Genomic DNA, 72,089 nt, shown 5'->3' with positions numbered 1-72,089 from the left:
CGCTTCTTTACACACTTCATTTAATTCATCTGATGGGGGAAAAACTACGGGTAGTTTTTTCTCCCCAAACATAATACCCTTTTTAGTGGTACCTGTATTTATATCAGAAAAGTGTAACACCTCTTTCATTGCCTCAATCATGCAGTGAATGGCCTTAGTGGGCATCAGGTTAGACTCATCGTCGTCGACACTGGTGTCAGTATCAGTGTCGACATCTGCGTCTGCGATCTGAGGTAGCGGGCGTTTCAGAGCCCCTGATGACCTTTGAGACGCCTGGACAGGCACGAGCTGAGAAGTCGGCTGTCCCACATTTGGCATGTCGTCAAATTTCTTATGCAAGGAGTCTATACGTGCACTCATTTCTTTCCATAAGCTCATCCACTCAGGTGTCTGCCCCGCAGGGGGTGACATCCCTTCTAAAGGCATCTGCTCCGTCTCCACATCATTATCCTCATCAAACATGCCGACACAGCCGTACCGACACACCGCACACACACAGGGAATGCTCTAACAGAGGACAGGACCCACAAAAGCCCTTTGGGGGGACAGAGTGAGAGTATGCCAGCACACACCAGAGCGCTATATAATGCAGGGACTAACTGAGTTATGTCCCCTATAGCTGCTTTTTCTATATAAATGTTTACTGCGCCTAAATTTAGTGCCCCCCCTCTCTTTTTTACCCTTTTCTGTAGTGTAGACTGCAGGGGAGAGTCAGGGAGCTTCCTTCCAGCGGAGCTGTGAGGGAAAATGGCGCCAGTGTGCTGAAGGAGATAGCTCCGCCCCTTTTCCGCGGACTATTCTCCCCTCCCGCTTTTTCCTATATTCTGGCAGGGGTATTTTCCACATAAATAGCCTCTGGGGCTATATATTGTGGTATTTTTGCCAGCCAAGGTGTTATTATTGCTTCTCAGGGCGCCCCCCCCCAGCGCCCTGCACCCTCAGTGACCGGAGTGTGAAGTGTGTGTGAGGAGCAATGGCGCACAGCTGCAGTGCTGTGCGCTACCTTGGTGAAGACTGATGTCTTCTGCCGCCGATTTTCCGGACCTCTTCTTGCTTCTGGCTCTGAAAGGGGGACGGCGGCGCGGCTCCGGGACCGAACACCAAGGACTGGGCCTGCGGTCGATCCCTCTGGAGCTAATGGTGTCCAGTAGCCTAAGAAGCCCAAGCTGGCTGCAAGCAGGCAGGTTCGCTTCTTCTCCCCTTAGTCCCTCGCTGCAGTGAGCCTGTTGCCAGCAGGTCTCACTGAAAATAAAAAACCTAATTTCTATACTTTCTTTCTAAAGGCTCAGGAGAGCCCCTAGTGTGCATCCAACCTCGGCCGGGCACAAAATCTAACTGAGGCTTGGAGGAGGGTCATAGTGGGAGGAGCCAGTGCACACCAGGTAGTCATAAATCTTTCTAGAGTGCCCAGCCTCCTTCGGAGCCCGCTATTCCCCATGGTCCTTACGGAGTTCCCAGCATCCACTAGGACGTCAGAGAAATATTGATGTGCAAAATATGGAAAAAGTGCTAAAAGTGCAAACTAATTAGAGCCACTATAAAGCCATGTGACTTAAACAGGCATATTCATTTATGCCATACAAAAATCACCTATGTGATAGTATTGGTAAGGGAACCCTCAGACATATATGACAACTCGCTGGTCAAGTTTTTCTGCTTAAGGAGCCTCAGGAAAAATGTCACATTAAAATTTAATTCCCAGCAGGGAAGAAACTCTATTAGTGTGATAACATTTTTGACAGGTTTTATTTATGCTTTTTTGCAACCGGCTGCTCTGATACCTTACCCTCTAAGGCTGACTTAATGGCACTTCTATACTGTGCCATACGTACCAGAGCAGCCGGTTGCAAAACATTTTAAATCACATGCACACTCGCTCTCATCTTTACGGTATAAGATGATAGATATGATCCCGGAGGGTAGGAGAAGAGGTGATAGGTCCAGACAGCTTCTGCAAAGAGAGGCACATTGGATTGATCGCCTCAGTACAATTGCGCCAATGGGGCTTAATGAATCCTTATCATATAATAGTTTTTTATAAACAACGTATTAGCGATCTAACCATGACAAGGATTGGTCTTTATTTAGGTGTTGGTACTAATTTTTTGGGGATATAAAAAGGTATCCGGTTTTGGCAACTATGTCTGAATCACTCGAGGCAGGGAATGGTAACAATGTATTGCTGCTTGTTGTAACAATGAAATTACTTTCAGTTACTTTTTAATAGCAATGTAAATATAATGTGCTGGTTAATAGTACAGTTATTCATGCGGTGAACTAACAGCTTCTTATGTTCTGTATCCATTTTATGGTGAAGGGTTAATGCACTTGAATACGTAACCAGTCCAGGCTGAATGATGTCAGCGGAAGTCTGATGCTACGGACTTCCTGGGACTGTTTGCACATGGTGATTGAATGTTATAAAGGTAAGATGTTTTTAAGCTGTTTGTATATGCCTGACGAAGGTTTGAAATAAAAACCGAAATGTTGCAATCCAGGTATTTGGACCCGTTATTGGTGTAAGTCCTCAGAGTGTCGCTTATCTGTTGATGTATTTTACAACGGGACAGTTGTTTTAGAGGGCACCAAGCGAGATCCATTGCAAACACTGTGAGTGCAAAATGCTATTGACTGGATTAATACGGGAGGTGTGTGAACATACTTCCATTTATTAAGGCACCCGACCAACATTCATATGTGGACACCAGCAAGTGTTCTAAGTTGGGACATTCGATTTTAATGTATTGTGGTGAGGTGTTGCACTGTGCACTTTAATCATGAATACTGGAACGGATGGAGCCACAGGTTATCGCAATAATGCCTTTCTTCAAGGAGAATTATTAAGTCTTTCAGATGTAGATGTGGATAGAATACTGGTTAAAGACAGATTAACAATGGCTGCAGGAGCAGATTCAAATGAGTATCGTTTTTCACATTTGTTGAAATTAAAGAAACGGGAGATAGACTTTTACCTACATGGGGTGACGCTTTCTGATTACTTCCGTGACCGAAAAATTCCACGGGGGTACAGGATTCGAAATAATCCGACAATTCGTACTTTCTCTAGAACTATGACTAAGGAAATTGATACCACACTTAATATTGGACAGAAAGGAGTCAGCAATTTATCTACAGCTGAACGTAGGGCCTAATTCTGAGTTGATTGCAGCATCAAGTTTGTTAGCAATTGGGCAAAACCATGAGCACTGCAGGGATGACAGATATAACATGTGCAGAGAGAGTTAGATTTGGGTGGGGTGTATTCAAACTGAAATCTAAATTGCAGTGTAAAAATAAAGCAGTCAGTATTTACCCTGCACAGAGACGAAATAACCTACCCAAATCTAACTCTCTCTGCACATGTTATATCTGTCCCCCCTGCAGTGCTCATGGTTTTGCCCAATTGCTAACAAACTTGATGCTGCGATCAACTCAGAATTACCCCCCAAGAGCACTAAAGTCTTTGTCAAAACATACAGACATTACGATCCACCCTGCGGACAAGGGCGGCGGAATTGTCATTCAGGATTTGAGTGACTATTTAGCAGAAGTAGATTCTCAATTATCAGATACAGCTGTATATCAAAAATTGGACAAAGACCCCACGGAGGACTCTATGCGAATATTACATGATTGTTTAATGGAAGCTACAGATGCTGGGATCATTAATGTATCTACAATGGAGGCACTAATAATATCTGAGCCACTGATTTCTATGCTCTATACCATACCTAAGTTGCATAAGGACAGATTGAAGCCGCCAGGTCGTCCGATCGTCTCAGCAAGGGATTCTATATTCTACCAAGTGGCATGTTATCTTGACTACTATTTGCAACCGGTAATTCAGCGGGAACAAACTTATTTAAAGGACACTTCTACCTTTTTGGCAAAATTGAGGGACATGGACGCAATTCCATCTGATGTGTAGCTATGTACAGTGGACGTCATTAGCCTGTACACAAATATCCCTCATGGTAGGGGTATTGTGGCAGTGAATATTTTGATTGGTGGTAATGTATTGTACGAGGGTCCTGCATTATCACTATTTCTGAAATTGCTTGAATTAGTTCTTACCCACAACTGTTTTTTATTTAATAAAGAATATTACGTACAAACGCTGGGTTGTACCATGGGGTCGCCGGTGGCACCGGCATACGCCAATGCATTTATGTTTGGAATCGAGCAAGATCTTTTTTTCAGTAATGCTGAGTACAGTAAAAACATAATTTTCTTTACACGCTTCATAGATGATGTATTTCTCTTGTTGGGAGGTACTAAGCAGAGTTTTGTTGATATGATGGAGGTGAATATGCGTGATGCAAATATTAAATTTACCTTTGATATTCAAAAGCATGAAATTAATTTTTTAGATGTTTGCATCAGTAGGGATGAATCAGGGTTTAAGACCTCATTATATACAAAACCCCCTGATTGCAATAATTTATTGTTAGCATTGAGTCATCACCCAACATCTCTTAAAAAAGGTTTACCATACTCCCAATTTTTAAGAGTACATTGGATATGCAGTGATCATACAGATGAATTACTCCAGATGGAAAAAATAACCTAAATTTTTTGGAAAGGGGTTATTTAAATAGTGAGCTTACTATACTAAAGCTAGATTGAAAGCATTAGCAGAACCTAAAGTAAAGATTCAGACTAATAAGGATTCTAATAAATTGGAGGATTCTATAATCTATGTAAATCAATATACCACAGCTAGTAATAGCTTAATGACTCAGGTTAAAAGAATTTGGCCCATTATACAAGCTGAACCAGATTTGCCATCTTTAACGAGGAAAACGTATAATGCCTTGTTATCAGAGAGGACCCAACATCAGAGACATGCTAGTACATAGTGATGTGTCTAACTTTGAGCCACGGATACCTAAACATTTATTAAGTAAAAAACCAGGCAATTACAAATGCCTGGAATGCACCACATGTGCCTATCTGGAAACAGGGGACACTGTGGTGCATCCGCATTCTGGTAGAAGGATAAAATTGCGATATTGCTTTTCATGTAATTTACGATATGTAGTGTACTGCATAATATATCCATGCGGGTTATACTACATTGGAAAAACCACATGTGCATTTAAATTACGTATGGCACAGCATATAAGTGCCATTAAGTCAGCCTTAGAGGATACGGTATCAGTGCAGCCAGTTGCAAAACATTTTAAATCACATGCACACTCACTCTCATCTTTACGGTATAAGATGATAGATATGATCCCGGAGGGTAGGAGAAGAGGTGATAGGTCCAGACAGCTTCTGCAAAGAGAGGCACGTTGGATTGATCGCCTCGGTACAATTGCGCCAATGGGGCTAATGAATCCTTATCATATAATAGTTTTTTATAAACAACGTATTAGCGATCTAACCATGACAAGGATTAGTCTTTATTTAGGTGTTGGTACTAATTTTTTTGGGATATAAAAAGGTATCCGGTTTTGGCAACTATGTCTTAATCACTCGAGTCAGGGAATGGTAACAATGTTTTGCTGCTTGTTGTAACAATTAAATTACTTTCAGTTACTTTTTAATAGCAATGTAAATATAATGTGCTGGTTAATAGTACAGTTATTCATGCGGTGAACTAACAGCTTCTCATGTTCTGTATCCATTTTATGGTGAAGGGTTAATGTACTTGAATACGTAACCAGTCCAGGCTTAATGATGTCAGCGGAAGTCTGATGCTACGGGCTTCCTTCGACTGTTTGCACATGGTGATTGAATGTTATAAAGGTAAGATGTTTTTAAGCTGTTTGTATATGCCTGACGAAGGTTTGGAATAAAAACCGAAAACGTTGCAATCCAGGTATTTGGACCCGTTATTGGTGTAAGTCCTGAGAGCTCAGCTCATCTGTTGATGTATTTTAAAATGGGACAGTTGTTTTAGAGGGCACCGGGCGAGATCCATTGCAAACACTGTGAGCGCCGAATACTATTGACCGGATATATATATATATATATATATATACATACATATATATACATACACACTGCTTCCATAGGGTCTGCGCATGTGTAGCGGCCACAGTGTGGTGATTGACAGGCGCCGGTCGTCCAAGGGTGGCGACGCAGCATTGGGGGGGGGGGGGGGGAGGTCAGGAAATGCAGGTGTGTCATGGCCGTTCTTGGGGACAGCCTATGTCATCGCCTGCATTTCCTGCATATGGAAACATAGCGGCAGTGCCCCTGCCTGCACATCCAGAACGTGCAGGCAGGGGTCTACCTCTATTCAATGCGTTCACAATTAAATTACAAATGCATTGTGGGGTGGCACCACACATAATGGGCTAACTTGCCCTCTGCTGCGCAGCCCCCAGCATGTGAGCATATGGTCGCAAATTTTGCTGCAAGATCAAAATCTGTGACCAACTCTGAATAGCCCCCAAACTACCAGCCAATCAGCTCCTGTCATTTTTCAAACACTGTTGTGGGGGATGTGTATTAAGTAGTGGAAAGAGTGGATAATTTACAGTATGCAAATTATTAATGTTACTTCAATGCTAATTGGTTGCCATGGGCAACTTCTCCACTGGCTCATTTCTCCACTCTTTTCACTGCTTAGTACATCTCCCCCACAGCCTGTAACATGGCAGTTAGGTGCTAATTGGCTTATACTTTATCTCTCTCCAAGGCTTAGCAAATAGACCCCTCTGTGATATTTCAGGTAAAAGGGCAGCAATAGTGAATTTGTTATTTACTCGACAACAATGCTAAAATACTTACCTCGGTCTGTGTCAGCATGTGTTACTGCAATTTAATGCTATTATGCCCTTATCATGAGAATCAGCACATACAGATGGCTTGGTGGCTCGCTGTCCTTGCCACAGATTCTATTCCCACTCTATGGGTGTCGTGGACAAGTGGGAATAGCTCCTGTTAGCCGGGATGCCGGCTGGTGGCATTGTGGCATTGTGTGTGGTATCCTGACCACCGGGATCACGACCGCCTGCCTATCAACTGCATCCCATTACAAATATCCATCACAGACCTTTGCTAATATGGTGTTAGGACAAATGTGTAGAAAACATTATTTACCGTGGTCCCAAATTCCAGAAAATACCAGCACTGATGTTCTGTTTAAGTTCAGTTATAATTCTTGGCCCACTCACTGCAGTATTCAAGAGTTTCGTACTGCCTACGGAACAGTGTCATTTGTAACATTTTTCATAAGTCTTTGCAAGTTGTGATTTTAAATGTCAGTATACCTTACAAATCCTGCCAGATAATTGTCTTCTTGTTCCTTAATCTCATGTTCCTGAATTCTCGATTGAGCATCTGTGTACTAAATCCCTGACATTCTTGCTGATTATCACTGAATCATGGCTAAACTATCTTCAGTAGTCATAATCAGGAATATATCCAAGGGATTTTGTATAAAGCTTGTCTGTATAAAACACCACTTGGCTATATTTCTGATTATGCCTACAGTTATCACTGCAACAACACTATAATCAGGAAATTATAATAGAAAGAAGCAGGCATTCAAAATAAACATACCAACATGGTCACCGACACCAACCTGCACAATCAGGACCGGTGTAACCCGCTCAGTGAGGGTATGAAAAAAAAAAGGGAGGTGCCAGGCTGTACAGGCACTCGCCCTGCTCCGCATCCATGCTGCCGTGCCTGTCCCCTGCTGTTGCTGCAGCTGTGCCTTTAAAACTGAATAACAGGCAGCTCTGGCAGCATGTGATGCGTGGCTCCCCGCTGCAGGGCTGGGCACATCTGGAAGCAGCCACCTGACCCACTGCAGGTGTAACAGCCCCACCCCCGGCCCTGCAGGTCTGGTGGTAGTGATATGAGGAGAGGCCATTGGAGGGAGGGCTGGAGAGGGGACAGGAGGAGAGAGCAGTTTAGGTGAGAGAAGGGGAAAGCAAGAGATGCGACAGGAGGGGAGGGCATGTAGGGGCAGGAGTGATGGCAGAAGTGGAAAGCAGGATCCAGGTGTAACAAGTATAATATCAGAAAGAAGTATTCCAGTATATATCTGGTAAATGGCAACTAGGGCCGGAGCAACTCACTCAGCAAGGGCATGCGTTCACCCCACTCTGCTACCCTGCTGTTGTTGCCGGCTGCTGCTGCACCCATCAAACTGTATGACAGACAGCAGTAGTGGCAACTTGAAGTGGTGAATCTGCAGTCTACAATCCACCCACTGATCTCCCATGTAAGTATCGCACTACTCCCTCTCTACACTCCCCTCCTTTGCGCATTGTGTGTACAATCGGCACTACTACTGGGGGCATTATGTGTGTAAATGGCATTACTACTGTGGGCATTATATGTAAGGGGCACTACTACTGTGGTAATTATGTGTATAAATAGCACTCCTGTGGTCATTATGTTTGTAAGTGGCACTACTGTGGGCATTATGTGTAAGGCGTTCTACTACTGTCGGCATTGTGTATAAGCAGCACTACTACTGTGGGTATTATGTGTGTAAGTGGCATTACTACTGTGGGCATTATGTATATAAGGGGCACAACTACTGTGGCATTATTTGTAAATGGCATAACTATTGTGGGCATTAGGTGTATAAGTGTAATTACTACTGTGGGCATTGTGTGTATAAGGGTCACTACTGTGGGCATTGTGTATAAGGGGCACAACTGCATAGTGTAACATGAATAAGGGGCACTGTAATGTGCCATGATATGAATATGGGACACTACTATGTGGTGTGATATGAATCAGGGGCACTACTTGCGGTGTAATGTGAATAAGATTGTGCAACTGTATGGCGTTATTTAAAATGTAGTTACTTTTGTGTGGCCACACCCCTTCCTTGTCAGACCACAAGCATTTTATGCAATGCGCACCAATTATTAATGATTAGTATTTACGAAAAGCATCTATTCCTTGTGTCTCTTTGACATGCGTTGTACAAATTATTGCAGAGTACAAATACAGGATAGTAAAAAGGGGATTGTGCAGTGCGCATAGAAGCTTAGCTCTTTAAAAACATGCTGATGACTTTAAGGTAAATGCACACAAACTGTGACATGGTGGCCTGCAAGTGCAAAGATATTTAGTCTTGCTCTTATCCGAAGAATCAGAAAGCTCCTTCGAAGGAGTAGGCTTTCCTCCTGGACCACATTGACCACATAGGAGGTGTTAATGTTTCTGAAACTGAGAAACTTCTTAAAAGATCAGTTCCTCGCAAGGAGATACTCAAGGTTGCAAGGTGAGAGGAAGAAGCTTCATACTCCAAATCTTTATCAAAGGACTTTACAGGAAAAGAACATTGAGAAAGTGATTCGTCCAATAGCGACCAGTTGTACTCACCATCATTAAGTCTTAAGGGGAAGTCTTCCACAACTCAAATGCAAGTTAAGTTGAAGGAGACAACACTTACCTGTCAAAGATTTTGTGTGAGGGACACAGGGAAAGCGATGATAGCTACTTCTGTGCTTAAAAATATTGGTCTAATATCCACGGATTATCCCAACCTTGTAACAGATGAACATAAAATTTGATGAGAGGAACAAAAGGTACAAGAAGAGTTGAAACTGCAGGCACAACAAAATATTGTTCCACTCAAAGCCGGACAGTTGAAAGGACGACACCCTTGCTCAAGTGAACCAAGGAACGAAATTCTACCTACGCGCTATCAAAGAGGAGCATATTTCCATCTTACCTAAGCCTGCATCCAAATACGTAAGTCATGTAGTACCTAATTCAGGGAATACACGGGACATTTGCTACAGCATCCATGAAGTTTTGATTTGAGAAGGAGGAACAAAGAAACTTTTAGTCATAGGATGTGATGGCACAGTTGTCAACTCGGGAGGGAGGGAAGGGGATGTCATTAGATGCCTCAAAGACAAGCTTGGTAGGAACTCCTTTCAGTTTATCCAGACTCTGTACCTTTGCCAGAAGTACTTACGTGTTGTTGATGTTTCAATTACCTGAAATGATTTCTTAGTTCTCATGGAAAATTTGCTTTTATCCATGATGACATAAGAGAGGCTCAAAGTTCGTTTAGAAGCAATAAGTAAAATTTTGGAAGCCCAAGGGATGGCCGCTGCGATTGGCAGATGCGGAAATGTACCAAGATGTGTCCCGCCAAAAATCTATTTCTCTGCTGATGGCTACCACAGAATGATCGATTGGTCCTCAGTTCAAATTTTGACTCTGCCAGTTCTAAAAAACGTACTGAACCAGGAGCTGATAGAAAAGATGTCAGGTAACCATGAGTATGGAAACTGGGAATTCTCCTGCTATCCCTGTCACATTGTTGCAGCTGAGCATTTATTCAAGCTCATTACAGAAGTGCCTGCTCAATCCTGAGGCAGTGATGCAAGAGATGGCTTCATCCATTGCTTATTGTTAAAACAAGTGCCTCGGAAAACATTTTTGTGTTTTTTTAAAGAAAATTTCTAAAATCCAGGCCTCTGTTTCCGAAAGAAGATATTAACCAATCGAGCTAAAAAATTTTACACATTTTATTGGCTAACGAGGCAACTGTTCCATGCTATTAGAATTCAATCCTCGAAAAAAAATTCTAGCATTGAGTACATGATGCATTAATTTATTTTGATGTCTAGTCAAAGTAGGGAGACCTAAAGAGAGGAGAACATAGTTAGGTCCGCATGGAATGGGAAAAGTATGCAATCTTGTCAGAAGGCCAATTACTTCCTTCTATAGTTTTTGTATTTTGGGACAGGACCACCATATGTGAAGAAAGGTGTCCTCAGTTGTATATCCTCTCCAGCATCTATGTTACTTGCTGGGATACAGTCTACTCAATTTAGTGGGCACATAGTACCCTCTATACAGTAATTTATATGTATTTTCCTTTAGTTTAACACAACTTGAGTTAGAGGCAGAAAAGCATTAACCCAGATATTGACCCAATTGTCATTCTATAAATCAATGCCCAAATCTATCTCCAAGCCTTTTCATGAGAATCAGGTAGGGGAGAAGCATTGTATACAAGAGGGAAATTAAGCCTCTGTTCGATTAATGTCTCAAGCATAAAGCATTGAAGGTGGAGAGGGGCCTACTACTTAGAAGATGTTTCACAGTAAAATGAATATGTCTAAGTTGTAAAAAGACCTGAATCTGCCTGATTCTGGGAGCACTGAGGAAAACTTGCTTCCCTAGTAATATCATTTAGATAGAGAATGTCTCTCTCTCTTTTCATGGAGAAAAATTTTACCTGGAGGAAAGTCAGGATTGTGAAAAATCAGAATACAGGTTGAGTATCCCATATCCAAATATTCCGAAATACGGAATATTCCGAAATACGAACTTTTTTGAGTGAGAGTGAGATAGTGAAACCTTTGTTTTTTGATGGCTCAATGTACACAAATTTGTTTAATACACAAAGTTATTAAAAATATTGTATTAAATGACCTTCAGGCTGTGTGTATAAGGTGTATATGAAACATAAATGAATTGTGTGAATGTAGACACACTTTGTTTAATGCACAAAGTTTTAAAAAATATTGGTTAAAATTACCTTCAGTCTGTGTGTATAAGGTGTATATGTAACATAAATGCATTATGTGCTTAGATTTAGGTCCCATCACCATGATATCTCATTATGGTATGCAATTATTCAAAAATACGGAAAAATCCCATATCCAAAATACCTCTGGTCCCAAGCATTTTGGATAAGGGATACTCAACCTGTAATTGGAGAAGGACCAGGGGCTAATCCACGTTTTCTATTGGCATAATCCCAAATAGACAGCAAGCAGGAAACTATCGGAGGAGCTACAACGTTCCTTGAATGGTGAAACCTAGGGAGCCGGAGGAGAGAAGAAAGAACTAAGTCATCAGTCTTATTAGAAGCCCATACCTTTTGAGCACATGGGTTACATATTGTACACATTGAGCAAATTGCACAGCCTTTTAAAATCAGGAATACCCAATCTACCACAGTGCGTGGGGCGTTGCAATAACTTCAAGTATTCCAAGTATGTCTATGCACCCAAACAAATTGTTAAGTGTGAAATCGTAAGCTTTATTCAGTATTTTATTAACAAATCAGCCTTTATAGAACAATTACAATATACTGAAACATGTTTATCTGTTATTGACATAATTTGATAATAACAAAAAAAAGTAACAATTTTGGGAACATTTTTAGATATAGTATTCAATTAAATAGTCAATTAATGGTTAAATAAAACATTTGTGTTATTCTCCTAAAACTAATTCATATACAGTTGCATTATTTATGACGTAAATGAATCAAGAGCATTATTACATTTTATAAGTAGAAAAATTTAGTGTATTTTGGTCAACTTTTCACCTAGAAATGTTTCTTTGGACCAAAGTGACTGTGCAACTGATCTATTTTTCTTTTTTAATTATTTTTATTATGACATTTCAAAAATAGACAACCATATCAAGTCAATATAAAGGACATATACAAGATACAAATAGTAGAGCACAATACTGACAAAATATAATATAGATCTGATATATAAAAAAGTTAAAGAGCCAAGATTTTTTTTTTAATGGCAGAAAACAAAAAGAAAGAAGAAATAAAAAGAGTACTTTTTGTGTAGTGTATAGTATACAGTATGCAATACCACAATGGTTTCTGGGATGGAGTGAGTGCAAAAAGTACAGCATGGAGGTACTTCTGAAAATAATTTTCTACTACTCCACCCCTGCAGAGAGGCAAGTCTTACTCCAGGTTAACAGAGATAATGACAAAGAAATTATGCAAAACAATAACACGGTTTATTCTGTGTAATATCCTACACTGTATCAATCAAATGACAATAAAATCCTACACAAAAATAGTAAATGTAACAAATTATGCAAGAAATAGTCTCTGAAGTATAAGGTGCATTCTAAACATACTAACAAGAACAGTTGCAGCACTGACTGTAATAAATGTGCAAGGTGATTTAATGTTAACTCTCTGAAATGTAGGTGACCACTGTATGTGGAGCTTGGACAAGTGTAAGTTAGCAAGAGGAGCTTTCACCATCCAGCGTGTGGTGTAACAGCTCTGATTCTCACCTCAGCGGGATAATCGGTGGCTCTCCAAACTTCTGCAGCTCATCACTTTGATGCAACTTGTCTGTCTTTCTCTTACTACTAATCTTTTTTATTTTCTCTTTCAAGATCTCTGAAATTCTCTTCTGCTGTTCTCAAGATGCCATCTTCCCTCTGGAGCTGCTTGTTTGTTCTCCTATGAGCAAAGATGGTGTCGCCCCTCCTAATAGTCCTTAAGGTCCCCCATAATGCCATTTTTTGACAACTGCCACCTGAGGTTCAGGGAGCTTCTCCTCAGCCTGCTGACTGACAGTTCTTTGTAGTATCCCAAAGGATTGTGGGGGTTCTAGTTTCCTGCAGCAGTGCAGTTCACAGACAAAGGAAAGTGCTACCTCATGAGTGTGGAGTATCACATGTGCGTACAAAACAATTAACATCTTTGCATAAGAATGTTTGTGCTTACACCTTTTTACACTAAGGGCCTATTTATTAAGCACTGCTGTTTGTTATGGTGGAAGGGACACGCAAGCATTGGCTATTTACAGCATATGCAGACTATCACACAAAAGCATATGCTTCTGACAGAATTTGAATCAGCTGCAACCTTTTGGATCCTGCTGCAAAATATTCACTGATGATGATGATCAGCAACTGTTTCTTGGTGTCCTGAGCCCTCCTGTTAATACTATCATTATTATGTGTGTAGCTGCTGTGATTTATTCAGTTAGTTTTTAAAAGTTGGTTCATTGTAAAAATGCAAATACCTACTTGTTTTTTTATATTTTTCTGTAAAGGGGAAGATAATGAATGATTGTATTTAATTGAAACTAATTAGTACATAAACGTATCTGCATCTGTTTTGTATTTCACATATTCAATGCAACATATTTATTAATGATACTGACCAGACACAGACTCACTGTATCATGTACAGTATATAGTATACCACAGTAATGAACTACTGTATATTGTGTGCAAATGTGTACTACAACATTTACTGTCATGTCCAATCTCCTAGTGTAAACCAGGCTAATTTACTACTACTCTACTTTCTCCTGACAGCAACCCAGCACATTTACCACTGTTCCCTCCTGGTGTTAAATTGAAACATATGCAAACCTTGCAGAACTAGAGGCAAACATTACAAAATATTTCTTGTTTGGGCACATTTAATACCTATGGTATATTTTTGTGTAAAATGCATTGAACAATATGTGAGCCAACTGAGTCTTTATCTAGAGTGGAAACATCTGTGTGAGTATTATGAAGGCTCTCACTGTTGCTTCTAAACAAAAATGTATTTGTCATTAAAAATCGTGACTGATAACATTAAATTCGGAAGAAAAAATATATCTATGTTTTAACATATTATATTTTCTAATAACAAATACAATTCAATGAGCTAAATCAGTGCTGTAACTAGACATTTTAGCTCTGTGTGCAAGAAATAGCATCAGCCCCCCCCCCCAATAAATAAATAAATATATAAATAAATAAATAAAAATAAATAAATAAATATAGAAAAAAATTAAAATATAGGGGCATTGCTTCATGGGGAAGGGCCATGGCCGCAGAGCTTCCCTTTTACACATTATGGCAGGCAGAGCTCCATTTTACACATTGTGGAAGATAAAGTCCCCTTTTACACAGTACAGCAGGTAGAGTCCCATTTTATACAGTACGGCAGGTAGAGTCCCCTTTTACACATTAGGCAGGTAAAGTCCCCCTTTTACACATTACAGCAGATAGAGCTCCCTTTTACACATTACGGCAGGCAAAGTCCCCCTTTTTACACATTCTGGAAGGCAGAGTCCCCTTTTACACATTATGGCGGCAGAGGCCCCTTTTTACACATTATGGCGGCAGAGTCCAGTGGCAAACGCAGTATTTCTAAAGTGGGGTTTCCAAATGCAGTACACAATCTCCTACTAATAACAACCCTGGACATTAATGTACACATTAGACTTTTTATACACTGGATATTGTATGGAATACAGTATTAATATTTAACACTATAGATGGTCTATAGTATAGGCTGTATCAAACATATTTAAATAATATAAAATAAGTGGTCAGGATAAGGTTAAACATCCCATAATAAATAAATAAATACACAAATATAATAGAACCAGTACTGCACTTTCTAAGTTCACATTCTCCCACCTCATGGTAAGGCTCCTGTCTCTTCTTCCTGGTAGCTGCTCTCTGGTCCAGTGCAATGACTGAGGACTCAGATCCACACACACAGCAAACTTTGTAGAGGAAGCTGCTACCACTGAGCATGTGCAGCAGCTCCGCTCTGTCCCTTGCACTGCATGTTGTGGCAGCGGCTCTCAGATTGCTATTGTTGTCATAATTTGAGCAACTTGCCAAGGGTAGGGGGGTTTCTGGGCAACCAGAAACCCCCCCTGCGTTTGCCTATGGAGTCCACTTTTTACACTTTACGGTAGCAAAGTCCCATTTTTGCACATTACAGCAACAGAGTCCCCTTTTTTACACATAACAGCAGGCGGAGTCCCCTTTTTTACACATAACGGCAGGCAGAGTCCCCCTTTTTTGCACATTACAGCAACCGAGTCCCCCGTTTTACACATTATAACAGGCAGAGTTCCCTTTTTATACATAGCGACAGGCAGAGACCCCCCTTTTACACATTAGGCAGACAGAGTGCTCCTTTTTTATACATTATAGCAGCAGAGTCCCTCTTTTTACACATTATGGCAGGCAGAGTACCCTTTTTACACATTACGGCAGCAGAGTCCCCTTTTTACACATTAGGCAGTAGAGTCCTCCTTTTTACACATTAGGCAGCAGAGTCCCTCTTTTTACACATTATGGCAACAGAGTCCCCTTTTACACATTACGGCGGCAGAGTCCCCTTTTTACACATAACGGCAGGCAGAGTCCCCTTTTTTACACATAACGGCAGGCAGAGTCCCCCTTTTTTACACATTACAGCAACCGAGTCCCCCGTTTTACACATTATAGCAGGCAGAGTCCCCTTTTTATACATAGCGACAGGCAGAGACCCCCTTTTACACATTAGGCAGACAGAGTGCCCCTTTTTTATACATTACAGCAGCAGAGTCCCACTTTTTACACATTACGGCAGGCAGAGTCCCCTTTTTACACCTTACGGCAGCAGAGTTCCCTTTTTACACATTAGGCAGTAGAGTCCCCCTTTTTACACATTAGGCAGCAGAATCCCTCTTTTTACACATTATGGCAACAGAGTCCCCTTTTACACATTACGGCGGCAGAGTTCCCTTTTTACACATAACGGCAGGCAGAGTCCCCCTTTCTTACACATAACGGCAGGCAGAGTCCCCCTTTTTTACACATTACAGCAACTGAGTCTCCCTTTTTACACATTACAACAGGCAGTCACATTTATACATAGTGACAGGCAGAGTCCCCCTTTTTATACATTATGGCAGCAGAGTCCCCCTTTTTTACACATTAGGCAGGAAGAGTCCCCCTTTTTACACAACAACCTAACCTTTCTTGATAATTCAACTCTCCTCCACCTTCCCTGGAATTGATCATTGCACTTACAGTATTGCAGGGTGGGGGACAGACCGGATGTCGAAGTGTTAGTCCATATAGCCACGTTGTGATGCTGGTGCCTGCGATGAACACATGCTACCACTGGGGATTTAACTGCCCACTTCCCCCTGCCCACCCAATCACAGTTGCAGAGTACTGTGGGAGTGGGCTAGACTGAGAGAGACATCACAGATCACATGTCTCTCCCAGGAGATACTGTAGGCCTGTTGCCGGAAACAGGGTAAGCTGTGAGGGGGCGGAGCACACAGGGGGAAGCTGCATTGCTGCAGCGCCTCAGGCACATGCCTAGTTATCATATTAAAAAATGCAGTAGTGTACATCTGAACTGTACGGAGACTCATGTTATATTACATTTCTTTTTAGAAATATTAGAAAATATTGACTGTAAAAATTGGAGAACAATGTTATTTAAACAAATGTCAAATATATGAGGAAGTGCACAATTAAGCCAACTGATGATCTAATAAAAGCCCACCCAGTTCGCACAAGCCCATCCTCATTTGAGCAAGTTACACCTACTTTGCAATATGACCTGTCCCTGGAATCTAGAAATCAAGATTATTGGGATGTGTAAAATAATGTGAGGTGACAGTGTGGGAAATTGAGTTTGTTTATATTCTCATTGTTTCATTGCTTTGGGTTGTTGTGTTTTTTTGCCAAAGTCTAGAAGCATATTTTTCACTTTCATAATCCTGTCTGTTTCTAGTTAAGAAAAAATTCCACCCACTAGTTTTACATGATTAATTTTGAAAGTATTCTGGAATGAGTAGGGCTGAATAATTGATAAATATATTTGCAGTATCATGTTATAATAGAGACTACAGTACTACTACATAGGAAATACCAGACTCTATGGACATTTCCACAAAAATTAGATTCAACAAACCCAAAAGTCAGTCTTGCCAGTCAAATCTTCTATTAATCTATTGTAAATGGTTGGATATACTCTTTAGCAGATGCTATATAATGGTAACTGGATGTAAAAGTTAGATTTTTCTCTTCAGTGGGAGTATGTCATATGCAGTCATATGCATAGGCTACCATCCATTGTAGTATTGCCTAGCCAAATCAGTGCAGTGGGACCTCTCAAAACTAAGTTTTTGGTTTGGATGCAGTCTTTGAAATAAATTAAGAATGCTCCAGATGTTACTGTAATATGCATTGCCTTGGGGTATCAATAGCGGTGTACTCCTTCTGCATAGCAAGGAATGCACTTTAAAATGAAATGCAAACTACTGGTGTAAGCAGGATGAGGGTTTTAAGTACCCAGAAACCATCCTTAATGGACCTCTCCCTCTCACACTCACCACGTCCTGTGATTAGAGCTGCTGCACACGCATGGACGTTCTTCCAATAGAGAGCTATAATCAGCAGATCTCTCTGTGCACTGCATACAGATGGAAGAGGGGGAGCTGCTGGGGTGCCCACTGTCCTGTCCACACAGCACTTGAGCCATAACAATAGTGGTGGGACGGGGACAGCTGCACAGCATGCTTGGCCCAACAATGGGGCAGTTTCCTCCAGAGTGTGTCTCTGGACCTCTACATCACTCATTAATGTTTTTGGTGGCAGCTGATTGCACCAACAACGCAACATGATGTAATGATGATGCAATGTTGCCTGTATGCCTGCCAGTCAGTGCAGAGTAGAGGAGACCTGTACCTACTAGAGGAGGAGCTGAGTTGCAGAGAGTAGTATGAGTAGAGAGCTGGTAAGTCAAATACTATGGGAGGAAGCAAACTACGAAACATACAGAGGGATGATAATGGATATAATGGATATGCAGACTAGGAGGGGAGGAACAGTAATGGATATGCAGACTAGGATGGGACATAATAGTGGCTATACAGACTAGGAGGGGATGCACAATAATGGATATACAGATTAGGGAGGGCACAATAATGGATATACAGACTAGGGCCAGTATTTACTAAGAATCCGAGTTTGTCCGATTTGTGTTTTTTTTTCTAAGTCCCAATCCGGGAATTCACTAAGCACCAATCTCGGCAGTGTTTGGACTATTCGTAATGGTTTGAATGACAACGTTCAGAAATACGAATGAATAGACCATCGGTCAAACACGGCTGTTATTTCATACAATATGGGCATTCACTATTCATTCGTATTTGGGTGTTAGTTTCTGAGTGCTCAAGTGCGGGTCTGTTTTTTTTCGATTCGTTAAAAAAAGCAGCAATAAAATAGACCTGCTTTTTCCAGTCGAGTTTGGATAACCATGCACGGATCAGTGAGATCTGTGCATGGTTATCTATGGGAAAGGGTCTGTTTAGTGTAAAATCAGAATAAAAAATTGCGTAGGGTCCCCCCGCCTAAGCATAACCAGCCTCGGGCTCTTTGAGCCGGTCCTGGTTGAAAAAATATGGAGAAAAAAATGACAGGGGTTCCCCCATATTTAATCAACCAGCACCGGGCTCTGCGCCTGGTCCTGGTTCCAAAAATACGGGGGACAAAAGCGTAGGGGTCCCCCGTATTTTTGAAACCAGCACCGGGCTCCACTAGCTGGGGAGATAATGCCACAGCCGGGGGACACTTTGATATCGGTCCCTGCGGCCGTGCCATTAAAACCCCAACTAGTCACCCCTGGCCGGGGTACCCTGGAGGAGTGGGGACCCCTTCAATCAAGGGGTCCCCCCCCTCCAGCCACCCAAGGGCCAGGGGTGAAGCCCGAGGCTGTCCCCCCCATCCAAGGGCGGCGGATGGGGGGCTGATAGCCTTGTGAGAAATTGTGAATATTGTTTTTAGTAGCAGTACTACAAGTCCCAGCAAGCCTCCCCCGCAAGCTGGTACTTGGAGAACCACAAGTACCAGCATGTGGTGGAAAACCGGGCCCGCTGGTACCTGTAGTACTACTACTAAAAAAATACCCCAATAAAAACAGGACACACACACCGTGACAGTACAACTTTATTACATACATGCACACCAACATACGCACATACTTTAAAAATACAAAAAAGATATAAATATATCAGGAAGCGCTATAGTATTAAAGTAAAAATGTTTTATTATACAATATTCTAAAAACAATTCAATATGACAGAAATATAACTCATATAGCTATATAATTGCTTCTCTCATAATTGTCTCCAATTGTATCCAGCCGCACCAAAGCCCTTAATTGCAATATTCTTTAAATTTAGGGATATTAGGTGCTTATATGAACCATAAGGTTTTTAATGGACAGTGAGTGTCCCGTTTACACTTGTCTCCTTAGATCTTTTGTTGTCAGTCAATCAGCAGCATGAGGATTTTAGTGTCAAGCAAACCAACATGCAGTGACTCCTCCGTTATTGACGTTATGTGATCGCTGTGTGAATGAGCTGAGGGAGGGCGCCGTAGCAGTGATGTCAGGCGCTATGCTACACCTCAGTTCAAACAAAGCTGACAGTGTCCAGTTGTTTGCAGTGTAAATCAACGGGTCAGTCTTACCGGACTTATATTTCTCGCACTCGCCGCGAGATCTCTGCAGTGAACTCACGTAGCAGTAGTGGCTGTGTGCTGTCCGTAATCGGCTGTCCTTTTTGTAAAGGCAGTGGAAACACCTTTAGGTGGGTTTAATTGAGCTTCTTACGCGTTTCTCCGCCCTTATCCCACGGCGGTTTCGTCAGAGGATATAGTAATTACCAAGCCTGGCTGTTCTTTTAAACCCAAACGGACCAATCAGAACCAATTGATTAATCCAAACACCTGTGGTGTCCGCTGTAGTACAAATGCACATAAGATTCATATGTCTGTCTTTAAAAAAATTCACTTAATAGAAACCAAAACGAGCAGAATAGTGACCTTTATATTAAATATCAAAAGCAAACTGTAATTTGTTTAATTCAAACTGAACAAATATAAATAATATTGTATAGTTTTAATAAACAGTTTAAATAAACAATTCTAATAAAAGCACATGGGGTTACCTTCTGCACTCAACCGCTGACCGCAAAGTTCCCACCATTGGCTACAATGGAGCGCATAGGCGCTACATTGTATCACTGCCGTGTGCTGCCTGGCAGACACTACAGGAGCATACAGCCAATCAGGAGAGTGCCACGACGTGGTGCTCCCTGATTGGCTGAAGGGACCCTCTTTGACAGGAGTCAGGGGGGGTCCTGGCAGTCGGGGAAAGAGGTCCCATGTGTAAACATGGGACCCCTTTCAGTGCGTGGTCGGGTTTCCGTTTTATTTTTTTGCCAAGTACGTGGATTATTCAAAGGTCGGATTCTACACTGGATTATGTGAGTATAATTTTTTTCACAGGTACCCCTAGGATTCTACATGGAGAAGAGGACCGAGCCTCGTGGGAACATAGGTAAGTATGTGTGTATGTTGGTGTGCATGTATGTAATAAAGTTGTACTGTCACGGTGTGTGTGTCCTGTTTTTATTGGGGTATTTTTTTAGTAGTAGTACTACAGGTAGCAGCGGGCGTGGTTTTCCACCGCATGCTGGTACTTGTGGTTCTCCAAGTACCAGCTTGCGGGGGAGGCTTGCTGGGACTTGTAGTACTGCTACTAAAAACAATATTCACAATTTCTCACAAGGCTATCAGCCCCCCATCCGCCGCCCTTGGATGGGGGGGACAGCCTCGGGCTTCACCCCTGGCCCTTGGGTGGCTGGAGGGGGGACCCCTTGATTGAAGGGGTCCCCACTCCTCCAGGGTACCCCGGCCAGGGGTGACTAGTTGGGGTTTTAATGGCACGGCTGCAGGGACCGATATCAAAGTGTCCACCGGCTGTGGCATTATCTCCCCAGCTAGTAGAGCCCGGTGCTGGTTTCAAAAATACGGGGGACCCCTACGCTTTTTGTCCCCCGTATTTTTGGAACCAGGACCAGGCGCAGAGCCCGGTGCTGGTTGATTAAATATGGGGGAACCCCTGTCATTTTTTTCCCCATATTTTTTCAACCAGGACCGGCTCAAAGAGCCTGAGGCTGGTTGTGCTTAGGAGGGGGGACCCCACGCAATTTTTTTCAGATTTTTTAAGACTTTAATCAACTTTTTAAGGTACACAATGAAGCCCTGCATGGATCTCACAGATCCGGCCGGGATTCCTTTTGTTTTTTCAGGCAGTGTTTTACTCATCACTCCCGTAGAACACTGCTTGATATTATGAATCACATCGACATCGGAAAAAACAATTGTGCAAAACTCGGCAGCTTAGTGAATGATCGTATCAGGATTCAAAAAGTTGCAGTAAAATGCACCCGATACCATTCGAGTTTAAACACCCTTCAAAGCGGCCAAAACACGAATCTTTGTAAATATACCCGTAGGATGGGACACAATAGTAGATTTACAGACTAGGAGGGGATGCACAATAATGTATGTACAGATTAGGGAGGGCACAACAATGGATATGCAGACTAGGAGGGGAGTGCATTGTAATGGATATACAGACTAGGAGGGGGTGCACAATAATGGATACACACTAGGAGGGGAGTGCATAGTAATGGATATATAGACTAGCAGGAGGGCACAACAATGGATATACACACTAGGAGGGGAGTGTATAGTAATGGATATACAGACTAGGAGGAGGGGCACAATAATGGATACACACTAGGAGGGGAGTGCATAGTAATGGATATACAGACTAGGAGGAGGGCACAATAATGGATACAAGAGATGAGCGGGTTCAGTTCGTCGAGATCCGAACCCCCCTGAACTTCACGTGGTTTACACGGGTCCGAGGCAGCCTCGGTTCTTCCCGCCTTACACGCGAAACCCGAATAGGGGAAAACGTCATCATCCCGCTGTCGGATTCTCGCGAGATTCGGATTCCATATAAAGAGCCGCGCGTCGCCGCCATTTTCACTTGTGCATTGTAGATTGAGCGGAGAGGACTTGGCTACATTCTCTGCCTGAATAGCCCAATATCAGCTAAATATCAGCTCAATATCTGTGCTCAGTATCAGTGCTGCATTGTGGTGGCCAGTATATAGTAGTACAGTACAGTAGTCCATTGCTGCTGTATCTTGTTGCTCCGTGTCAGTTCTAGTATCCTGAACAGTGCTCAATATCTGTGCTCAGTATCAGTGTTGCATTGTGGTGACCAGTATATAGTAGTACAGTACAGTAGTCCGTTGCTGTATCTCGCTGCCCTGTGTCAGTTCTAGTATCCTGAACAGTGCTCAATATCTGTGCTCAGTGTCAGTGCTGCATTGTGGTGACCAGTATATAGTAGTACAGTACAGTAGTCCATTGCTGTATCTCGCTGCCCAGTGTCAGTTCTAGTATCCTGAACAGTGCTCAATATCTGTGCTCAGTATCAGTGCTGCATTGTGGTGACCAGTATATAGTAGTATAGTACAGTAGTCCATTGCTGTATCTCGCTACCCAGTGTCAGTTCTAGTATCCTGAACAGTGCTCAATATCTGTGCTCAGTATCAGTGCTGCATTGTGGTGACCAGTATATAGTAGTACAGTACAGTAGTCCATTGCTGTATCTCGCTGCCCAGTGTCAGTTCTAGTATCCTGAACAGTGCTCAATATCTGTGCTCAGTATCAGTGCTGCATTGTGGTGACCAGTATATAGTAGTACAGTACAGTAGTCCATTGCTGTATCTCGCTGCCCAGTGTCAGTTCTAGTATTCTGAACAGTGCTCAATATCTGTGCTCAGTATCAGTGCTGCATTGTGGTGACCAGTATATAGTAGTACAGTACAGTAGTCCAGTTCTGTTCTCGCTGCCCAGTGTCAGTTCTAGTATCCTCATCAGTGCTCAGTATCACTGGTCAGTGTCATGTCAGAACAAAATGTTTAGGAGGTTGCGGAGGTGTCTTCCTCAGAGGAGTCTGTAAAAGTTACTCATGATTGCCTTGAGTGGTTTCATCCCATTTGGATGGAGACAGAATGGCTGGATAGCCTAGGAAATAAGATTCCTCAGAGTTCATTAGGCCTTACTCTATTAAGTTGCTGGAAAAAAGCTACGAAGAATGCTCTAGATATGGATCAGTCCATTTCATCTAGGACCCCCTCAGCTCCTGATACACAGGTCTTGCAGACCAACGCGGACATCGATGCCGACACAGGGATCGACACAGAAGTTAGAGGGGGGCACTATGATAGATTGGAATATAAAATTCAGCAATTTATCAATGCCATTAGGGATGTGTTAGAAGTAGTGATGTGCACCGGACATTTTTCGGGTTTTGTGTTTTGGTTTTGTATTCGGTTCCGCGGCCGTGTTTTGGATTCGGATGCGTTTTGGCAAAACCTCACCGTAAATTTTTTGTCGGATTCGGGTGTGTTTTGGATTCGGGTGTTTTTTTTTCAAAAAACCCTAAAAAACAGCTTAAATCATAGAATTTGGGAGTCATTTTGATCCCATAGTATTATTTACCTCAATAACCATAATTTCCACTCATTTCCAGTCTATTCTGAACACCTCACACCTCACAATATTATTTTTAGTCCTAAAATTTGCACCGAGGTCGCTGGATGGCTAAGCTAAGCGACACAAGTGGCCGACACAAACACCTGGCCCATCTAGGAGTGGCACTGCAGTGTCAGGCAGGATGGCACTTCAAAAAAATTGTCCCCAAACAGCACATGATGCAAAGAAAAATGAAAGAAAAAAGAGGTGCAAGATGGAATTGTCCTTGGGCCCTCCCACCCACCCTTATGTTGTATAAACAGGACATGCACACTTTAACGAACCCATCATTTCAGCGACAGGGTCTGCCACACGACTGTGACTGAAATGACTGGTTGGTTTGGGCCCCCACCAAAAAAAGAAGCAATCAATCTCTCCTTGCACAAACTGGCTCTACAGAGGCAAGATGTCCACCTCATCATCATCCTCCGATTCCTCACCCCTTTCACTGTGTACATCCCCCTCCTCACAGATTATTCATTCGTCCCCACTGGAATCCACCATCTCAGGTCCCTGTGTACTTTGTGGAGGCAATTGCTGCTGCTGAATGTCTCCACGGAGGAATTGATTATAATTAATTTTGATGAACATCATCTTCTCCACATTTTCTGGAAGTAACCTCGTACGCCGATTGCTGACAAGGTGAGCGGCTGCACTAAACACTCTTTCGGAGTACACACTGGAGGGAGGGCAACTTAGGTAGAATAAAGCCAGTTTGTGCAAGGGCCTCCAAATTGCCTCTTTTTCCTGCCAGTATACGTACGGACTGTCTGATGTGCCTACTTGGATGCGGTAACTCATATAATCCTCCACCGTTCTTTCAATGGTGAGAGAATCATATGAAGTGACAGCAGACGACATGTCAGTAATCGTTGGCAGGTCCTTCAGTCCGGACCAGATGTCAGCACTCGCTCCAGACTGCCCTGCATCACCGCCAGCGGGTGGGCTCGGAATTCTTAGCCTTTTCCTCGCACCCCCAGTTGCGGGAGAATGTGAAGGAGGAGATGTTGACGGGTCTTTGAACCTCTGCAGACTTGTGTCTGCCGGAAAGAGAGATACAGCGTAGGTTTTAAATCTAGGATCGAGCACAGTGGCCAAAATGTAGTGCTCTGATTTCAACAGATTGACCACCCGTGAATCCTGGTTAAGCGAATTAAGGGCTCCATCCACAAGTCCCACATGCCTAGCGGAATCGCTCTGTTTTAGCTCCTCCTTCAATGTCTCCAGCTTCTTCTGCAAAAGCCTGATGAGGGGAATGACCTGACTCAGGCTGGCAGTGTCTGAACTGACTTCACGTGTGGCAAGTTCAAATGGTTGCAGAACCTTGCACAACGTTGAAATCATTCTCCACTGCGCTTGAGTCAGGTGCATTCCCCCTCCTTTGCCTATATCGTGGGCAGATGTATATGCTTGAATGGCCTTTTGCTGCTCCTCCATCCTCTGAAGCATATAGAGGGTTGAATTCCACCTCGTTACCACCTCTTGCTTCAGATGATGGCAGGGCAGGTTCAGGACTGTTTGGTGGTGTTCCAGTCTTCGGCATGCGGTGGCTGAATGCCGAAAGTGGCCCGCAATTCTTCGGGCCACCGACAGCATCTCTTGCACGCCCCTGTCGTTTTTTAAATAATTCTGCACCACCAAATTCAATGTATGTGCAAAACATGGGACGTGCTGGAATTTGCCCAGATGTAATGCACGCACAATATTGCTGGTGTTGTCCGATGTCACAAATCCCCAGGAGAGTCCAATTGGGGTAAGCCATTCTGCGATGATCTTCCTCAGTTTCCGTAAGAGGTTGTCAGCTGTGTGCCTCTTCTGGAAAGTGGTGATACAAAGCGTAGCCTGCCTAGGAACGAGTTGGCGTTTGTGAGATGCTGCTACTGGTGCCGCCGCTGCTGTTCTTGCTGCGGGAGGCAATACATCTACCCAGTGGGCTGTCACAGTCATATAGTCCTGAGTCTGCCCTGCTCCACTTGTCCACATGTCCGTGGTTAAGTGGACATTGGGTACAACTGCATTTGTTAGGACACTGGTGACTCTTTTTCTGAGGTCTGTGTACATTTTCGGTATCGCCTGCCTAGAGAAATGGAACCTAGATGGTATTTGGTACCGGGGACACAGTACCTCAATCAAGTCTCTAGTTGCCTCTGAATTAACGGTGGATACCGGAACCACGTTTCTCACCGCCCAGGCTGCCAAGGCCTGAGTTATCTGCTTTGCAGCAGGATGACTGCTGTGATATTTCATCTTCCTCGCAAAGGACTGTTGGACAGTCAATTGCTTACTGGAAGTAGTACAAGTGGTCTTCCGACTTCCCCTCTGGGATGACGATCGACTCCCAGCAGCTAAAACAGCAGCGCCGGCAGCAGTAGGCGTTACACTCAAGGATGCATCGGAGGAATCCCAGGCAGGAGAGGACTCGTCAGACTTGCCAGTGACATGGCCTGCAGGACTATTGGCTTTCCTGGGTAAGGAGGAAATTGACACTGAGGGAGTTGGTGGTGTGGTTTGCAGGAGCTTGGTTACAAGAGGAAGGGATTTAGTGGTCAGCGGACTGCTTCCGCTGTCACCCAAAGTTTTTGAACTTGTCACTGACTTATGATGAATGCGCTGCAGGTGACGTATAAGGGAGGATGTTCCGAGGTGGTTAACGTCCTTACCCCTACTTATTACAGCTTGACAAAGGCAACACACGGCTTGACACCTGTTGTCCGCATTTGTGTTGAAATAATTCCACACCGAAGAGCTGATTTTTTTTGTATTTTGACCAGGCATGTCAATGGCCATATTCGTCCCACGGACAACAGGTGTCTCTCCGGGTGCCTGACTTAAACAAACCACCCCACCATCAGAATACTCCTTGTCAATTTCCCCCCCAGCGGCAGCAACACCCATATCCTCATCCTGGTGTACTTCAACAGTGACATCTTCAATTTGACTATCAGGAACTGGACTGTGGGTGCTCCTTCCAGCACTTGCAGGGGGCGTGCAAATGGTGGAAGGCGCCACCTCTCCCCGTCCAGTGTTGGGAAGGTCAGGCATCGCAACCGACACAATTGGACTCTCCTTGGGGATTTGTGATTTAGAAGAACGCACAGTTCTTTGCTGTGCTTTTGCCAGCTTAAGTCTTTTCATTTTTCTAGCGGGAGGATGAGTGCTTCCATCCTCATGTGAAGCTGAACCACTAGCCATGAACATAGGCCAGGGCCTCAGCCGTTCCTTGCAACTCCGTGTCGTAAATGGCATATTGGCAAGTTTACGCTTCTCATCAGACGCTTTCAATTTTGATTTTTGGGTCATTTTACTAAACTTTTGTTTTTTGGATTTTACATGCTCTCTACTATGACATTGGGCATCGGCCTTGGCAGATGACGTTGATGGCATTTCATCGTCTCGGCCATGACTAGTGGCAGCAGCTTCAGCACGAGGTGGAAGTGGATCTTGATCTTTCCCTATTTTAACCTCCACATTTTTGTTCTCCATTTTTTAATGTGTGGAATTATATGCCAGTATCAATAGCAATGGCCTACTACTATATATACTGCGCACAACTAAAATGCACCACAGGTATAGAATGTAGATGGATAGTATACTTAATGACGACACAGAGGTAGGTACAGCAGTGGCCTTCCGTACCGTACTGCTATATATAGTATACTGGTGGTCACTGTGTCAGCAAACTGCAAAACTAAAATGCACCACAGGTATAGAATGTAGATGGATAGTATACTTAATGACGACACAGAGGTAGGTACAGCAGTGGCCTTTTCGTACCGTACTGCTATATATAGTATACTGGTGGTCACTGTGTCAGCAAACTGCAAAACTAAAATGCACCACAGGTATAGAATGTAGATGGATAGTATACTTAATGACGACACAGAGGTAGGTACAGTAGTGGCCTTCCGTACCGTACTGCTATATATAGTATACTGGTGGTCACTGGTCAGCAAAACTCTGCACTGTACTCCTCCTATATAATATTATACTGGTGGTCCCCAGTCCCCACAATAAAGCAGCACACTGAGCACAGATATGGAGTGTTTTTCAGGCAGACAACGTATACTGGTGGTCACTGTCAGCAAAACTCTGCACTGTACTCCTGCTATATAATACAGCTGCTCCCCAGTCCCCACAATTAAGCAGTGTGAGCACAGATATATGCAGCACACTGAGCACAGATATGGAGTGTTTTTCAGGCAGGCAACGTATTACTGGTGGTCACTGTCAGCAAAACTCTGCACTGTACTCCTCCTATATACAGCTGCTCCCCAGTCCCCACAATTAAGTAATAAGCAAGCACAAAATATTTGCAATGCATCAACATAAACGGAGAGGACGCCAGCCATGTCCTCTCCCTAACATTTCCAATGCACGAGTGAAAATGGCGGCGACGCGTGGCTGCTTATATAGAATCCGATCTGGCGAGAATCCAACAGCGGGATGATGACGTTCGGGCGCGCTCGGGTTACCCGAGCCATACGGAAGAATCCAAGTATGGCTCGGACCCGTGTAAAAAGGGTGAAGTTCGGGGGGGTTCGGTTTCCGAGAAACCGAACCCGCTCATCACTAGTTAGAAGTACCTATACAAATAGAGGAAAATTCTTGTATGCTAACTGCAAAATCATTAGTGACATTCCCGGTTTCGGAAGAGTTGAATACCCTATTTGAAAGATCCTGGTTAAACCCAGAAGAGGTTTTTCACATCCCCAATAAAGTACTTAAGACATATCCTTTTCCTGAGGAGGATAGAAGGAGATTGGAGATTCCTCCCATAATGGACATTTCGGTGTCCAGGCCATCAGGGGTAATTACATCACCTGTACCAGGCTCGGCCTCGTTAAAGGAGCCGACTGAATCCATTTACACGGCTACTGGAGCCACCCTTAGGCCCACTGTTGCATGCACTTGGGTAGCTAGGGCTATGTTAAAATGGTCAGACAATTTAATAGAAGACCTTGATACAATCCATAGGGATGATGTTGTCTTGATTCTAGGTCACATAAAGGATTTGGCTAAATTCATGGTGAAAGCCATGAGGGACATTGGGCTGATGAATTCTAGAGCATCCTCCATGGCAGTAGCGGCTCACAGAGGTCTCTGGATCTGCCAATGGAACGCAGACGCCGAATCCAAGAGGTACCTCCCCTTCACAGGTGAGACACCGCTTGGGGACACTCTGAATACAAATCCTTCCACAGCACCACCTGTGAGAAGATGTAACTCTGCTTCTCTAATGCAGTCCCCTTGGGCTGCCAGATCGAGAAAATTCGGGAGGGCCTACTTCTGCACGAGGCTAGGCCATAGAAAGAGCAGAAAGTCTGCACCCTCTACAGGTGCACGGTTTCAGAGGTTGGATTCTACTCCCTTAGCATCCTCAGCGTGACGCGGAAGGACTCCCATGTGGGGGTCCACTGGGAGGGGGGGATCTCATCTACATCACTACAGGGGAGCCTTAGTGATTGTTATTATATCCCGGGTAATAAAAATTATTGCCCAGGGTTAGTAACTAGATTCAGGAGTTTCCCCCTGGCTGTTTGTTTAATCAGCCCTGCCAATTGTTAGGACAGTGGGTTTGTCCCTGTTATATAAATAAAAAGTTTTTTTTAAAGTGCCATCATGTCTGACACTGCCGTATATGTCCAGTGGTACTGCCATTTGATATAATTCCCGACATTACTGCCATTTAATTCCAGTGATTTTGTCATTTTGTTCCAGTGATTTGGACCAATGAATAATAACGTTGATTAGAACGAATAATTCTTGTGATATTGAGGTGTTTGTGTCACTTAGCTTAGCCATCCAGCGACCACAGTGCACCTCTTTTTCTCTTTTCTTTGTATCATGTGCTGTTTGAGGACTATTTTTTTTAAAAGTGCCATCCTGTCTGACACTTCCACATATATGTCCAGTGGTACTGCCATTTGATATGATTCCCAACATTACTGCCATTTAATTCCAGTGATTTTGTCATTTTCTTCCAGTGATTTGGACCAATAATACCATTGATTAGAACGAATAATTCCTGTGATATTGAGGTGTTTGTGTCGCTTAGCTTAGCCATCCAGCGACCTTGGTGCACCTCTTTTTTTCTTTGCATCATGTGCTGTTTGGGGACTATATTTTTAAGTGCCATCCTGTCTGACACTGCAGTGCCACTCCTAGATGGGCCAGGTGTTTGTGCCACCCACTTGGGTCGTTTAGCTTAGTCATCCAGCGACCTCTGTGCAAATTTTAGGACTAAAAATAATATTGTACGGTGTGAGGTGTTCAGAATAGACTGGAAATGAGTGGAAATTATGGTTATTGAGGTTAATAATACTATAGGATCAAAATTACCCCCAAATTCTATGATTTAAGCTGTTTTTGAGGGTTTGTAAAAAAAACACCGGAATCCAAAACGCACCCGAATCCAACAAAAATTCTTAATGGAGGTTTTGCCAAAACGCGTCCAAATCCAAAACATGACCGTGGAACCGAATCCAAAACCAAAACACAAAACCCGAAAAATGTCCGGTGCACACTAGGAGGAGAGTGCATAGTAATGGATATACAGACTAGGAGGAGGGCACAATAATGGATACACACTAGGAGGGGAATGCATAGTAATGGATATACAGACTAGGAGGAGGTGCACAATAGTCGATACACACTAGGAGGGGAGTGTATAGTAATGGATATACAGACTTGGAGGGGGTGCACAATAGTCGATACACACTAGGAGGGGAGTGCATAGTAATGGATATACAGACTAGGAGGAGGGCACAACAATGGATATAGGGGGTAATTCCGAGTTGATCGCTAGCTGCTTTCGTTCACTGTGCAGCGATGAGGGGTAAAAAGGCACTTCTGCGCATGCATATGTGGCGCAATGCGCATGCGTGACGTACTATTACAACGAACTATGTAGTTAACACAAGGGCTTGCAAAGCATTTCAGTCGCACTGCTGCCCGCAGAGTGATTGGCATGAAGTGGGCGTTTCTGGGTGTCAACTGACCGTTTTCAGGGAGTGTTCGTAAAAACGCAGGCATGCCAGGAAAAACGCAGGCGTGGCTGGGCGTGTTTGTGACGTCAAAACAGGAACTAAACAGTCTGAAGTGATCGCAAGCGTTGAGTAGGTTTAGAGCTACTCAGAAACTGCACAAAAAAAACTTTGTAGCCGCTCTGCGATCCTTTCATTCGCACTTCTGCTAAGCTAAAATACACTCGCAGTGGGAGGCGGCATAGCGTTTGCACGGCTGCTAAAAACTGCTAGTGAGCGATCAACTCGGAATGACCCCCATACACACTAGGGGGGGAGTGCATAGTAATGGATATACAGACTAGGAGGGGCACAATAATGGATACACACTAGGAGGGGAGTGCATAGTAATGGTTATACAGACTAGAAGGAGGGGCACAACAATGGATATACACACTAGGAGGGAAGTGTATAGTAATGTATATAATGACTAGGAGGAGGGCACAATAATGGATACACACTAGGAGGGGGTGCACAATAATGGATACACACTAGGAGGGGAGTGCATAGTAATGGATATACAGAGTAGGAGGAGGGCACAATAATGGATACACACTAGGAGGAGAGTGCATAGTAATGGATATACAGACTAGGAGGAGGGCACAATAATGGATAGACACTAGGAGGAGAGTGCATAGTAATGGATATACAGACTAGGAGGAGGGCACAATAATGGATACACACTAGGAGGGGGTGCACAATAATGGATACACACTAGGAGGAAAGTGCATAGTAATGGATATACAGACTAGGAGAGGGCACAACAATGGGTATACACACTAGGAGGGTAGTGCACAGTAATGGATATACAGACTAGGAGGGGCACAATAATGGATACACACTAGGAGTGGAGTGCATAGTAATGGATATACAGACTAGGAGGACAGCACAATAATGGATACACACTAGGAGGGGCACAATAATGGATACACACTAGGAGTGGAGTGCATAGTAATGGATATACAGACTAGGAGGACAGCACAATAATGGATACACACTAGGAGGGGAAAGCATAGTAATGGATATACAGACCAGGAGAAGGGCACAATAATGGATAGACACTAGGAGGGGAGTGCATAGTAATGGATATACAGACTAGGAGGAGGGCACAATAATGGATAGACACTAGGAGGGGAATGCATAGTAATGGATATACAGACTAGGAGGAGGGCACAACAATGGATATACACACTAGGAGGGGAGTGCATATTAATGGATATAGAGACTAGAAGAAGGGGCACAATAATGGATACACACTAGAAGGGGAGTGCATAGTATTGGATGTACAGAGTAGGAGGAGGGCACAATAATGGATAGACACTAGGAGGGGAGTGCATAGTAATGTATATACAGACTTGGAGGGGGTGCACAATAGTCGATACACACTAGGAAGGGGAGTGCATAGTATTGGATATACAGAGTAGGAGGAGGGCACAACAATGGATATACACGCTAGGAAGGGGAGTGCATAGTACTGGAAATACAGACTAGGAGGGGGTGCACAATAATGAATACACACTAGGAGGAGAGTGCATAGTAATGGATATACAGACTAGGAGAGGGCACAACAATAGATATACACACTAGGAGGGTAGTGCATAGTAATGGATATACAGACTAGGAGGAGAGCACAATAATGGATACACACTAGGAGGGAAGTGCATAGTAATGGGAATACAGACTAGGAGAAGGGCACAATAATGGATATACAGGAGGAGAGTGCATAGTAATGGATATACACACTAGGAGGGGGTGCACAATAATGGATATACACACTAGAAAGAGGGGCACAATAATTACTATACAGACTAGGAGGGGAGTGCATATTAATGGATATACACTAGGAGGAGGGCACAATAATGGATATACACACTAGAAGGGGAGTGCATAGTAATGGATATACAGACTAGGAGGAGGGCACAACAATGGATATACACACTAGGAGGGGAGTGCAGAGTATTGGATATACAGACTAGGAGGAGGGCGCAAAAATGGATACACATTAGGAGGGGAGTGCATAGTAATGGATATACAGACTAGGAGGACGGCACAACAATGGATATACACACTAGGAGGGGAGTGCATAGTAATGGATATACAGACTAGGAGGAGGGCACAAAAATGGATACACACTAGGAGGGGAGTGCATAGTTATGGATATACAGACTAGGAGGGTTGCACAATAATGCATATACACACTAGAAGGAGGGGCACAATTAGGACTATACAGTCTAGGAGGGGAATGCATAGTAATGGATATACAGACTAGGAGGAGGGCACAACAATGGATGTACAGACTAGGAGGGGAGCGCATAGTAATGGATATACAGACTAGGAGGGGTGCACAGTAATGACTATACAGACTAGGAGGGGGTGCACAATAGTGGATACACAGAATACCTTCAACCTTTTGCATCGGACAGACATGCTGGATGTCGCAGCATACATAAGATATACTGTACTGCTTCCTCAACTATATGATCACTAGGACAGTTATCCCAAAACAGAATAACCTGAATGTCGGCGTAACCTTTACAGCAGAGAAAGGATTAATATTTGGGGGCAGTAGGAGGTAGGCTGGCATGTAAATTGTTATACAGATGAGGCAGGGGAGACCACGTGAAATTACATACATATTAGGGGAGGAGCACAAGAATGGATATATAAATGAGGGTAGAGAGCACATGAATTTACATACAGATGAGAGGGCGGGCACATGATTGGACATACCGATGAGGGGGGGAGCAAATGAATTGACATACAGATGAAGGGAGATCACGTTAATTTACATACAGATGATGGGGTGAGAGCACATGAATTTAAAAACCAATTAAATGGGTAAAATATAGGGGAAACGGCATTAGAAACGGATTTGGCGATGTTCATTTATAGTAGATTTAGCAGCAGTACATAATGTCAAAGTGCAGCAACAAAGGCAAATAAGGTGTTAGCATGCATTAAAAGGGGAATGGAGACAAGGGATGACATCGTAATCCTGCCCATGTACAAATCATTGGTACAATCGTATCCCAACTGTATTGTGTACAGTTCGGGGCACCGCACTATAAAAGAGACATGTTAGAACTTGAAAAGGTTCAGAGGCAAGCTACCAAATTGATTAAGGGGCTGGAGACACTGCGCTATGAGGAGAGGCTTTCTAGGTTAGATACAGTATGTTTACACTAGAATTGAGAAGACTAAGAGGAGATAAGATTAATATTTACAAATATATAAAGGGGCAATATGCGGAGCTATCAGGTGAGTTGTTTATTAAGAGACCTCTACACAAAACGCACGGACTCCCGCTAAGGCTTGAGGAGAGGAAATGTCCTACTCAGCGCAGGTAGGGATTCTTCACTGTAAGTACAATACGAATATGTAATACACTCCCAGAGAAGGTTGTAATGGCGGACTCAGTCAATGCTTTTAAAAATGGGTTAGATAAATTTCTAATGGAAAAAGACGTGACTTGAATGGACTTGAATTCATTTGAATGGAGAGCGTCTCCATCCGCGCGCCAGGACAGAGATGCTCTGAATGGGGGTTGGGGATGATATGCCAATGGTTGGGATACCCTCCCTTTCTGCACCCTAACCCTCCCCAGAGGTGCCTAAATCAAACCCCCCTCCATGCAGCCTCAACCTAACCCCCCTTCATGCAGCCTAAACCTAACCCCTCCTTCCCATAGCCTATAACTTAGCCTTCGCCCTCCCGATAGCTTAACCCTAACACCCCCTTTCCGCAACCTAACCCTAACCCCTCCCCCACAGCCTAAACCTAACCTCGCCTCTCTCGCAGTTTACCTCTCCGGCGGCCCGGCTGTTGGGATGCCGGAGCTGGGATTGTGATACCATTTGGGAATCAATATACTTTTTAGCACAATCTGCAATCCAACCTGAATAACTTCCATAAGCCACATTAATTTAATATATATATATATATATATATATATATATACACTGCTCAAGAAAATAAAGGGAACACTAAAATAACACATCCTAGATCTGAATGAATGAAATATTCTTATTAAATACTTTGTTCTTTACATAGTTGAATGTGCTGACAACAAAATCACACAAAAATTATCAATGGAAATCAAATTTATTAACCCATGGAGGTCTGGATTTGGAGTCACCCTCAAAATTAAAGTGGAAAAACACACTACAGGCTGATCCAACTTTGATGTAATGTCCTTAAAACAAGTCAAAATGAGGCTCAGTAGTGTCTGTGGCCTCCTCGTGCCTGTATGACCTCCCTACAATGCCTGGGCATGCTCCTGATGAGGTGGCGGATGGTCTCCTGAGGGATCTCCTCCCAGACCTGGACAGTCTGTGGTGCAACGTGGCATTGGTGGATGGAGCAAAACATGATGTCCCAGATGTGCTCAATTGGATTCAGGTCTGGGGAACGGGCGGGCCAGTCCATAGCATCAATGCCTTCATCTTGCAGGAACTGCTGACACACTCCAGCTAACGTCGTTCTTGACTAAAAGATTTTATTCACTTTAAAAACGCTGGGAGTGCCGCCTCTTCTTTCTATTATGTATTGGGGATTCATCATCTCTTGGAGGGCACCCCAGTAAGTTATAGTAGGGTGACGCTGTCCCTTTGAGTCCCGGGTTATATATTGGTATTTATGGCTACAGGTGGCCCGTGTTCGGAACCTGATTAGCTACCAAGGCACCATTAATCAGCAGCATTTGTACTTTCCAGGACCTGCAGCACTTTATTTTCACTCAGCACTTTAAACCAGCACTGGTCTCTTTATATAGCACTTGCACTTTTTTACTGCACGGTACATTGAAGCACTTTGTGGACATCATGACGGGGTCTGACAAAGCGGCAATGGACCTCATCAACCAGATGCTTGTTTGTGATACCACAGACACTTTTAGCTTTTCAGATGCTGAAGCAAATTACATCTTATTGACAGAACCCCAGTTTGATTTGCGTGCAAGTGGCTCAAATGAAGATCTGTACAGAGAGTGGTTTAAGTTGAAAAAACGTGAAATGGACTTTAGATACCATGGACTGACCCTCTCTGAATATTACAGAAATAAACAGATTCCAAGGGGTTTTAGATTACATAACATCCCGACGATTGGACGCTACAGCATTCCGTTTTGTTCCAAGTGGATTGCGATCCTGAACAAGTGTTCGATGGATCTCATCCTCCTTGTCATCGAGGAATAAACTAAGGAACTGAACACTGTCAAGGAGAAAATCACAAGCTTCGAACAAGAGCATCTCACTTCATTACGCCAGGATGACAAGACGAACTGGATCAATCAGCTATAACAACAGCTGGACACATATCAGAAGGACCTTCTTAAATTTAAAAAAGAAAAACTGATTAAAGTTCAACAAGATTATACAGAACACAGAGTCTACAATTGGCTGAACACCACCAACAGACCACCAAGAGGCACGATGCACTTTACCAAAGCCAGAGGTCAAAGAGCTGTTACTTATTCCAGCACCTCAGCCAGCGATAGTGACCAAGCACAAGCACCTAAAAATGTCCCTTTAGGCGTGGATACCCGAGCCTACAAGGCCGGGTCAAGAATAAATGCATGAGAAGGGGGAGGCAGGCGGAGAGGCAGAGGCGCAAGCAAGCCTCCGAGGGGTCAAAGGACCTAATCTTTAATTTATCCAGCCACCCTCTGACTGAAGCTGAGACACAGGTGTTGGCGAAAGGTCTTAGTTTTGTTCCCACACATTTTCATCAAGACTTCCAATGGCAGGTGGACAATTTTAAGTTTCACAGAAAGCTTAAAATTAGGGAATTTTTCGACAAGAGCAAAAACAGGAATAAAGAACAGTACGGAATGCCTGGTGGGAGTTGTGAAGATGTAATCGACGGCATGCAGGCTGGCAAGAAATTCAAACCTGCTTCAACGTTTGACCCACAGTCATTCAATCCTTCAGTCCGGACATTCCACAGATTGTTGGACACATGTAGCCAGGAACCCCCTGCGACTGCCTCATATACTCATCATAATCTTTCAAGGGATGAGAGGTCTGCCTTGAATGATTTAAGTAAACGTCAAGACATTATCATAAGGGGAGCCGATAAGGGGGGAGCCGTAGTGGTGATGGACCTGAGCTTTTATAAGCAAGAATGTCTTAGACTTTTGGATGATGCTAATACGTACTGCAAATTGGTTGCAGATCCTACTGAGAGATTCAAGAAAGAGTTGTTGTGTTTAGTGCAGGATGGAGTTCAGGATGGTGTGATAGATTCTGGCCTTTTTGTGTAGAGCATTTCCAGTCGTTCCGATCTTTTACATTATCCCCAAGCTACACAAGGATCCGCAGCGCCCCCCTGGTAGACCGATTATATCTGCCAGGGGGTCGCTGTGTGAACCTGTAGCTAGTTTTTTGGATTTTTTTCTGCAACCAGTAATCCAGGGCACTAAAACGCACCTTAAAGATACCTCGTCACTATTAAGAGAGTTTGAGGAAATTAGTCAATTACCCCCAGATACGGTAATGGCAAGTATCGATGTCACAAGTTTATACACTTGTATACCTCACGACCTGGGTTTGGCGGCTGTATATCAATTGATCTGTGACAACCCACTATATACGGGACCAGAAGTAGGCTTCTTCATGAAGCTACTAGAATTTACATTAAGACACAATTTTTTCCTGTACGATGGTAGTTTTTTCCTTCAACAAGCAGGGTGTGCGATGGAGAGCCGGGTGGCCCCCTCGTATGCAAATTCATTTATGCATGTGGTGGAAGACAAATTGTTTTTCTCAGTGTCCAACATTCAAGGCTATGTATTTAAATATTTTAGATACATAGATGATATCCTGCTGTTCTGGACAGGTAGCATTGAGATGTTGCAGGAAATTATATCAGTACATAATGCTTCTCCCTGTCCAGCCAAGCTTACAGCTAGTATCAGCACTGAGAGGGTGCAGTTTCTTGATGTTGATATTAGTATCATTGAGGGGCATCTGCGGACCAGCCTGTATGTAAAGCCCACTGACCGCAACACCCTTTTAAAACACAACAGTTTTCACCCTCATGCGACTATTGAAAGTTTGCCTTTTTCCCAGTTTATTAGAGCCTGCCGTATTTCCAGTGATGCGAAGGACAGAGAGGTTCAAATTAACAAAATGACCACCAAATTCTTTGAGCGAGGATACCCACAGAAGTTACTCACGCAGGCGGAAAATAGGGCTCTGTCACTTGATCGACACACACTATTGAAGGAAAAAGAGCCAAGGACAGCAGTTACACAGTTAGTTCCATGGGTTAACCGGTACACTAGTAAAAGTAAACATACATGCAAAAGGGCCAAACAGCTTTGGCCCATCATTAGTTCAGAGCCTGAATTACCATCCCTACACAATTCACGTCTTCTGCCCAGCTTCACAAGGGGCCCCAACATCAAAGATCGGTTAGTCCGTACAGATATCACTCGGATGGGGCAACCTAAACAGCACTTTCTTTCTAGAAGGGGTGGTTGTTTTAAATGCACGGGGTGCACGACCTGTAGTGCGTTGATCACGGGTAATAGGTTCAACCATCCCTTTTCTGGGAAGGTGTTCTTCATTAAGCCAGCTTTGTCTTGCACCTCAAGGTTTGTGGTTTATCTTCTGTCTTGCCCTTGTGGCTTACATTACGTGGGCAAGACAGAAAGACAATTCAAAGAAAGGATTGCCCAACATAGGACTGCCATTAGGGCAGCATTAGTGTCTGGTACCAGTGACCAGGCAGTGGCCAGGCATTTTGCGCAGGCCAGACACAGTTTAGCGGCATTGAGATACAGAATGATAGCACAGGTGCCCAAGTCGTTGCGCGGAGGTGACCGGGGGGAAAAACTGCTGCAACTAGAGGCTTGGTGGATATTTACCCTTGACACCATAAACCCCAAGGGGCTGAATGAATCTTTAAGCCTGTCTGCTTTTATTTAAGTTCTAGTTATTTTCAAATGCCGTACTGTAGTCCATGAATGGCCAAATGTATATTAGTAGCTGTGTTAAAGTCCAGTTCGTTAGACATTCAACTCACTCACTCTACGTCTGTAATGGTAATAGATTAATAGATTTGTGTGACATTTTACATTGTAGTCAGTTCACTATTGGTGGAGTAGTGAGATAGCATAGTGATACTAGCTGTGCAGGCTAGGTGAAGTGAGGGTTGCTGTGTTCCGGATTTGTTGCCATTAAGTATATTTATTTTAAGTATTGATTCTTGTATATATGTATTTTAGTCCACTTTTGCTGCTTTTAATGGTTAGTGTCACTATATTGTTGTTGTTTTTGCACAGTATTATTGTGGGGCTTTTCCTCACATTGTATATGTTTTCTCACGTATTTTGTTTATTGTTACCATGGTGACATGTAATGCATGCGGCTTGTCTCTCTTAGACCTCCCGGCGCAGGCTCACGTGGTCTCACTGCTTCCGATGACGTCAGGGTCCTGAACCCGGAAGGAGATGGTGGCGTCCGTGGACTGCGGCCAGCGGCGGGCGGGGAGACGGGCGGCATGTAAGTATAAATGTTTGTTCTTTTGTTATGCACATGTTATCCTGATGACGGGGTGAGACCCCCCGAAACGTCGTTCTTGACTAAAAGATTTTTTTCACTTTAAAAACGCTGGGAGTGCCGCCTCTTCTTTCTATTATGTATTCATCATCTCTTGGAGGGCACCCCAGTAAGTTATAGTAGGGTGACGCTGTCCCTTTGAGTGCCGGGTTATATATTGGTATATATATAAACTTGAAGAAAAGAAGGTAGAGGCACTCTCCAGATTTTACAAACATGCAAAAAGTTCTCATTTATTGTGATATACGTTACATGATCCACTTGAATAATATCCTCATAGTATCCTCAAGCGCTTTCGGCCCTCAATGGGCCTTCCTCAGGAGGCTATGTACAGCAATTACACATCAGGTAATGAGACCAAACAACAGGTCAGCCCAGGCATCCAGCAGTACAATAAGCTATGCCTGACAGGCTCTATATACACCTATAACCAATTTAGAATTGGCACCAAAAACGCCCCTTTTGTGACCTCGTATCAGTGCGACTTATGTACAAACAGACAATCTAAATTACAACTTGTGCAAATACCCATAAAAGAAGGATAATGTGGGGCACACTCATGTTACAGCCAGGACCCACTTCAAATACCAAAACGGGTCCCGCCAACCGCACCACGGAGGGACCACATCGGCGGTCCAGCTTGTCCGCAGGATGTTCACGTCAGCAGGGCAGAGAGGGAACGCGTCGCCCTTCGCCGCGCGTAACCTGGCAACGGGCTCCACTTCGCGTCAGTGGAACGCACGCGTCACAGGGGCGGAAGTGTAGCCAAGTTCAATGGAACGCAAACAGGATATCACCCCGCTACAGCAGAAGCATTAGTCTCATCTCACTTATAACATATACGAACAGCACCAAAACGCAACATGATCCACATATAAGTTTTCAGGCTTAAAAGGAGGAGTCCTAGCAACTTAGTGTGCACCACAAATCCCGGTGTTAAAGCCAATCGGCTGCAGATAAAAGCAATCCCCTTACAATAATAAAAATAAACAGTAAACACTGTGGCTACTAATGGAAAGGGTTAATAACACTGATCCATATTATTCTAGGGGAAGATTTCATAACTACACTCTACTTCTCCCATAAGATTACCAAAGGTCATCCTACCCCACCACTAGATAACCACAGCCTACCAACTTTAAACAAAAAAAGCATTCATGCATTTTCCAATAGTATAGTAGATCTATAGCACATTCCCAATACAGGCATACATCTATATAGGGAAATCAGTAAAGTAAAAAATCCAGATTAGAAAAACCATGGATGCATGTGCATATGTAAAAAGTGTGTGTCGGTCAGGTCATCCTACTAGCAGCATAGAACATTCCCTTCAAAAAAACCAAAGAAAATTAAAAAAAAAAATATTTATATGAATCTCCATTTCTCACCGTAGGAAAAAATTTAAAGGATTAGATTCATTAAGTCCATGAGGAGCCACCGAGCCCAGTCTGTGAATCCACCTTGATTCCAGCTTTTTTAACAGGAGTGATCGATCCCCACCCCTCTTAGGTATTGGAACCCAATCAATAATTCGACACTTGAGGGATGCCACTTGGTGTCCTGCGGTCAAGAAATGCTGGGCAACCGGTTTGTCGGTACGTCCTGTCAATAGTGCTTGATGGATCGAGCTACGATGGTTCGCCATCCTCTCCCTAAAAGTGCATGTGGTCATAAGGGAGGCCACATGGACAAAGCAGCATATAAATTACATGGTCAAGGCGGCAATGCAGCCGAAATCTGATGTTAATCATTTTCCCACTCCGAGGATGCGGGAATTTATCCCCAACCAGCATGGAACGGCATGTGACACATCCCAGACATTTTATGCAGCCCTTCTTTTGTGGATTTAGCCAGCCACACTCTCCATTAGCGACTTGTTTTGCTGGATGCATTAGGAGCTGCTTCAAATTGCGGCCGTGTCTGTAAGCCATCATTGGTGGATGTTCGAACATTCCCTTCAATTTAGGGTCAGATTTTAATATTGGCCAATGTTGCCTTAATGATGATCCAATGCTGGTCGATTTACCATCAAACTGTGTAACGTATATCATTCGTGCCTCTTTTGATGGTTTAGGCTCTGTACATCTTAAACGTGCCTTCTCCAAGCAATTATTGATCGTACTTTTTTTGTATCCCCTCTCCAGAAAATGAGTCTTCATCTCCAAAATTTGTGTCTCTGCAGTAACTGGATATGTATTATTCCTTAGCACTCACATAAACTGGGAAATGGGTAAACTTGACCTGAGTGCGGGTGGGTGGTTACTCGTGGCATGCAAGATCGTATTACGATCTGTCTCCTTTCTAAATAAGGTGGTGCCCAGTCTGGTACCATTACGAAAAATGGTTAGGTCCAAAAAATTGATAGAGTCTTCACTAATGTGTCCAGTAAAGCGTACTGTAGAATCTAAAGTGTTTAACTGTTCCAGCATACTATTGAACTCAGACTCAGTGCCGTCCCACACCATGAATATATCATCTATAAAACGTTTGTAATAGATAATTTTACTACCATATATGGGTAAGATATTAGTTGTCTCATATTGGTGCATAAAGATACCTGCATAAATAGGGGCCACATTGGAACCCATAGCCATTCCCGAACACTGCATGTAATAATCACCCTGGTACATAAAGTGATTATTGGTCAAGATCAGCTCCAAGAATTCTAGAAGTCCCTCAATGGGAACTGCCAACGTACCCACTGAGATGAGTAATTCCCTTACTGCCTCAAGACCCAAGTTATGGGGAATTATGGTGTACAGTGACGACACATCGAGTGTTACCAGCATAATTCCCTCATCAATATCACCAAGTTCCAAGATCTTAGTTAGGAAGTCCCCTGTGTCTTTCAAATAACTTGGAATGAAAGGGATCAATTCCTGTAAGAAGGTATCCACAAACATCGCTAGAGGTTGTAGGAGGGACCCCCTGGCGGATATATATAAGGACTCAGTTTTCTTAAATTGTCTTCTGTCTTATTGTAAGGGGATTGCTTTTATCTGCAGTCGATTGGCTCTAACACCGGGATTTGTGGTGCACACTTAAGTTGCTAGGACTCCTCCTTTTAAGCCTGAAAACTTATATGTGGATCATGTTGCGTTTTGGTGCTGTTCGTATGCAGAGCCGGATTAAGGGGGGGGCTCCGGGGGTAAGTACCCCGGGCCCCCCTGTCTGAAAGGGCTCCCTGCCACCCGCCAGAACGGATCTCTAATCCGATCCGCGCCGATGTGCTCCCCTCCCCACTGACAGCCCAGCGGTCATACTCAGAGCCGCCGTCGCTGCAGAGCTGGCTGGGCTTCTCGCTGAGTGACGGCTCAGCCGCCCAATAGGATGGTAAGCTGCAGCCTGCGTCTCAGTGACTGGCTGAGCACGCAGGCTGTAGAGAAGAAGGAAGCTCCCTGGAAGTGTGGAGTCTGTGCTGTGGACTGTGGATGTGTGCTGGCCGGGTGGAGACTGGAGAGACAGAGAGGAACCTTCAGGCACTCACTGCCCTATTAGTAAGGATTTATTGATTTTTTTTCCTCTTAGGTATGCATTCAATTTGTGTATATATATATATATATATATATATATATATATATGCACACTGTATGTGTGTGTATATATATATATATATATATATATATAATTTTTATTTTTTATTTTTTTTTATTATGGGACCAGGTCAGGATTCTGGCAGTCAAAATACTGACACCAGAATCCCGACACTTCTCCGAATCCCGACCGCCGGAATCCCAAATGACTGTTTGCAGGCCCATCGGAGAGGTAAGCCACAAGGGGGGAGGTTAGGTTTAAGCTGCAGGGGGAGGGTTAGGGTTAGACTGTGCGGAGGGGGGTTAGGTTTAGGCACCCCTGGGAATGGTTATGGTTAGGCTGCGGTGGGCGCGCGGGGGGGGGGGGTTAGGTTTAGGCTGCGGGAAAGGGGACTAGGGCTGGGCACCTCCCGGGAGGGTTAGGCTGCGGGGGGGTGGGAGGGTTAGGTTTAGGCTGCGGAAAGTGAGGGTTAGGGGGAAATTAGGGAAAGGAAAGTATAAAACCTTGCTCCTGTTGGGATTCTCACCATCGGGATGCAGCGGTCGGTATTCTGACCGCCGGCATATAAAACCCAATCCATATGTATGTATGTATGTGTGGGTGTATATATATATATATATATATATATATATGTGTATATATATATGTGTGTGTTATTGTGTATATATATATATATATAAATAAATATATTTGTGTATATGTATATGTGTACAGTATATACATATATATATATATATATATATATTCAAACAACCCGATACTCCCCTAGTTCAAATGATACAGCGTATATCATATATATATATATATATATATATAACTTTAGTTTTAGACCTCAGGGCCCCCCGTCTTAAGTACCCCGGGCCCCCCAATGTCTTAATCCAGCTCTGTTCGTATGTGTTATAAGTGAGATGAGACTAATGCTTCTGCTGTAGCGGGGTGATATCCTGTTTGCGTTCCATTGAACTTGGCTACACTTCCACCCCTGTGACGCGTGCGTTCCACGGACGGGAAGTGGAGCCCGTTGCCAGGTTACGCGCGGCAAAGGGTGACGCGTTCCCTCTCTGCCCTGCTGACGTGAACATCCTGCGGACAAGCTGGACCGCCGATGTGGTCCCGCCATGGTGCGGTTGGCGGGACCTGTTTTGGTATTTGAAGTGGGTCCTGGCTGTAACATGAGTGTGCCCCACATTATCCTTCTTTTATGGGTATTTGCACAAGTTGTAATTTAGATTGTCTGTTTGTACATAAGTCGCACTGATATGAGGTCACAAAAGGGGCGTTTTTGGCGCCAATTCTAAATTGGTTATAGGTGTATATAGAGCCTGTCAGGCATAGCTTATTGTACTGCTGGATGCCTGGGCTGACCTGTTGTTTGGTCTCATTACCTGATGTGTAATTGCTGTACATAGCCTCCTGAGGAAGGCCCATTGAGGGCCGAAAGCGCTTGAGGATACTATGAGGATATTATTCAAGTGGATCATGTAACGTATATCACAATAAATGAGAACTTTTTGCATGTTTGTAAAATCTGGAGAGTGCCTCTACCTTCTTTTCTATAAATACAATGCTTTGGCATTGGAGTGGACACCCCAGTCGTTGTTTCTTTGAAGATGTGAGTGTGACCGTCATTGGATATATATAAACTTGAAGAATATGCACACATTCATATAATACGGAAGGCTGCCGGCAATTCAATTATTATAAACCTGTACAAGTCTCCAGACAACACCAGGGGCTCTGTAATCTTGGGGAACCGGCACACCCTAAAATGCAAAGAGTTTTATTAATTTGTGACAAACAGCATAACAATTCCCACAAGCCTTTGAAATGGCATATCAGTCAAATAAATGTAAAAAAAAAAAACAGCCACAATATTTCGGTACATTATATTCACTCTTCCATCAGAGCTAAGTAGTCCTACGTGTCTCACATGCCTAGTAGGATATCCGCTCCCGCAATATATTTTTAACCATGTATACGTAAACACAGGCAGTATGCAAGTTATAAAACACTTAATTTGCAAATCTGTGGCTAGAGACCGGCACTCACTGATGTGATTAAGAAATCAGAGGAAACGTCTACTCCGACATAAGTATGTATAATGTCCTCCCAAAGGTGACCATGTCAGCTTTAATCTAAGAAACTCCCCTACCTTATCCCCTGCTGACCTACAGTAGATTGTATTTGGACTGTTGGACTTGAGTTCTGGTCTCTGAGTGATCAGGTAATCTGTGCACTGACCTGGCTAAATTCTGCACTCTGATAGATCTGGTATACGCATACTGTACCTGTGTACCAAACTAGTATTTATTATTGGACTTGTCTAAAGCTGGGTACATACCATACGACATATTGGTTATGGATCATAATAACCATCGTATATATTTTACACCCAGTTCATTGTTTGATGAATTGTGCAGTAAAAATGTTTCGATCTGGTGCTAAGCATGGCGGATCATGCAGTGTGTATGACGACATGTTATATTGATACATCGCATTGTTGCGGCGCTGGATCAGCGCATTGCTGAGGTGTTTACCCAGCTTTAGCTGTATCCTAAACTGTTACGTGATTGCGGCCTGTGTATCAGATTCAGATTGCTTGACTACTAATATATAGCAGGTGAGAAGCACATCTATTCAAATTGCTCATGATTGCTGTCTTTACCTATTATTACCACTGGGGTTGGTATTGCAGGTGTGATACATGATCCCGGTGCTGAGGATGCCGGCGGTCATAAGACCAACAGCGGCATCCCACCGGTCAGTATTCCAAATACTATGTAAGTATACTACCCCTCTCCCCCTACCCTCCCTAACCTTAACCCTCTCTGCCTGATGCCTAACCCTAACCCTACCCCCACCGCAGCCTAGCCCTAACCATCCCCATTTAGGGGTCTATTCATGAAGCAGTGAAAAGAGTGGAGAAGTGAGGCAGTGGAGAAGTTGCCCATGGTAACCAATCAGCATTGAAGTAACATTTATAATTTGCATACTATACAATTGTATAGAGCACCTGATTGGTTGCCATGAGCAACTTCTCCACAGGCTCACTTCTCCACTCTTTTCACTGCTTCATGAATAGACCTCGTAGTGACTAAACCTTACCGTCCCCCCTTGATGCCTAAACCTAACAATCCCCCCTTAGTGTCTAACCCTAATCCCCCCTTTTTAGTGCCTAACCATAACCCTCCTTCTCCGCAGCCTAACCCTAACCCCCCCCCCCCACACACACACAGCCTAACCCTAACTCTAACACCCCCCCCCCCCCTATCCCCGCTAGTGCCTAAACGTAACAACCCATCCCTTCCCAGGATTCCGGTGCCTGTCTTCTGTCAAGTGTTGGGATATCGACATCCCCATATTGCAATAAAGGGAATATTATTGTAGTGTGACATACAGTAACCAAAATAGCAGATTTACATTCTGCTTTTGCATGATGCAATATGCAAGCAGGGGTGCAGTTAGGGGGGCTCCGGTGGAGCGCGAGCTCCAGGCACCAGCATCTCTGCATGCAAGTAATAGCAAAGACAGAAGCACCTAATCTTTCAATATTCAAAATGTTTAATAGAAAATGTATTCATTTGAAAAAAATAAAATAAATATGTTGTCACCGTCTCCACTGCCAAAGCATTAGTCACTATGCGGACAACACTAAGATTGTATTGTAAGCAGGTTTCACCAAGGAAATAATTTTCTAAAATCTAGACTAAGAAAATCCCCCCACACCCCTGATGAGTATAAGCAATGGTAATGTTGAAGCGGCAATAACATTTTATAACACATCATCCTCATCTTCCTGTGGGTGTGTTCAAATTAATATGGAATCTGTGCATATTCATCTTTAAAATAGTGGCCCATTTAATGTTGTTTTTGGAGAGATGGTTAGGCTTTGGCGACTGTTGCCCAGGGTGCACGGAACACTCCTATAGACAGGAAGCTGGCAGTATGAGGGTAAACTCAAAATTGTTATTACTGGGGATTATTCTGTGGAGGAAAAGCATTGAAGGAAAAACAACATACAAAAAGTGACATTTTAAAGTAATGGAATTGTATGTAATATGTATGGTTAATGTTTATTCATTTAGGATTTGGGACTAATTTAGTTACTTATTATTCACTGATTGTTTATTTGATATCATGAAAATTCAGGTGTTTTTCATTTATTCCGGATGTAAAGTGTAAATGTGTGCTACAACATGTACATAAATGCAGTTTTAAGTATTCAATAATTGATTACTATTACTAATTACATTGGCGTTGCTAATATTTAACTCTAATAATATTTAACAAAGAGCCTGGATAATGTAGCAGGCTCATACCAACCTAGTAACTGCTACTTACACAACAGGGAAGTTTATATAAGACATCACCATAGTTGCTGCATACTGTATATACTAGGATGACGTATATTTAGCACTAAGGGGTCTATTTACTAAGACTTGGAGAGAGAGAAAGTGGACGTAGATAAAGCGCCCATAATTTTTTTAACTCAGTCTGTAACATGGCAGTTAAGAGCTGATTGGCTTGTACTTTATCTCCCTCCAAAAATGTGTAAATAGACCCATAAATATCCAAACACACACTCACACAAACATACATACCAGTTGGAGGCATTTGATATGCCAGCTGTCGGGATCCCGGTGCTCAGCAAACCGGTGCCAGGATCCCGACAGCCGGCATACCATCACCCCTGGAGGGAGAAAAAATAGCGTGGCCCGCAGCGTGGTAAGCACAGCTTGCCCGCAAGGTTCTCTTTTGTGTTTGCCCTGCTGCTGGCATTCCAGCGGTCGAGATCCTGGCGGCAGTATGCTTGGCGCCAGGATCCCGATCGTCGGTATAACGTAGTACACCAATACCAGTGATGCGGTGAAGTCAATGGCTGAGGAGGCACTGGCTAGTATCAGAGTACTGTTACACACACATATGATTTGGTGGTGATGTTTGACTATAAAAATTATTAGAATAATACAAATATGATATGAATGATACAAGGATGATATTTATAACTCATAAATATCTTCTTTTAATTATTATAAATATTTTCATAGTAAGAACTCTTGAGTATACTGGAGTATGACAAGGGAGGCTCAGGCTCCCTTGCCTACCCTGACCACATGTCACTGATACTGTATATACCTTTGATATATACACACAGTACCATACCCGAGGCCACTGTATAATGGGAGGATGAAGGGAGCTTAAGTGGATGCACAACAGCTTCCCTCCCATACCAGACATTCTTTATGGAGGAGACGTGCACCGGAATCCCGACACCTGTCAGAATGCAGGCGCTGGAATCCCGCAAGTATGCCGGGGAGGGTTAAGGTTAGGCTGCAGGGGTAGGGTTATGGTTAGGCTGTGTGGGAGGGGGGAAGGGTTAGGGTTATGCTGCAGGATTGGAGAGTTAGGGTTAGGCTGCAGAAGGAGGGGTAGGGTTAAGCTGCGGGATTGGAGAGTTAGGGTTAGGCTGCAGGAAGGGAGGGTTAGGGTTAGGCTGCAGGGGTAGGGTTATGGTTAGGCTGTGTGGGAGGGGGGAAGGGTTAGGGTTATGCTGCAGGATTGGAGAGTTAGGGTTAGGCTGCAGAAGGAGGGGTAGGGTTAGGCTGCGGGAAGGGAGAATTAGGGTTAGGCTGTGGGATGGGAGAGTTAGGGTTACGCTGGAAGAAGTGAGGGTTAGGGTTAGGCTGCGGGAAGGGAGGGTTACAGGGAGGGTTAGAGTTAGGCTGCGAGGGTGGGGGTAAGGGTTAAGCTGAGGGAAGGGAGAGTTAGGGTTAGGCTGCAGAAGGAGGGGTAGGGTTAGGCTGCGGGAAGGGAGAATTAGGGTTAGGCTGTGGGATGGGAGAGTTAGGGTTATGCTGGAAGAAGTGAGGGTTAGGGTTAGGCTGCGGGAAGGGAGGGTTACAGGGAGGGTTAGAGTTAGGCTGCGAGGGTGGGGGTAAGGGTTAGGCTGAGGGAAGGGAGAGTTAAGGTTAGGCTGCAGAAGGAGGGGTAGGGTTAGGCTGCGGGATTGGAGAGTTAGAGTTAGGCTGCAGGAAGGGAGGGTTATGGTTAGGCTGCAGGGGTAGGGTTATGGTTAGGCTGTGAGGGTGGGGGGAAGGGTTAGGGTTAGGCTGCGGGATTGGAGAGTTAGGGTTAGGCTGCAGAAGGAGGGGTAGGGTTAGGCTGCGGGAAGGGAGAATTAGGGTTAGGCTGTGGGAAGGGAGAGTTAGGGTTACGCTGGAAGAAGGGAGGGTTAGGGTTAGGCTGCGGAAAGGGAGGGTTACAGGGAGGGTTAGGGTTAGGCTGCGAGGGTGGGGGGAAGGGTTAGGCTGAGGGAAGGGAGCGTTAGAGTTAGGGTTAGGCTGCAGGAAGGGAGGGTTAGAGCTAGCTTCATTTCTTGCCCCTGTCGGTTTATGGCCATCAGCAGGTTGGGATCTATATTCTGACCGCCAACTCCTAACTGCCGGTATCCCACACCCAACCTGTTTCAACCATATTTGAAGTTACAGTCCACACAATCAGAGTGGACCCACTGAGTGCTTTGCCTTTTTTTCATAGCAATTGCATGTCTGTTAGCATGTAAACATTGTGGTACAGAAACAGAATTTATTTCAAAATTTCCAATAGATGCGCATACTCACCCATACTGTATGCAGAGTTCTACACATCTTTGCAGCACACACAACCATTGGGGTCATTCAGAGTTGATCGCTCGCTAGCAATTTTTAGCAGCCGTGCAAACGCATTATCGCCGCCCACCGGGGAATGTATTTTCACTTTGCAGAAGTGCGAACGCCTGTGCAGCAGAGCGCCTGCAAAAACATTTTGTGCAAAACAAGACCAGCCCTGAACTTACTCTTCGTGTGCGTTGATTCTAATGTTGGTAGGTTGGCTTTTGACGTCACACACCCGCCCAGCATTCGCCCAGCCACGCCTGCGTTTTTCAAAGCACTCCCTGAAAACGGTCAGTTGACACCCAGAAACGCCCCCTTCCTGTCAATCTTCTAGCGGCCGCCAGTGCGAACGAAAACGCCGCTAGAATCTGTGCACAACCACAAAGAACTTTGTACCCGTACAACGCGTCTGCGCATTGTGGTGCCTACGCATGCGCAGAAATGCCGATTTGTAGCCTGATTGCTGTGCTGCGAACAATGGCAGTTTACGATCAACTCGGAATGACCCCCCATATCTGTACTCTAAGAGGTATATTTACTAAAGTGCGGGTTTTTAGACGTGGAGATGTTGCCAATAACAACCAATCAGATTCTACTTATCATTAATCAAGCACCTTCTAGAAGAGAATAGCTAGAATCTGATTGGTTGCTATGAGCAACATCTAAACTTCTATAAATACGCACTTTGGTAGATATACCCCTTAGGGTCTGATTCAAAGTTGGGAGTAAAAGCAAAAAAGAGCAAGTAACTTTGCACCTTGGCTCAACCATGTTGCACTGCAGTTTGGGCAGGTGTAGAGATTTAGATGTGAGAAGTGTGTCCAAACTAAAATAATAATTACAGTCTAAAAAACAGTTGTCAAGTATTTGTGGGCTACATGCAAAAGCAGACACTATTTATCCTGCATGCAAAATTAAAATAATGATTGTGTTTGCACAATCTTGCTTCCAGACACAAAGTTACATGCCTATTTGTTTTTCCTCACAACTCCTAATGAGCCCCTTAGTTTGCTACTTGTCATTATCAGTGAAGATTTAAAACATAGAAACATAGAATTTCATGGCAGATCACTTGGCCAATGTAGTCTGCCCTAAACACAAGTACATGCACACACTTGCACGTCACGGTAATTTTTTTTTTAATTGAGCCAATTTATATTTTTGGATTGTGGGAGGAAACCGGAGTACCCGGTGGAAACCCGCACAAGCACAGGGAGAATATACAAACTCCACACAGTTAAGGCCATGGTGGAAATCCAACCTGTGACCTCAGTGCTGTGAGGCAGTATTCAGTGGCGGTACAAGGGGGGTGCGGCCCGCACCCAGGTTTCATCTGCCGAGGGGTGACACCAAAGTGCTGGCTCCTGCTCAGTGACAGGAGTCTGGTGCTGCACTGTAACATTACGTGTAGCAACCAAGCTCCTGTCACCCTGTAGAAGCCAGCACAGCAGGCATGCCAGTCTTCGGGGGTAGCCCTCATCTCCCGAACCCCAGAGTGTGGAAAACGGGGTTGGGATGCTTAGCCCTGCCCCTCCCATGGAGCTCCACCCCCGCCCATGAAGCCACATTCTTTTTTGCGGCCGCACCAGGTGTAATTTCTAATTGTAAAGCGCAATGGAATATGCTGCGCTATATAAGATACTGTTAATAAATAAATAAATAAATTTGGGTGAATGACGCCTCTTGCAGTAATGCTACCCAGTACACCAGCCATGTACTTGGTGCAAATGAAATGCCTTCTAACAGGCACATTTATGCTTCCTTTCAAACTCTACATTGCCAGCCCAAGAAAAAAGGTAGGAAGTGAGTGGGCGCTGCTGGGGGGTGAGAAAGAGTGTGAGTGCTGTTGCAGGGTGAGCGAGTGTGTGCTGTGGCAGCCACAGCCTGTGTGAGTGAGGACTGCGAACTGTGGATGAAGTAGGTGCCGGAAGCCGTGTGCATGGCAGCAAGTGAGAAGGAGGTGCGGAGAGCTGGAGCAACTGCAAGGAGGAGTATCAGTGACGCAGGAGAGGGCCCACTCAGATAAGTATTGATTATCTACTTTATTGTGTATGTGATTGAATTGGCTATTTCTGCTGTGTTGTGAATATTGATTCTCTTCACAGCTAGGTAATAGTTAATATCATATTGCATAGTTTTGTATTGTTTTGCATTGTTCTTCTGAAGGTAATAGGGAGTTGAGTTTTCAAACAATGGGAGGGGCCGTGATTGAGAATCTCACTCAGTGCGTATCATGCAAGATGTACGCCCACTTGAAGCAGCCAACCAAGTGCGAATACATATGCACGAGATGTGTGCGAACGGTTGGCCTGGAAGCCCAGGTAACTGATCTAGAGCAGACCGTTTACGCGACTGAGAGATATTCAGAATCTCAAGCACGGTTTAGATAGTATGGTGGAGGAGTTGCGGGAGGGGTCACTGGTAGACGAGGAAAATCAGGTAGCCAGTTGGGTCACTGTTAGAAGGAAGAATAAGAGGGGGAAGCATGACATCTCTGAACTATCAAACCCGAACAAATTTGACCGATTGGATGAAGATTCGGTGGATGATAGAGAGGAAATGACGGAGCCGGAGGAGATTGTTCCTCTAGCAACCGGAGGAGTGGTTCTTCTGGCTCAGATGGGATGAAAGTTAGAGAAGCATCCAGGCAGATGGTGGTGGTAGGGGACTCTATCATCAGGAAGGCAGATAGAGCAATCTGCTACCGGGATCATGATCGCCGTATGGTCTGTTGTCTCCCGGGTGCTCGGGTACGGCACATCGCGGCCCAGGTAGATAGATTGTTGGGAGGGGCTGGGAAAGACCCGGCGGTCTTGGTGCACATTGGCACCAACGACAAAGTTAGCGGTAGGTGGGATGTCCTTAAGAAAGATTATAGGGACTTATGCCAGAAACTAAAAGAAAGGACATCTAAGGTAATATTCTCCAAAATATTACCAGTGCCACGCGCTAGCCCAGGGAGGTAGAGGGAGATTAGGGAGGTAAATGTGTGGCTTAGAGACTGGTGTAGGAAGGAGGGGTTTGTGTTCTGGGAACACTGGGCGGACATCTCAGTCAGGCGCCATCTTTTTAGTTGCAGTGGATTGCACCTAAATAAGGATGGGGCTGCGGTGCTGGAGGGGAAGGATGGTTAGTAGGTTGGAGGAGCTTTTAAACTAGGAGCCTGGGGGGAGGGTTTAGTTAGAAACTATGGGTCATGCAGCAAGAATAGTAAAGATGGTGGTAGTAAGCTAAATGAGGCGGAGAAGGGGAGCGGGAAAGAGCAGCTGGCAAGGGCAAGGGTATTTGCATGGGTTCTAAAAAGGGTATTAACAAAGGTATTGCCAAAACATTAACTAACAACATTTATGTGCCATCATTACAGCATATAGAAAAGGATGTACGTAGCATAAGGGAAAATACTTATGTCAGGGCGGAGAATTTTGGCCGAAACACTGGGTTGATCAAAGAGATGAGTAAGGTGGGCAGTATTAAGTTTGGTGGGGGTGGAAAGGGAGCGTGAAGGACAGTCAGTAAGAGTAACTCTAGGTAGGCTTTAGTAAACCATGATAGGATACCTTTAACAAAAAAAGCGGATAAGGGAACCACTAAACTAAAATGTATGCTTGCAAACGCAAGAAGTCTAGCAGGTAAAATGGGGGAATTGGAATTGTTAGCATCAAAGGCTGAGTATGATATTATAGGTATTACGGAAACATGGTGGGACGACTCTCACGACTGGGTTGCAAACTTGAAGGGGTATTCTCTTTTCAGGGGGGATAGGGCAAGCAAAAGAGGAGGCGGTGTATGTCTTTATGTTAAACCATCTCTTAAACCATACTTAAAGGAGGTTATTTATGAGGGGACTGGCGATAATGTGGAGTCAAAACTCAAGTGGGGGTATTGATGCAAAAAAACTAGTTATAGGCACGTACTACAAACAGCCAGATATTAGCATACATGAGGAAGAACAACTCTTGCAGCAAATCGAAAGGGCTGCGGGATTGGGGGACATCCTAGTGATTGGGGATTTTAACTATCCTGATAGTAATTGGAGTAATGATTCATGTGTTAAAGCTAGGGGCAACAAGTTCTTAAATATGTTAAAAGATCACTACTTGTCTCAATTAGTCAAGGACCCAACTAGGGGTAAAACTGCTCTAGATCTAGTAATTACTAATAATGTGGACATCATATCAAATACTAAAGTTGGAGAGACTTTGGGTAACAGTGATCACTATATGCTCACGTTCGACATTAGTTTCAGGAAACATAGCTATAAGGGTTCAACAAAAACATTTAACTTTAGGAAGACTAACTTTAGTATGCTGAGATGTGCATTAAACGTCATTGAGTGGGAAGTTTTGTTTCATGGTAAGAACACTTCGGAAATGTGGGATGCTTTAAAAGGGTTACTAGATAGCAATATTCACAGATTTATTTATTATGGGCAGTAAGCGCAGGAGTACCAAACTCAAACTGATGTGGCTTAACAAGAAGGTCAAGGCCGAAATCGATAAAAAGAAGCGTGCTTTCAAAGCATTTAAATCTAATGGAAAGGAGAATTCATTCCAGTACTACAAGGAATGCAATGAAAGATGCAAAAATGCAATAAGAGCAGCTAAAATTAAAAACGAAAAGCAAATTACTATAGAGATAAAACAAATCCTGAAAATTGTTTTGAATACATAACCAGTAAAAGATTAAAAAAGTAGAACATAGGTCCAATAAAAGATGAATTTGGAGTATTGCTAAATGATAACGAATCAAAAGCAGAAATACTGAACTAATTTTTTTAATCAGTGTTCACCAGAGAAGAACTGACGGTGGTAGTAGTGCATAGCTATAGTGACAGTAAGGATTCGGGGTTAGCTACTTGTTTAAGTGAAGAAGTAGTCAGGGAGAGATTACGCAAAATAAAGATTAATAAATCACCTGGCCCGGACGGACTTCATCTGAGGGTTCTTATGGAGCTTAGGTCACAACTAGCAAGACCCCTATACTTGATTTTCAATAGTTCAGTTAGATCTGGCATGGTACCGAAGGATTGGCCTATAGCAGAGGTAGTGCCATTATTTAAAAAGGTATCCAAAAATCATCCGGGTAACTACAGACAGGTTAGTTTGACATCTATAGTGGAGAAAATATTGGAAGGAATTCTAAGGGATAGCATACAAGAGTATCTGCAGACTACTAAGATTATTAGCAAGAACCAGCATGGGTTTGTGAGGGACAGATCATGTCAAACTAACTTAGTTAACTTCTACGAGGAAGTGAGCGACAATCTTGACCAAGGAACAGCAGTGGATGTGGTCTACTTAGATTTTGCAAAAGCCTTCGATACAGTGCCTCACAGGAGACTAATCATCAAATTAAAAGAGCTTGGCCTAGGAAAATCTGTTTGTACATGGATAAGTAACTGGCTGGACAAGAGGGTACAGCGAGTTGTGGTCAACGGGAAGTCCTCAAGCTGGACATCAGTAGTCAGCGGACTACCACAGGGGTCCATACTCTGGCCACTACTGTTCAACATATTTATCAATGACCTAGAAATAGGCCTGGAAAGCACAGTGTCAATCTTTGCAGATGATACTAAACTGTGTAGGGTAATTAATTTAGAAATAGATGTGGAGTCTCTGCAGAATGACTTATCTAAACTTGAAATCTGGGCGTCTAAATGGAGAATGAGGTTCAATATAGAAAAATGCAAGGTTATGCATTTCGGGACTAAAAACAAACTTGCATCCTACATATTAAAAGGGGAAAGCCTAGGGGTAACAGTTTTGGAAAAAGATTTGGGGGGTACTCATTGATAATAAGTTTAATATCCGTATACAATGTCAAAGCACAGTAAAGAAGGCAAATAAGGTGCTAGCATGCATAAAAGGGGGAATTGAGACAAGGGACGAGGATGTAATCCTGACGCTGTATAGGTTATTGGTACGTCCACACCTGGAATATTGTGTTCAGTTTTGGGCACCACTGTATAAAAAAGATATCGGTGAACTCGAAAGGGTTCAAAGGCGAGCTACTAAATAGATTAAAGGGCTAGAGGGACTGGATTATGAGGAAAAGCTTACTAGGTTGAATATGTATACACTGGAAAAGAGGCATCTAAGAGGAGACATTATTAATGTCTTCAAAAATGTAAAGGGGCACTACAAAAAGTTATCAGAGGAATTATTTATTAATAGAACTCTGTTTAGGACACGTGGGCACTCGCAGAGGCTGGAGGAGAGAAAATTCCATACACAATGGAGGAAAGGGTTCTTCACTGTTAGGGCAATAAGGATTTGGAATTCCTTGCCAGGGAAGGTGGTAATGGTGGGATCTGTAAATGTATTTAAAAGGGGATTGGATGAATTTCTGATTGAAAAGGATATCCAAGTTTAAAACATTGACGTTGTTAATCCGGGTGTAACATGATTTGTAGTTGTTAACTAGTCATAAAACATTCTTCAGCAGGTACAGTAAAATCAACTCAACTTAATACAAAATACAGGTTGAATGCGATGGGCATTTTGCCTCTTTTCAACCTCAATTACTATGTTACTATGTTACTTGTTACTTGCACTTACATGTCCTCAATGAACGTTAGACCTGATTCGGAAATGTATGCAATGTAGAGGTACACAGTGGAGTGATTTTTGCTACTGGAAATTGTCATATGGATACAAAATGGTGTCTTTTATGAGACATTTAGGGTTAAATGCTTATATACTACAAACTGATTTAAAAGTGTTTTTGGCAGAGAAGAGTGTTTTGAAAGAATAAGACAAAGTTCACTAACTGGTTACATGACTAAACAGATACGTGTTTGAGTTGCAAATAACTCAGTATTGGTTAACTTTGTCACTAATCCAGTTACATGTTGTAAACATTTTATTGTTTATACTCATAACTGAGGAGGGTTACATATGATGCTGGCCGTCAAACACTGACAGCAACACCCCGGCTATTAAAATCCTGACATCTAGTAATTTAGGTAAGCTAACTATGATCCCTAAGCCCTCTAACCCACCTATCCTGCAGCCTGACCCTAAGCCCCCCCAACCCTAACCAGTGGTTCCTAACTCCAAACCCCCCCTTTCCCGCAGCCTAAACCTAACCTTCCTTCACCCACAGCCTAACCCTAATCCCCCCTCATTGCAGCCTATCCCTAACATTCCCGCCACAGCCTAAACCTAACTCCCCCTCCCCCGGGCTTACCTCTCCAGAGAGGCGGCAGTTCCTCTTTCATGATACCGACGCCGGCATTGTAATCCATTTCAGTATTATATACAGTGTCAGTATTCCAGCATTGTTATTCCGAGTGCCAGGATTCCTAACGCCGGGATTATGACTGCATCCCATTGAAGCAACATTGCCCCCTACTCTCTATTAGTATTGATGTATATTTTACTTGTTGAACTTTGTATCCTTGTCTTTTCCTGTGAAAATGTTTTTGTTTTTTTTAGTATGTTCAGCGACCACACCTAGTTAAGGGTATATAAGTTGACATTTGTAAGAAGCAGCAGCCTCATCCAGGGACTGGATTGCAAATAGTTCCCTTATAGAAAGACCGATTCCGGACACTGAAGCAAGTGGCAGGGCTCTCTGGAATAGACTGAATATTACGCTGTCACTCAGACTAAGTTAAGTAATGTATATGCAGGGCCGGTTTTATGCATATGCTGGTTAAGCAGCTGAGTAAGGTGCAGCATAGAGGAGGGCGCCCTACACAGCAGCGCCAGCGATATGTGTAACACTGGCCATTCCTGATACAACCTGATATATAGTGGCTGCCCGGAGACTCACCGAGCAGGCAGTGATGTTGGCACCGCTGCGCTATGTTCGGCAACGCAACCCACTACAGTAATGTGAAGAAAAATAAAATAAACTACTGCTCCCAGAATCCCTTGCTTCCAGACAGCAAGGGCTGCTGGGAGCAGTAGTTTATTTTGAGATTCTTCACATTACTGTACATGCAAAATAAACTACCGCTCCCAGAAGCCCTTGCTGTCCGGCTACTAGAAGCGGTAGTTTATTTTGAGATTCTTCTACTTCTAGTACTATAGTGCGGTGCATGGCGGAGGTGCTAACACCACTGACTGCTTTGCGAGTCTCCGGGCACAGGGGGCCTATCAGGTAATACAGTACTTTAATTAGATTAATATGTAAGGGGAAGTATTAAAGTGGGCAAAATATGTAAGGGGAACTTCAACAGTGGACAAATGTGTCAGGGGCACTTATATAGTGGGAAAATGTGTAAGGGGCACTTACATAGTGTGCAAATGTGTAAGGAACACTTATGCAGTGTGAATGTGTAAGGGGCACTACAGCTGGGCTTTTACAATGAGACCATGCCTCCTTAATTTTTTCAGGACACGCGCAAAAGTGCTTAGGTGGGCGCCAAAGTATTTATTCGCTTACCAAATCATTTGGCCTCGGGCCGGCCCTGTGTATATGTGAATACTTTTCTCAATAAACTGTATTTTTAGGGACTTTTGCCTCTTTGTGTGTCTCACTAATACCTGTATCCAAAGGTGTAGATCTCAGACGCCTCCAGTGGGTGCTTCAATACAAATCCAGGTGGCTGTGACATTTTAATATTTTCGCACAGCCCCTGCATTCTGAATCACAGCTGTGAAAGATTTGCATACATCTCTGGATCAGGCCCTTAGTTTACACGAGAACATCCTGTCACAGCTCAGTTACACTTTGTTTAGTAGCAAAAGAAGATGCAGTATGACTCCTGTACTTGCATACAGTTGGTTACAAAGCATGTGCTGCAAGTAAAAATGCAAGATTCCTCTGCAAATCAGCATTCATTTAAATCAGCACCATGCCAATCTTCTTAGCGGAAATGTAATTTGCTGTCTCTCAGAATTGCAATATCAAACCTTGCACCTTCCTTTTTCCCTACCTCTTAATATAAGACAAGACACACTGTACATAATGGCCATCTCTTTCTTCACCTCTGGAGCTGTCAGCTTTAAATTTAAGGGGGGTATTCAATTGTTTGAAATGTCAGTTGGCTGTCTCATAGGAAAAAACAGACACCCAACCAACTTTTCAAAGAATTGAATTCCACCCAAGGAGTCTTCAGCATAATAAATTATGACTCTGGTACACTACATGCATGGTTTGTCAAAGGTGACATAGAGGTACAAGAGGTCATCAATTCTTTTTGGAGATGAGCTTCTCAAAGAGCAACAGGAAATGTTCTGTCTCCAAGAAAATATAGGGCGAGACCCAATCACCGCCAGCTATGAACTTGTGTAGTATTAGAATAATTCTTTGTAGTGCAAATGGTTTAATACCTCTCTATTTTGAAGGAGGTACTGTAATTATAGTAATATTACCCAGAAAGCACATCGACAATATTTATTTAAAAAAAATGTTTAAATAAATATTGTTGATGCACGCCCTGGGTGATATTATTATAATTACCTCCTTCAAAATAAGCAATTAAACTTTTTTGACATTTCAGTATAGTCAAGCTGAGAGCTGCATGATTGAAAGTATATTTTCGTTAAATAGGACTGGTGGTAGATCTAAGCGCTAGGGACTATTTGTTGGTTTGTCTTGAATTAATACCTGTATATGGCAAGGAATTTCCCTGAAAAAAATGTTCCTGCATCAAGCCATTATCTTGTTTCAATATTATAGGTCCGCAAAATAAAATGCAATCGGTTTAACATAGACTATTGAAAACACTAACTTAAAGGTCGGTACCCTTCCTTCCACTAATGAGGATACAGAAATCTAATCAAACTATGCTTTTTTTTTTCAAAACCTAACAGTTACAAATACAACTTTCTGTTTAGTAAGAAACACATTAAGACTACAGTATAAAGGCAATTATGGAACATTCCACTAAAGAGTTATCTTCAGAAAACATTGATAATCTATTTTATTTTCCCTACAGAAAAGTTTATAACATTGCATCTGGTATTAAAAGATATCACCGTAAAAGAATGGAAGACCTGAGGCAAAAAATAAACTGACCTGGGAAAAAAGTTCAAAGATGTTTATTACATTGATCCTAAAGATGTTAAGAAATGAGAATAACCCCTAAGGTAAATTTGGCAGTGGTTAAACTCTCCAAGGGGTTCGTCTATCCATTAGACAACAGTTCATGCTTTAAAGACCCCATATACTGAAGAGCAGATTATGTACTCACAAGGGTCTATACTATTTTATTATGCAAAACAGTGATTATAATTGCTTTCACACACTGTTGAGGATATTGGCTCCATTGCAACCATGACACTATATGCATAGGCTGTAGTAATATTATTAATGCAATTAAACCTATAGACAATAGTGAAAATGTAGAGTTAGATATATGTGTTATTTTGTATTAAATATGCAGTTACAGTACATACTGATAATGTGTACCAAAAAATGTGCAAGTACATATCCGTATGAAGATTTGGTAGTACAGGTTGAGTATCCCATATCCAAATATTCCGAAATACGGAATATTCCGAAATACGGACTTTTTTGAGTGAGAGTGAGAGAGTGAAACCTTTGTTTTTTGATGGCTGAATGTACACAAACTTTGTTTAATACACAAAGTTATTAAAAATATTGTATTAAATTACCTTCAGGCTGTGTGTATAAGGTGTATATGAAACATAAATGAATTGTATGAATGTAGACACACTTTGTTTAAGGCACAAAGTTATAAAAAATATTGGCTAAAATGACCTTCTGGCTGTGTGTATAAGGTGTATATGTAACATAAATGCATTCTGTGCTTAGATTTAGGTCCCATTACCATGATATCTCATTATGGTATGCAATTATTCCAAAATACGGAAAAATCCGATATCCAAAATACCTCTGGTCCCAAGCATTTTGGATAAGGGATACTCAACCTGTATACTACACTTAGAACTCCAGAGAGGTAGAATTGGACAGGGAAAGGGAAGGCAATTGGAGGTCAAATACAGATAGTGCATCACTGTAATTAAGGCAGACATACAGTATACATAGACATCTGTCAGGAGGCATATATCTTTCAGGTGCTGGAGGACTGGTGCAACTAGATGTAATGATGATGATGACTATTGGCAGTGCTAGCTAGCTGCTTCTGAATAGGCAGTTGTGTATTGATTTCTCCCACTGATACAGTGATACTTAATACAATTATGTGGCTGCTATAATATATGTAGTTGTGGAACGTATTTGCATTACTTGAGATTTGCAATTGGAGATTCACATTTAGGGCCTGAATCTGAGTTGCATGCTACTGCAACCACTTTAGCGTCTTATGCCCAAGTTGCATCTACAACTTTATGCTAGCAATAGTATCAGCCCTTCCCCTGGAGTACAAGTGTGCATCAGACTGTGCAAGGACTGGGATGCCCACTTTGAGAGTCTTTAGATGCCACCATCGGTCTCACCATCAAAACTTTCAGACTGAGTATGGCCTCCAAAGTTAGTGTCTGGGAATGCACCCACTTCTGCATCAGACCCACAACACTCCCATAACACGCACAAAAGAATAGCCACTCATAGACACTACCCAGGGATGCTTAGCACCAGGGCCGGTTCTACACTTTGTGGCGCTCAGTGGGAAAACTTTCTTTGGTGCCCCCCAAAATTCAAAATAGGGAAAGTGAGCAAAAATTTAGGGGCATGGCTTCATGGGGAAGGGGATTGGTTACAGAATAGAACCAATTCCCATTACACCACGCAGTAGTGTACCGTCAGTCACATTACACCACACAGTAGTACCCCTTATGCACATTATGCCATGTTAGAGCCCTTTATGCACTTTACACCACTGTAGAGCCCCTTATATACATTACACCAGGTAGAGCCCCTTATATACATTACATCAGGTAAAGCCCATTATAAATGTTATGCCATGTAGAGCCCCCTATACACATTATGCCAGGTAGAGCCCTTTATAAATATTACACCAGGTAGAGCCCCTTTTATACATGTTATGCCAGGTAAAGCTCCTTATATATAAAATGTTACACCAGGTAGAGGCCATTTGTTTACATTATGCCATGTAGAGCCCCTTATACATGTTGTACCAGGTAGAGCCCCTTATTTTACCATATGCCAGGTACAGCCCCTTTTTTACATTACACCAAGTAGGGCCCCTTATACATGTTATTCCAGGTAGAGCCCCTTATACATGTTAAACTAGGTAGAGCCCCTTACACCCATTACATGCCAGGTAGACCCCTTAATGCAGAGAATAAGAGAGAGAGAGTGAGGGAGAGTGTGTATGTCTCATCCACCTAGCTGTCTGTGTCTCCGTCACACACTGCACACCAGCTCTGGGTCCTGCCTGCCACAGCGCAGTAGGTCCCTGACTCATTGGCATCATGGTAAAAGCTGAGCATGGCTACATGGTTAGGCCACCAGGCCTTGGCAGGGCTTCTGTGATACTGGGGATCCCTAACTCTACACAATATTAGCACAAACTTTGGGTCAGAATAGAACAACAATATAAAGTGGTAGCTGCTCAATTAATTTAGTAATACACAGCATTAGGGGCCACCAGAATCAGAGAAGCCTTGCTGAGGTCTGGTAACTTAACCATATCTTTGCAAATATATGTGACTAAGGTCTTTGAATTTTGTATTACCTTATAGTGTTCAAGTCTTACTGCTGATACTTTTGGTGTGCTGGGGGTAAAACAATATTTATTTTTCTTTTCTAGAATAACCCCTTCCTTTCACGCATCTTAAGTGTATTACTAACCTGATTAAGCAACTACCACTTTATATTGCTGTTCTGAGAGGCATAGATAGAGCAAACATTTGAAGGGCATTCTGGTTCTTACAGTGCCATTTGGGGAATCTAGGGGTGTATACAGGTGATTTGGCTTTCAATTTAGATATATTTATTTTGTGCTGTTATCACGTTGAATAACATTAAGCATTTATATGAACCAGAGTGGGTGCTTTTACCATGAAACGTTAGGGATCCACAGAGGGGATAATTCAGAGCAGATTGCAGCAGCAAATTTGTTAGCAGTTGGGCAAAACCATGTGCACTGCAGGGGGGGGCAGATATAACATTTGCAGAGAGAGTTAGATGTGGGTGGTTTATTTTGTTTCTGTGCAGGGTAAATACTGGCTGTTTTATTTTTACACTGCAATTTAGATTTCAGTTTGAACACACCCCACCCAAATCTAACTCTCTCTGCACATGTTATATCTGCCCCCCCTGCAGTGCACATGGTTTTGCCCAAATGCTAACAAATTTGCTGCTGCAATCAACTCTGATTTAGGCCCCGAATCAGTGAATCCTTGCTAAGGCCTAGTCACACTTAACCAGATCTTTACAAATATATGCGACTAAGATCTCTGAATTGTCTATTATCATGTAGTATCCAAGTCTTATTGCTGATACCCTTGGTGTGCTGGGGTTAAAACCTTATTTCTTTTTCTTGTCAACAATATTGGAGTTGTCATATGATTGACATTGCACTAACATAATTTATTGGGGGGCTTCATAGTTCCACAATTCTTTACTTCCCTCCTTATATGGACTGCAGTCATACTCTTCATATTTCTCTAGTTCGACTACTCTCATTTGTTCCCAATACATTATCAGTACCACCTATTTAGCCCTTATATTGAACCAAAATTTGTTCTGTGAGATATGGATTATATCTAATGGTGTTTAACCATTAACCACTTTTTTAGGACATACAGTATCTACAATATATATCTACTAAGACAGTATTTATTATTAAATCATATAACAATAGTTGGAAGTGCAAATTATGTTTTTCCTATTCTATGTTTGATCCCTTACAGATCAGTCTCAAATGGCAGCTACATTGTCCCCTTGCTAATCAATTTATATATTTCAGTACAATTTTCACATATTACTTGTGATTTTCGTATTGGCTTTTAATGCAGAAATACTGCATAAGCAATATCTAGTGCTACAGTTCACTGTATGAAAATTATCTCTCTGTAGGAGTAAGCACAATCAAAGAATTACTTTTCCCCTTTGGCTCAATTTCCTGTTCGCTCATGTTGTCCCCGTAGCTGACTGAGCCTAAAAAAGAATTTTGCTCTAGGATGTAAGTGATCAAAAATATCAAAGATTGCTTCACTGATATATGACTGCTACACTGTATGCTGTGTTTGTACTTCATTATCACAGTCTATTTCAGCTGCTATAGATCCATCGCCATATTTTACAAAGAGCTTTGATACATATAGTCACACTCAAATATGTAATTTTTATGATTGTGTTCTCAATATATTTTTTCTTGCAATAAGTTTGAATCTTACCATATATTGTACATAGCCATAAGTTCTTAAATATTCAACTCATAAAATCTCTGTAAAAATAAAAAGTTAATATAACTGAGGCACTGTAAATACTATCCAGCTGGAAGGAGACATTACAAAATCCTTGAGGCCCTGCATAGGGGTAACGGGAGTGTGAGACTGATCCAACACATGCAGAACATCAAACTTTATCTCCTGTGCAGCAAATGAGTAACGGACAGCATAAGACGGAACATGAACTTATCCTCAGGACAAAGTCTAGATTAAAAACAGGCTCCTGAACAGACATCATCGGAAACAATAAAGTTTTAATGCTTTGAGAGCAGAGTAATGCAAATGACATATTTATTGCCGAATGTTGCTAAGTAAAGATATTTAAAACAAATACTATGGACTGTAGTCACTAACAGTGCCAGTTATAGAGATTTCCTGTGGGATAAATGTACGATACATTATTACATAGTTTCAGCTACAAAGAAGAGTTCACTCCTAAAGTATTCTGAAAGAACTTTAGTATTAGTTGAAAAAAAAGAACATTTTCATTTGGACACAAAGTAGATTTACAAAAGCAATAATTTTACAAAGTAACAGCAAATATGTCAAAATGATTTCTACGTAACCCCTTTTATCAAGCATCAATAAATATATAATAGGCTCTGTGTTAGAATACTGTAGAAGTTATAAATGACCACTTCACATGTAAAAGATTTCAGAGATGCAGAACAACAGTAACTTATATTGTGACATCATGTGTGTTGTGATTATTATTAACATTAATTTACAGTATATAAAACCAGCGAATTCCATTGAACTTTACCACTGTGAACAAAAGGGTAATACATTGAGACTGTGTAATGACAGAAAGGTAAAAAGAACACTGCTCTCAAGTTTATAAACTATAGGGAAATAGGAATAGATTAAAGAGGATACAAATTGGTCCATCCAGATTGCAAAAGTAAAAGCTTCTTGGTAAGCCATATCAACCAGTCAAATAGCAATGTTGGCCTAGGGTGAGGAGGTTGTGTGAGTGTAGAAAGGGAACATATGTAAGTTTTGCGTGAACTGTGTAGACTAGAGGTACATGGCTACAATAGTTTATGGAGGTTATGTTGGAAATTCACAAATTCTATATAAATTTTCTTCAAATTAAGGTGTGGAAGCTAGACGAAAATCTTGTAGAACAGGGGAGGGCATGTCACACAGTGAAGCATGTCAGATAAGGTTTTCTGGTACTATTAAAAGGCTTAGCCTACAAAAATAATGTGTTTGCCCCTTGGGTTAATATATTCATATAGGAAGACCTCTTATATCAAAGCACGAATTTATAATATTTGAGAAGGTGACTCTATATATTTATAATCAGGGTAACTATTAACTATAGATATCTGTCATATAAGAATAGAGTAATGTATCTTCTAAGAACTGCAGATAGCATATTCATGTCTCATATGCAAATGTGCAGAACATTCTGACTTGTGGGGCAAATACTAACAAATAACTCTGATATGCTCCAGAGGACAGAGATCGTATATTATGGAATTCCTTAATAGAGGTGTATTGAACAGCAGAAAAATAAAGGGGTTGTTAAAAAATTATAATTAACATAGTCAGCATTTTTTGATGACCCCAGAATCAATGGGGATATGAGTTACACCTTCAATCCTGGGAAGAACAGCCTGAGTTCTTCTTGACATGGATTTAACAAGGTGATGGAACATTCCTTAGAAATTCTGATCCATATTAACATGATAGCAATACTTACAAAAATAAATTATACATTTGGGTGCAACAATCATTTTTGCAGGCTCTATATAAATATATATCTATACTTATTACCTAAAATCAAATTAAATGCAGCTCCAAATAAACAGGATGCAGAAAGCTCTCCTTAGCTTTGTGACTCTGGGTAATGTTTGCACTGCTTCCCTTATGCGTTTCTCTGCCCTCTATACCTGCCATTATTTTCAGAGGTAGTTCATACTGTAGGTCTAATGCATTTAGTACCTTTGCTACATACTATATAGCCCCGTTCACCCTCCCCCAGTTTGTGGATTAAGCCTTGATTGCCAATGCCAGACCCCATCTGGGGCAAATCCTCTACTGACTGCTCGCAGGTAACTGCTTAAGCAAGGAGACAATGTGATGAGTGATTGATAATAATTGGAAGAGGTTGAGCATAGCATTGACAACTATCAGCAGCAAATTTCTGATTACTGCAACTAAGCATTGGGGACATTTATATGCTGGATTCCAATACAGGCATCTCTATGTGATCACAACTCCTTTAGAAAATAATAACCCTACACTGAGAATAATCCTTGTCTCAGATCATTACCATGCATGGCTTGAGACTTTGCTAACCTGCTTTGGATTGAGTAGATTTCTAATTGGAACACCAGTAGCCAGTATTTGAGTTATATACATAATTGTATATTTTCATAGAGGGGATTGTTTACATATTAATTGGTATTTTACATTTTTTCTATCTAATTGAATTGAAAATGAAAATATTGTTTATATTTACTCTATATGCGCTCTCTTGTGATACTATTATTAATACTATCTTACATTTTTTAGATGATAGCAATATGCACTAGTCACAGATTCGTCAGCTCCACTGAATTTCCCAAAGTTGCTCAATGGGATGGAGAACTGATGATTGTGGAGGTCATTGGAGTACACTGAACTGTCAAGTTTGTGGAACCAGCTTGTGTTTTGTGACCTGTCACATTTTCCTGCAGTAGATGGGTAGAATGTTTGCATAAAGCAATGTCCATGGTCAGAAACACTAATCAGACATGATGTGATATATAGTACAAACAATTCTCAATCTGTATGTATTAAGGGGCCTAATGGGTTCCAGGAAAATATTCTCCACACAATTACACCACCAGTACCAGCATTAACTGTTCACATAAGGATAGATTGATGCATGGATTCATGTTGCTTATGCCAAATTATGACCCTACCATCTGCATATTGCAGCAGAAATAAAGAATCATCAGACAACATTCTTAGTGTTCAACTGTCTAGTTTTAGCCCATTGTATCCTCAATTTACTGTTCATAGCTGACAGACGTGGACCCAGGTTTGGTCTTCTGATGCTATAGCCCCTTTACTTCAAGATTTGATGTGCTATGCTTTCAGAATTACTTTTCTGCATACATGTTTTATCTATGGTTATTTGAGATATTGTTGCATTCCAATCAGTTTGACTAGTCTGGCCATTCTCCTCTGACCTCTTTCATTGACCAGGCTTTTTTGCCAACAAAACTGTAACTCAGTGGATGTTTTTTGCTTTGTGCTCTATTCTCTATAAACTGTAGACTGTTGCGCATGAAAATCCCAGGAGATCAGCAGTTTCTGAGGTACTCAATCCAACCACTTCCTGTTTGAGGAAGGTACATCTATACTGAAATGTGTCCAGTATTTGTGATGTCGTCCATCCAGACTTCATGACATAGCAACCATAACAATAATTCAATAAGTACATCTGTTTGATACTTATTACATGCTTCAATCCCACTGCTTTTTTAGTACAGGCCATCTGAGGGTATTTTTACATGTGGCATTGAGTGACATGCTCTTTTATATTAATCTCCATGTAAGTGGCTATATTAAATACAGTACTTCATTTTATCATTTATTAGCAATGTTGCACTAGATTTTTATTCTTTTTCTTATATGTCTGAGCATATCATCTACAGAAGGACTTAATTGGAAGATAAAGATATTTAGATGTGCCTTTTCTCTAATTTGTTTAAGTAAGAGTATATGGGGTACATTTACTAAGCAGTGATAAGAGCGGAGAAGTGAGCCAGTGGAGAAGATGTCCATGGCAAACAATCAGCACTGAAGTAACATCTATAATTTACATACTTTAAAATGATACAGAGCTGCTGATTGGTTGATGGGACAACTTCTCCACTGGCTCACTTCTCTGCTCTTATCACTGCTTAGTAAATGTCCCTCTCTATACCTTATGGTGGTTGGATATTATGTCCCTATATATTCATGGGAGAAGTTCTGAATACTAATTATTTATTTGGCTAAAAGGTGGACTTATTCTTTATTTAATACAATATGTATTTTATTCATCCTTTATGTATATTTGAATGGTTGTCCTATAGCAAGGTGAGGATAGGACCAATAGTGCTTTTGGGTAGTCATCTTAAAGAAATCACAGAATTATTGCATTAGGAATCAGGTGTCATCTATAAACTCTCACTGCCGATGCAGTGGTCCGATGCACTGTTAATGTTCACTTGTTACATTATTGTAGCTCAATGCAACCAGTATGGCACAAACATTCCATGATCCAAATTATAGTTCTTCACCATTCTTCTGGAGTTTGGGCTCAAAAACAACTAAACTTATTGACCATGAATGCAGATGTTTATGCACTGTGTTGCTGCCACATGATTGTCTGATAACATATGCTTATTGACAAGCAGGTATACAAATAAAAAATAAAGTGATCACTAAGCATGCGTGTGTATATATATATATATATATATATATATTATATACACACACAATACAACAGTACCCTTGTCTTGCGCCCGAACCAGAGCAGCACTTTGGGAGAGAACCCTGTTGGCAGGTCTCGATAACATACAAAATGTAACACAATTCCCAAGCGCGCTATATAAAGCGTATTTACGATGATTCTTCAAAGAAAACCAACGTAGGTGTAACTTGTATGTTGGAGAATACTTTTATCTGAGGTCCTGTAGTAGACAACCCCTCACCAAATAGTCACCCAAAGAAGAGGCCAAAGGCCAATTAGTAAATAATAATTTAATATCACAAATTCAGAGATATTACAAAATAGTACAATCCATAAAAATATAAAATGAATAAATATGCCAGTAAGTTATGTCCAGTATGTTACATATGTGTTGTTAATTCTAGATGCTCCCTCACCTTTTTCAAGGTGTGAGCTTAAAGGGAGTATCTTCACAGACTGGGTAAATAACTTTTGACTGACAGACCCAACACGTTTCGTCTAAAAGACTTCATCAGGGGTAGCTTGTTTGGGGATGAAATGAAAAATATAACTTAAAACAGGAGATGATCTCCTAAATCAAAGGACAACACCAATTATATTTAAGGCAAGTACCTACCTATTAAAAAAAAAAAAAAAAATATATATATATATATACATATATATATAATAGATAGATAGATAGATAGATAGATAGATAGATAGATAGATAGATAGATAGATAGATAGATCGATAGATAGATAAACAGCCTGGAGAAAAAAACAACAGTGATAATATATTATATCTTTGGGCACATTTTGGAAAGATGTATGACCATTTTAGGTGACTTTTAAATAGAAAATAATAGGCAGTGGCAGCAGCGAAGAATAAAAGGGCAATGACAAAGACATTCTGGCCAGTTTCACTGTGTTTTTTTTTAATTCCCACCAAGTATACGGAATCTGTATATCTCATTGCCCAAATGAAGTTCAGAATCTGATGTATAAGCTCAGAGTAAATTAATTTCTGCTTTATATAAATGAATACTGAATAAGACAATGTAAAATATTTTCTTCCAGCCGTTTATTAGAGAAGTCTATCAACCCATTTTGCTGCCAGAGAGAAACTAATATTTTGGGAAAAATAGCTCTCTTTCATTGAAAGCCCCCAAGGGAAGCTGCATTTATTTGCATGCTAAATACTAAAATTAGGCGTTTATTTATTCATACACTAAAACAGGAATTTAGTGACAGGAATGAAATGAAAGACTGCAAAGTCCATGTGTTGTATGTAAAAAAATATAATAATAATTAAAATGTTGCTTTTATTTGTACGTTGCGATTTCCAAGCTTCCAAGTCTCCCTCATACACAAATTTTCCAAATGAAAAATTCTATCTGCATAAATACCTGGAGCTACACAATGCCAATATATGCACATGCTAGAGACTCTAGACATAGCAGAGATTTCAAATTCACATTTATCTCTAAAGGTGCATACACACTAGGTGATAATAGTCATTTTGCCCTTCCTGAGTGACGTTGTTTACTATATTAGCCAGTGTGTATGCCGCTGCCTCGTGATACGCTGCCCCACAGGTCATTTACAACCCTCGCTGTCGGCCGTACAGGCAGCTCAATTTGGACTGTCGTCCAAAAATGGCATGCACAGCTCAGCCGCGGGCTGACGTCACTGAGCAATATCGTTGTCATATCGCTCAGTGTGTACGCACTGCCGCCCGACCACCGAGGCAGGGAAGGGAACACACTGGGTGACGTCGCTCATAGAGCACATCGCCTAGTGTGTACCCACCTTTAGAGTTATACAGTTTTTACTAAACAGTGGGATAGAATTTTCAGCGTTTTTTCACTTTTATTCCAGCGGGATTAAATCTTGCAGATTTACTAGAGCCAAAACCACCCCAATTCTGCCTGCCTAGACTTTAGAATAAAATAGAATAGAACATTGCAGCACCATCCATGTATTTCTAATTAGAAGTACAGAAACTCTTGATTTACTAAGGAGCAGTTTCAGGACCTGACACAATCCTGCTGAGAAATCTACCCAAATAAATAATCAGGCCGGATATTTGTAGAAAACACTCACCGATCTCTAGATTCTGTGCAGTATTCTAAATTAATAATTAATGAAATTTGCACAAAAAACAAACAATAAAAAGTGCCTCCTCCCAACCAGAGTGGTAACCAGCTCCAGTCCTTGAAGCCTAGGCTGATAGTGAAAAAATTCAGGGGAATAAGAGTGTGAGAACCACTACTTTTCTGCAAACCAGCACTAGGCTTGATCTAGCCAGGGTTGTTTAAAACATAGAGGGGAGACCCAGGGCTAGGTTCCTTAAGGAGTAGGGCCCACAAATATTTGTGCAGGCCTCCCTCCTCAATACACCTAGCTCCAGTGCCAGTAGCACAAAGGCTATTCTTCACACCCGTGTAGCAGTGGGTGTGGGGTTAATAATAATAATAATAATACTTGCATATCAATAGTTGTAATATTGTACTAAAGGGAACACCACAGGCTTCAGCAAGTCATGTCATGCCAAATTGTATGGTCTGCCAGGGAATACTGGCACTTGAAAAATTGCCAGCATTCCCTAGCACTCAGGGTAGCTGACACCTGTAGTGCACACAATACACTACTTTGAGGAATAGTGTTAGAGGGGTTTTTTTAAGGTCCCACCCACCAAGAGTACCAACTGGCTAGGGCTGGTAGAATGATAGTGATTACAAGGTCAAGCATGTGAAAACTCACATGCTCTTTGTCCCCATGATTTTTCCACTACCACCCTAGGCTTCCAGGCCTAGGGCTGGTTATTAATTTGGTGGGGGGAAGAGAATGTCTTCTTTACTATTATTATTTTTGCAATTTGTAATATACAGTACAAGCTTAATTGTAAAAAATGGAATGACACAGCGCCACTTGTGAGGTAGGTTCTCAGTAAAATATGTAAAACAAAATTGCTAACAAAACACACGTAACCTTGTTAAAAGGTGTCTGCCAACCCTTAAGAGTGCAATCCTGGTACAGTACTGCTGGGAAAAGTATAAAAATGGGGGGGATAAGGGTACCGGCGACTTGAGTTGTTTAAAATGCAATAGTTAAAAATAGATTTTTAAAAGCCAAAAAATATGTAATAATACAAACGAGCTTTAATATCACATAAAAGCGAATCACAACATAAAACGTACTTCAAAATATTAATAAAAGCATAAAAATATAAACAAAAAAGGTCTTTGTAAAAGGTAAGGAAGTTCTGACTTAACTCTTTAAAAATAGGCAAGGGAGCCACCACAGGGAGACCAACGCGTTTCGTCACAAGAAGAAGAAGTCAGTTGTGCTGAAACGCGTTGGGCTCCCTGTGGTGACTCCCTTGCCTATTTTTAAAGAGTTAAGTCAGAACTTCCTTACCTTTTACAAAGACCTTTTATGTTTATGTTTTTATGCTTTTATTAATATTTTGAAGTAGGTTTTATGTTGTGATTCGCTTTTATGTGATATTAAAGCTCGTTTGTATTATTACATATTTTTTGGCTTTTAAAATCTATTTTTAACTATTGCATTTTAAACAACTCAAGTCGCCGGTACCCTTATCCCCCCCATTTTTATACAGTACAAGCTTGCTCTCATCCTAGAGAACTGTGCAGTGCTTGAAA

This window comes from Pseudophryne corroboree, chromosome 1 (genome assembly GCF_028390025.1).
Source record: "Pseudophryne corroboree isolate aPseCor3 chromosome 1, aPseCor3.hap2, whole genome shotgun sequence".
NCBI classification, from domain to species: domain Eukaryota; kingdom Metazoa; phylum Chordata; class Amphibia; order Anura; family Myobatrachidae; genus Pseudophryne; species Pseudophryne corroboree.
This window is presented reverse-complemented; position numbering follows the sequence as displayed.